This window comes from Simochromis diagramma, unplaced genomic scaffold, assembly GCF_900408965.1.
Source record: "Simochromis diagramma unplaced genomic scaffold, fSimDia1.1 OVJJ01000583.1, whole genome shotgun sequence".
In the NCBI taxonomy this organism is placed as follows: domain Eukaryota; kingdom Metazoa; phylum Chordata; class Actinopteri; order Cichliformes; family Cichlidae; genus Simochromis; species Simochromis diagramma.
Window position 1 is genome coordinate 3315674 of NW_024387285.1, and position 72089 is coordinate 3387762.

Here is a 72089-nt window from a genome sequence, read left to right on the forward strand (position 1 = left end):
TTTACTTTATGTAAACAGGATTAGATCGCGGCCACGCAGGTATGTCTGCTTCATTTATACGAAAGCAACAGCGATATTCCACCACTGTTTCACCATAAATAAATATTATCAATGTAACTAAAGATAATGCAGCACTTGATCCTGTTATTGATGTCACACAGATACATACAGGTCATTTCCTAAAAAAGGGAAATGTACTATTAACATTCTATTACATGTATGTGATTATTACAGATGTAATTCATATTTCAGAGTAGTAATTGCAAATTACTTCGTGTAATCAAGATGGGAGACCACGGCTATAAAAGCGAAGGTGGATTTGGGAAGTCTGTCGCAGTCATATCCTGTCCGTATACGCGAGCAGCCCATTGCGGAAGGTGCAAGATTGATAAGGAGAGTCCTCAGAATCCAGCATATATTGCGGGACAGACAGGATCCTTTAGCTCAGCGCGACAGTGTGCTCATTGAGAGATATCGATATTCCCGTGAGGGTATTATTTACTTAACCAACTTTTTGACGAGGGGGTGCAGGACCACCACCTGTCTTTTTTTGCTCTGCCCTTTTCTTGGTTGCTGTTATGAACAAACAAACAGATTATTTCAGGGTCTCTTTCCAAGAGACGAAAAGCAATATAAGTGATAAATATTACCATTCTGTAGAATATTCTTATATTTCACTTTTACTTGTTCCCATGTTCTAGTGGGTCCTGTTGTGGCTCTAATGTGAAAGGGGATATAATATAACATAATATAATATAATGTAATATAATATTGGATAATATAGTGTAATATAATAAATCTATCCTACCGCCTACTGGTGTTGGCCAGAGGGGCCGATGGCGCGATATGGCAGCCTCACTTCTGTCAGTCTGCCCCAGGGCAGCTGTGGCTACAACCGTAGCTGCCTCCACCAGTGTGTGAAACTGAATAGTGGTATTGTCATGCGCTTTGGGTGCCTTGAAAAGCGCTATATCAATCCACTCCATTATTATTGTTATTATTAAATTACTTACGAGTTTAATTTGTCAGCAACTTTCTGCCAGCCCTCTCTCCTTGCTTTTGCAGCCTTTGCAGTGTTCCCTTGCGTTCTGATTAAACTCTGAAACTCCTGAAATCCCTCACTCAGGAGTTCTTGCTCTGCTGCCGAAAAATACCGAGCGCTCTCCTTCGACATTTTCGCCGACCAATCAGAGGGTTGCCGATCAATGTTTCTACTATCGATGCGTAGCCCCTTTTACGACACCCAGTGATCTCACATTACTTCATCCAGCTGTACTAATCGTCAACAGCAGGTATGTTCGGGGAACCGGAATAGCGAGCTCAGAGTTAGCGCGATGATTTGGTCTTGGATGTGTCATTTGATCTTGGATGTAGTAAGCGACGTACGAAGAACGGGCCCCTGCTTGGTGCTGTTCCCAAACCAGGTGCAGATGTTTCAGGATGCTCTCGATGGTGCAGGAGTAGAACTTCTTAAGCACCTAAGTCTTCTGGGGAAGAAGAGACACTGGCAGGCTTTCTTAACCAGGGTGTTAATGTGACAGGTCCATGATAGGTCCTGAGTGATGTGGAGACCCCTGGTACCGGAAACTGTCCACTCTCTCCACTAGGTGTACAAAGCAGATATGGCTAGTTTAGCAGATGAAAGGAGCACAAGCAGGAGACTTGGCTCTCAAAAATAACAATGTGGAATTGATTAAAAACAAACAAACAAAAAAACATGGATGTCCATTTGTGATCACAACATAGGTTTCATTTAGTTTGGTTTAGTTTTAAATATAGCCAGGGATCGGCTCACCAGGGCCTCCGTTCTTGGCCGCCACCTGACACACATTGCACCCGACCCCTACGGCGCCTCCTGCAGGTGGTGGGCCTATAGGAGGATGGGCCCATGTCCCTTTGTCGGACTGGGCTCCATGGCCACCAGACGCATGCTAACATCAGCTGCTTTCTGGCAGAGAGCACCATGTCCCCCCATGTTTTAAATGCACTTGGCCTGCTGCCTCCCTGCTGCAGGACCGGGGGGGCCTATCTCCCCCCACCACACTCCCTGCCAATGGCTGATACCCTCAACCCTTGGTGCATTGGTGGTTTTCGGTGTCCGGGGCTGGGTGCACGGTGCTCACTCCCGGTGGTTGCTTGGCAGGGCCTGGCGCCCATGGCTCGGTCAGGGCCCTTCCGGAGGGCTATGGCTCCCCACATTTAATTTCAGATAATTATATGGAGAAATCTTTGGAATACAAGCGCGCTAACGCACACAGGTGTGCACAGACACACACCATCTTCCTTGGATGCTGCCTCAAAGCATATCGTGCGTTGTCAATTTTATGTGCTGCTCAGTAACATTCAGTATTTATTATCAACTGTTACTTATGCTTATCTCAGTTGTTGCTGTGGTCTCCCTACTGTGTTGTTCTCTTTTTGCTTGTTTTCTTCTTCTTCTTTTTGTCCAGTAGGTGGTTAGTGGTAGACTCTGGAATAATGAGGGTGGAAACCAAACTGTTGTTAGTGCAGAATAAAAAGTCTATTTGAGGTATGCATGAGTGATGCAGAAATGCATCACTGAGTCAACTGTGTTAACTGCGTAAAGCAAAGCTTCATTTTGGTTTAAAATTAATTTTAAAATTGTAAAAGTAATTAAAAGTTTTACATTTTACTCAGTAATGTGTACTGAGGACCTTCACCTTTTTTAGCTGAATATGGAAACCACTATACCAGGCGTGTCAAACATATGGCTCACCTGTATATTTTATATAACATAAAATAAACTATATACAAAGATGCAGAAACGTGTGCACTGAAAAAAAGACAAGATGTTAGATTTACATAAATTAAGTAGTCGACATTGGTTGCACACAGATGTTCTGCTTTTTGAAGCAACTCAACACAAGTTACACAAACAAAGTGGAATTGCGGTAAATTCATCAAAGACGCTTACATAAATCCAAGAGATGGCCAGTCTCCATTTTTCACTGTACATGTAGCACAGAGCCGTGGCTCAGTGTCTGAGTGTCTGAATGAGTCTCACAGGTCTGAATGTGTGCTTAAAGCTATTTATAATTCCTAACTTGTTTGATCTGCTGCTCACCACAAACAAGCACAAGCATACATTTTGAACATTTTACTGTATATTTATAGGTTTTACAGTTTTTACTACTGATAAAAAGTTCCTTACGGCCACTCATACTCCACAAAGTAATTAAGGAATAAACAATTACAAAACAAAAAACAACAATTTTCACCTTTGAAAAAAATGTAATGAATTCGCTCTTACTTTGGCAGTTTGGCACTTCCTCTACAGCTCTAACTCTCAGTGTGTTTTGATACCAGTTTCCCATCAATAATCTCTATTTTTGGCATTATTCGCTTGCTTATTACAAACCAGTCTACTGTTGTGTACAGTGTTGTTTTTTCTTAGTTTTTGTTCCCAAAAATGTGTCTCTAATAAAACCTCTGTAACTTTGTGAAAATAGGAAAAGTTTTTGTTTTTCACTTTCTGCTATAGAAATTTCTAGAGTTTTCTAGGGGATCCTCAAGGTTATCTTACACACCTTACACAATTAAATAAAGTAAACAAAAAACCCCAACTATAACATTTTTCAAGCTAACAATAGTCTAAAACCAAGTTAGAATAAAGTTGACAGTTAATTATATCAAAAGAAGAGGACAATTATTGATGAAGATTTGCAATTTTGGTATTTAAAAAACCCCATGAATTCATTACAGACTGCAGCAGAGAGTGAACGTATATGGTAACAATATCTGGAGGTCTAACCATATTATAGTACAAGTACAAGTGCTTCCTTCAGCTCACAGAATAATAGTAGTGTAGCCAGCACATTTAGCATGAGAAATAGCTTCTTTCCTATTGTATTGTATATGACTGAGATGCATGTCCTTACGAATAGTAAGTCCAGTTTTTCTGAAGAGACATTCCAGGCGATGGCCAATAGCTTTAAGGTGGCAAAATTCAAATGAATATCAAGGGACAGAATGGGGGAAGGAAAAGTTTGAGTTTTCTGAGGAGCCAAGGTATCTAAGAGTTTGACGAATCCATTGTTATAGTGAGATACCAAGTCATTTGTGGAAGCTGAAGCATCTATGGCCATTAAATTATCAATGCAAGGGGAAAGAACTGATAAATCAATGCCTGTAATGTTTCTAAAATTAAGTGAAGGAAATTTCCGTCCCGGGTTTCCTCCGTGGCGTGAGCGATAAGCAGAGTTTTGTCCTTTCCTTATAAGACTCCTAATTATTCAAAGTAACATTCAGGTATGCCGTTCAGCAGGTTAGTTACAGCGCCGGGAGTAGCTTGGGAGAACAAGGAAACACAGACTGCTTCAGGTTGCTCTTCCAAAATCAACTCAAAGGTTTATTAAGTACACAACAGCTTATATAGAGGAAAAAAAGGTTCGTGTGTCAGCAGGTTCTCAGTTCAAACCGGTACAGACCAAATAAGGAAACGTCTTCCTGCCCTCTGAGCAAAGAAGTATCCTTTGTATAGTTTATCAGTTCAGCTACAATTTATGATCATCCCAGCAAAATACACTCCTAGACATAGAATACAGAGTTCTTTCATTAGTGAATTCTGAAACAAACCACCTGGCCTTTAACAAGCTCTTTTCTAAAGAATAAGGAAGGGAGGATGGGAGTAAGGAAGTGATCTCTGTGGTGTTTTCAACCTTGAGGTACCATCCTGTGATTCTTACACATTAATTCTTGGGTCACAGAGAAAGAGAAAAACAACTAGTAAATGGGCCTTATTGAGTAACAGTTTTCCTGTATAATATCACTATAAAACAATATCCTGTAAATGCTACCATGGTATCAAAATATCACAACATTAAGAAAGCATGTTAGATTACCTTTGTACAGTTGGAAACCAACACCGAATGAAACTAAATTATGATCTGAAAAAGATGGCGCCGGTGAGGTCGGCTGCCGTCACGACTGCTCCGACCACTTTTTCTTTGTCTTTGTTTTTTAAGTTAGTTTTCAGCGTTTCTAAATCGGCAAAATCATCACCATTGGTTACATTAGGTATGACAGTGACACTCTTGTTTCTATTGGTATACAATGTACTCACAATTCGAAGTTTTTAACTCCGGATCCGAGCTGGCCGAGTGAGATCTCGAGGGAGAACAAAGGGAAGCGGAGGCGGCCTAGAGGGAAGCGAGCCGGCGTCAGGAACAGGCTGAGAGCTCGTGCACACCGCACACCTCTGCCTAGCATCCTGCTCGCCAACGTCCAGTCACTGGAGAACAAGCTTGACGACCTCAGGGCCAGGATAAAGTTCCAGAGAGACATTCGGGACTGCAATCTCCTCTGCTTCACCGAGACATGGCTGAACCCAGCGGTGCCGGACCACGCCATCCAGCCGGCCGAGTTCTTCTCGGTTCACCGCATGGACAGGACACGGGACTCGGGGAAGTCAAGGGGAGGCGGCGTGTGTTTAATGGTGAACAACAACTGGTGCAACAGTGCGAACGTTGTTCCTCTCACACGCTCCTGCACACCAAATCTGGAACTACTGTCCATCATGTGTCGTCCTTTTTATCTACCTCGGGAATTTACATCGGTCATTGTAAGTGCCGTTTATATTCCACCACAAGCGGACACGGTCACCGCCTTATGCGAGCTGCATGAGGCACTCACACAGCACCAGACACAACACCGGGACGCTGCGCTTATTGTGACGGGGGACTTTAATAGCGCCAACCTCAAACGCGCAGCGCCGAACTTTTATCAACACATCACCTGCCCCACCAGAGGTGAAAGGACACTGGACCACTGCTACACTACGGTCAAGGACGGCTACAAGGCACAATCCCGCCCCCCGTTTGGCAAATCTGATCACGCCGCCATTTTCCTCATGCCAAAATACAAACAAAGGCTGAAACAGGAAGTTCCGGTTCAGAGGAAGGTCGCGCGCTGGACGGACCAATCGGTGGCCGCGTTACAGGACGCACTCGATGACGCAGACTGGGACATGTTCAGGAACAGCTCCGACGATGACGTCAACTTGTTTACGGAAGCGGTTGTGGGATTCATCGGGAAACTAGCGGATGATACCGTGGAGACAAAGACTATCACAACGTTTCCCAACCAGAAGCCGTGGGTGGATAAAACCATCCGCGACGCTCTGAGATCCCGCACCGCTGCCTACAACACGGGACTCATGACGGGGGACATGGACCCGTACAAAGCCGCGTCATATAACGTGCGGAGGGCGGTGAAAGAGGCGAAGCAGCGCTACGGGAGGAAACTAGAGTCACAACTCCAACAGAGTGACTCTAGGAGCCTGTGGCGGGGACTAAGGACAATAACGGACTATAAAGCACCAACAACCGGTATGACGAACGCGGCCGTGACTCTGGCAGACGAGCTGAACACTTTCTATGCTCGCTTCGAGGCTGCAGCTAAGGTCTCCAACAATGCTAGTGTTGGCGGCGCTAACGGCTACAGACAGGAAGATACTGCCAGCACCGGAAACGTGCTCGTCATCTCCGAGCATGAAGTAAGGAGAGCCTTCAAGAGAGTGAACACCAGGAAAGCAGCAGGACCAGACGGCATCCCAGGTCGTATCCTAAGAGACTGCGCATACCAGCTAGCTCCTGTGTTCACTGAGATATTCAACATCTCTTTATCTCAGTCGGTGATCCCCACATGCTTCAAAGAGTCCATCATTGTTCCTGTCCCGAAGAAACCCCACCCTGCTTCTCTCAATGACTATCGCCCTGTAGCCCTCACCTCAGTAGTGATGAAGTGCTTTGAACGCCTGGTCAGAGACTTCATCATTTCTTCACTACCAGACACACTGGACCCACTACAGTTCGCTTACCGTCCAAATCGTTCCACAGACGATGCCATCTCTCATCTCCTCCACACATCACTCACTCACTTGGACACTAGAAGGGGGAATTATGTTAAAATGCTCTTCATAGACTACAGCTCTGCATTTAACACCATAATTCCCTCCACACTCACCACCAAGCTGGAGCATCTGGGACTCAGCTCATCTATGTGTCAGTGGATCTCCAACTTCCTAACTGGCAGACCACAGGCAGTAAGGATGGGCGGACATGTCTCAGCCTCCACCACTCTCAGCACTGGAGCACCCCAGGGGTGTGTTCTGAGCCCCCTGCTGTACTCTTTGTACACATATGACTGTGTGGCCACTACCAGCTCCACCACCATCATCAAGTTTGCTGACGACACCGTCGTGGTGGGCCTGATCTCTGATAACAACGAGACGGCCTACCTGAAGGAGATTAGGAATCTGGAGAACTGGTGCCAGAGGAACAACCTCCTTCTAAACGTCAGTAAGACAAAGGAGCTGATAGTGGACTTCAGCACTAAGCAGGAGAGGAACTACCAGACCCCCGTCATCAACGAGTGCCCAGTGGAGAGAGTGGACAGCTTCAAATACCTCGGAGTTCACATCACGCAGGACCTGTCATGGTCCTGTCACATCAACACCGTGGTGAAAAAGGCCCGACAGCGTCTCTACCACCTCAGACGCTTGAGAGACTTCCAACTGCCCTCCAAGGTGCTCAGGAACTTTTACTCGTGCACCATAGAGAGCATCCTGGCGGGAAACATCTTAACCTGGTTCGGGAACAGCACCATGCAGGACAGACGAGCTCTACAGAGGGTTGTGCGGTCAGCTGAGCGCACCATCCGTTCCGAGCTCCCTGACCTGCACTCAATCTACAGCAGGCGGTGCTGGACCAAGGCCAGGAAGATCGTGAAGGACCTCAGCCATCCCAACAACAGACTGTTCTCTCTGTTGAGGTCAGGAAAGCGATTCCGCTCCCTGAAGACCAACACAGAGAGACTGAGGAGGAGCTTCTTCCCGCAGGCGATACGGTCTCTCAATCACACCACCACACAGTACTGACCCACACATATGGTTCTTACACACACACTGGACTTTCTGGACTTTGTTTTTGCACAACACTGGTCACTATATTCTTCATTTCCGGTTAATACTTGTACAGCTGCTGTTATTGTGTATATATTTATTTATATTTAGATTTCTTCATACATTCTTATATAGTTCTATATTGTGTATTGTGTATTTTGTTGTACAGTTATTTTATTTTCAACTTTAATTTATATATTTTATCTTATTCTTCCCAGTTAAATTTACCCTTCATTCTAATTTGTGTTGTACAGTTATTTCATTTTTAACCTTAATTTATATTTTATTCCTTCCTAGTTAAATTTACCCTTTTTAATTTTTCTTTTTAATTTTTCATATTTATTTCCTATCTTATTCATAGCCTTTCCTTTTTTGTTTTCTTTGGGTCACGAGCAGTTGTCCAAGCATTTCACTGCATATCGTACTGTGTATGACTGTGTACGTGACAAATAAAATTTGAATTTGAATTTGATATGTCTGATACAGCATAGTTCATCGCTCGGACTCCAGTACAACAGATAAGGTCTAAAGTATGTCCTTTGGAGTGTGTGGGAACATGTATTTATTAGTCTAAGCCAAAATTCTCCAGATAGGAAATATAAATTTTTTTTTAATTAATTTGATGCTCTGTCCATGTGGCTATTAAAATCTCCCAGCAATGTTATATTTGGAAAGTAAAAAGTAAAATTACGACACGAGCTTTTGGTAAGTAGTTGTTGGTTTTGTGAAGCAACCGATGACGGGGTAACTCTCATGACTAACTCAGATTCCCTGTGGTTACGGAGGAAGAAAGGAGCTTTCCAGAATGCATATGATAATTTTTCTCAAGGGATACTAATGTCCTTGCATTATATGCAATGACCTTCTGTTACGACTGTGGCCATAAGAAGTCTGTATGAGCTGCTTTGTTTCTGTGTCTGTGCTGTGCTTAAGACCCTCTGCAGGTCCTTCCCCTAATGAAGAGTAGTGAGCTGCTGATTGGACCGTGGAACAGGTGACTGCGTTCAAAAAGCCGCTCTGACAGCTCCCGGGAGAGAGAGAAACGAGCGAGCAGTTTTAAAATCATGAAATGATAACATAGTATAAAGACAGAATGTAATAACATAATCTAAAGACAAATCATGAACATAAAACAAATCATAAATGTAACTAGTCCTTCGAGTAAGCTTAATATCAAAAATTCTGAGAGCGTATACATGGTATCACACAACAGACAATAATTATCAAAAACATGCGGCAACGGTTACAAAGGCTACAATTAGTTCCTTCCATTTTCCAAACGTGTCCTGTAGCCACTTATCTAGCCACTGACTGTGGCCTGTATTGGCTCTTAGTTCTATCTTCAATGCTTCAAGTCTATTCATAGCTTGTGTGAATGAACCGTTAGGAGCGGTATTATTGGGAATGAAAGTACAGCATACATCAACGTAAACGTTATGTGAGTAAGCGGAGCGTTTTGTACGTCTGCTGGATACAGGCAGATCAGAGGTTTGTTGTATTAGTAGTTCTTGGGCTAAAGTTACTAGACCACAGGTACCGGTCCAATTAACAGGTAGAGCTAATCTAAGAGTATTATTGCACAACCAATAAAATAGAGCATGAGGTATTGTCAGCAAAATATGACCTGCAGAAATGTGAACATGGTTGCAGTTTACAATACAAAATAGCAAAGAAAAATCCTAAAGTTAATGCGATAGATATGATAAATAACCTAAATATATAAGAAAATATATAGGAAAAACAGTTCTTCAGTCGTCTCCTGGCCTGGTCCCAGGTTCGAGAGACATTGAATAAGCGTCGTATGATGACAATGGGCATTTCATTTTCTCCATTATCAGGATGGAATGAGTCTAGCTTTATCAGATTAGACATCATGTGGTACTCTCGGCTTTCTGTTCCTGCTGGATGTTTGAGTACCTTGCTGTGGCTCTTTCAGACGTTGTGTGTTAATCAGTGATTGCGTGTGTGTAGGTGGATTGGATCCGGGCGTTGGCTCGCCGGAGATGTCATCTACCCGTGTGTATTTATTTGTTCTAGTTCCCGGCGCTGGCCCGCCTGAGTCGTCGTCTGCTTGATCCAACGCCTGAGATGGTCTGGTTGGGCTGGTCTTAACCCTGCTGGCATGAATCCACTGAGGTTGTCCGTCTGTGAGGATGCTGGTTCTCGTCACTGCAAGCACAGTCTGGGGGCTGGAACACGCGCGGCCTCCCCGAGTGTCCTTGGTTTTAGCGACTTCACCAACACCGCATCTCCTTGTCTCCACTGATGGAACTGTGGAGGGGAAAGGCTGAGAGAGACAAACTTTCTGATAGTTATTATTCAGTGTTTCTACCAGGTTGTGAACATAGTCGGACAATGCAATATACATCACCTTCTACTAGCGGTGCCCCTCTGGAAGCTGACCATGGTGTTGGAAACGGTCTTATTTCAAATGGAGATAATTTGGTTACTGCAGATGGAGTCATTCTAATCTCACAAAGGACTTGAGGAAGTAATTTGATCCAGGTCATTAAAGTTTTAGCACACTTTTGAATTACTTCTGATGTGAATGAAGGTCCTCTATCACTGTTAATCTGGTGAGGTATTCCAAATCTGGGTATTATTTCATTGCTCAACTTTTGACAGACTACTTCTGCAGTTTCTTTTGAGGTTGGATAAGCTTCTACTCATTTACTAAATTGATCCTGGTAATAGTGGATCAACTTAGTAAGTACTTGATGCTTCCTTGCGCTGGTATGTGTGTAAAATCAATTTGTAATGTATGAAATGGAAAATCTGGTTGTGATAAATGCTGATGTTTCGCTTTTGGTCTCCCTACATTAGTTCGTGCACATGTTAGACAGGTTGCTAATATGCTTTTTACTGCATGCAATGTTTTCTCAATTACAAATCTTGATTTTATTGCCCCTATTACCCCTCTTTGTCCGACATGACTCACACCGTGAAAATGTCGGACAAGGACTGGCATCAGGGAATATGGGAGGGCAATCAAACCCTCAAAATTTTGTATAGGCCATCTCTGTCATCTAAGGTACAGTCATTATTCTCCCAATAGGTGTAATCACATGCAGAGGCTTGCTCTTGTATGAATTTTAAATCAACATTTGTGTCTAAATAGTCTGGGAGTGTAACAAGTGGCAGCTGTAGGGGCACAGATAATACTTCCTGTGGAGGTGGGAGCTGTGATGCAGCTGCAGCCTTGGCTGTCACGTCTGCTAAGGCATTACCTGTTGCTTCGTCTGTGTCAGCTGTACTGTGTCCTTTCGTTTTAACGACTGCAACGGCCGATGGTAGCTGTATAGCCTGAAAAAGTCTTTGAACAAAATCAGAATTTAGCAATCGGTTTTCCATCAGCAGATCCAGATCCTCTTTGTCTCCACAATGTGCCAAAGTCATGTACGACGCCAAACGCATAGCGGCTGTCTGTGTAAATTGTCACACGCTTATCCAAATGGAGCTCACAGGCGCATATTAAAGCCATGAGCTCTGCTTTTTGTGCTGAGTGAAGTGGTAATGAGTGAGCCTCTAGTATTATGTCAGGCAATGTCACCACTGAATAGCCACAAAGAAATGAGTTGTCATTCGGCCTTGAACAGGACCCGTCCACATAAACCGTGGCTGAGTCTGGGATAGGTGTCTGCTCTAAATCTGGACGTGGTGCTGTGGATTCCTGTATACGTGTCATGCAGTCATGAACATCAAGCCCGTCTGAGCCATCCTGTCGGTCAGAAGAACACAGCATATGGATCAATAAATGTGCTGGCGAATTGGGTGTGCTGCTCGCCTTTATAGTGAGATTTGCTGTGGAGGTCAGTGTAGCTTCATAACCTGAGCGACGTTGTGCGGTCATGTGTTGTGTAGTTATGTTTGCTAGAATGGTCGTGACCTGGTGATTGGTGTGTAGAATAGTGTCATGTGAGAGTGTAAGCTTCTCGCAGTCCCTTATCATGATAGAGCAAGCTGCTACTGCCCTCAGGCAGGCCGGCATCCCCTGAACTACTGCTGGCAGCACCTTTGAGTAGAAGGCTACTGGACGGTAGCCACTGCCATGCTCTTGGGCCAGTACACCTGTGCAGGTTGTGCCGTTCTCTGTGACGTACAGATGGAATGGTAAGTGGTAGTCAGGCAGACCCAAACAAGGGGTGGAGGTCAGCGCTCCCTGTAATGCATTGAAAGAGGCAGTCATTTCTGTGGACCACAGTATTCGAGGAGGCTTGTCTTTTTTACAACAGTCACGCAGAATGTGGTCATGAAAAGAACAGTCTGGTATCCACTGTCTGCAATAGTTCACCATGCCCAGGAAGGACAACATTTCCTTCTGTGTAGTGGGCCGAGGGACGGAGGTCACAGCTTTGACCCTGTCTGCAGTCATGGAACGTTTTCCGTGAGACAGTGTGAATCCCAAATATTGAACAGAAGTCTGACAGTACTGCATTTTCTTTGCTGACGCTTTGTGGCCAGTCTGTTGGAGGTGCTGGAGAAGCATGTGTGTAGCAGTTTGACATAGTTCCTCACTCGGAGCACAGAGGAGGAGGTCGTCCACATACTGGATCAGAGTACAGCCCTCAGGAGGAGTAAAGCTGTCCAGGGTAGCACGGATCACCATTGAGAAAGCAGCAGGGCTATCTACCATGCCTTGAGGCAGACGAGTCCAAGTGTACTGCTTATTTCTATGTGTGAATGCAAATAACGGCTGTGTGTCTTCATGCACAGGTACTGAGAAAAAGGCGGAACACAAATCCACCACGGTAAAATGTGTGGCTGTGGATGGAATAGATGTCAATATGCTGGGGACGTCTGGAACCAGAGGTGGCAGAGGCAGAATGACTGCATTAATTTGTCTTAAGTCTTGTGTAAAACGCCATACGCCAGGTTTGTTAGGCTTTGGCACAGGATTGACAGGAGTATTATATGGAGATATTGTGGGCTTTATTACTCCTGTAGTCAATAAATCTCCTATGATGACATCTAGGGCTGAGGCTTTTTCGGCAGAAATGGGATATTGCTTGACATATACTGGCTTGTTGTTTTTTAGCTGTGCGTGATAAGGTGTGCAGTCAATAAATCCTACATCATTCTCACCTTTAGACCATAATGTCATATTCTGGTATTCAGCTGGCAACGTAACTGCAGAAATAGTACAGTGGATAGGGTAGGTTAGATCTATGTGTCGACATGGTGTAGTTATGTCATAACCTATGTCTGAGTTATGTGACAAAACCACTGTTTGACCTTCGCTGGTGTGAGCAGTTATCATGTTGTTGAACAGTGTGAGAGAGACAAAAGTGTGGCTCCCAGATATGGGATTACCTGGCAGTGGTTTTTGAACACGTCTTTGGCACAGTGTGTGACGTGGAATACCAGACAAAAAGGTGTTGAGTTCATTCTCTGCTGAGGCGTCCAGCTGACACAGAGGCTGTTCCTTCTCCATGGTGCATAAGGCAGAGAAAACATAGCTGTTATCAGTATCAGCAAACATTTCACCCTTTGTGTTAAATGAAATACACAAATTCATTTTTGCTCTGGGTGTCTGCGGCTGCTGGAAAACTGAGCTAAATTTGCACCTCTAGCTTGTCTACCTTTCGGGTTAAAATTCTGGTTGTAAGGCTGAACGGCTGAGCATGCAAGACTAGCTTTTCCTGCGGTAGATTTATTTTCTATGCTAGAGCCTGCACTAGTTTTATTTGATGTTAAAGCATCTACACCTGGTTCCGGTCCCTTTTTCCATAGCGGTAACATTCGATGTATCACGTCGCGGCATTCTATCATATATTTTCTACAGGACTGTTTAAGCAGACTACTTTTCTTATCACAAATGATATTCAACATTTCTACTGACCTGTTTTCTGGCGATAATCGTTCGGGATAAGGCTCCGGAAATAAATTAGGATGCATTGAACTTACAGTTCTTAAGTTGTAAACAAAGTCAGTCACATAAGCACTTCCACATGTTCTGGATACGTAATCATGGAAGTCTTCACCGATTCGCGGACGTGGGTTACACGTAACCGGAAGTGGGAGTTGTACTGAGCCGTTATTTGTGATTTTATATATTATTATTTTTTTGGTTTTACAGTTAATTTCGATTTTTTTTTTGGACCTGTCTGAGTTTTTTGAATTATTCTGACCCATGTTCAGTGATTTCCAGAGGGGTTTACACGCTTTGAAGGATTTATGTTAGTATTTTGCTGTGGCACAGCTGAGGTCACTTTAAATTTATTGCTAGCAATTTTTGTTTGGGTGAGCAACTTCTCACTTAACGAGCAACTTCTCGCTTAACGAGCAACTTCTCGCAATACAACAGGCAACTTCCTGTGTCTTTCTGCTTTTAATTTACTTTATTCGGGGACTAAGGAAGTCGTCAGTGTATCTCTCTGGATCACTAAGTGAAACTTCGTCAGCATATCCCGTTTCTTTTATAGGTTGATCACTGAGAGAGGTATAATACGGTCTTATATAAATATAAAAGACGCATATTTACCTTCGTCAGGATCCCACTTCTGACACCAAATTGAAGGAAATTTCCGTCCCGGGTTTCCTCCGTGGCGTGAGCGATAAGCAGAGTTTTGTCCTTTCCTTATAAGACTCCTAATTATTCAAAGTAACACTCAAGTATGCCGTTCAGCGGGTTAGTTACAGCGCCGGGAGTAGCTTGGGAGAACAAGGAAACACAGACTGCTTCAGGTTGCTCTTCCAAAATCAACTCAAAGGTTTATTAAGTACACAACAGCTTATATAGAGGAAAAAAAGGTTCGTGTGTCAGCAGGTTCTCAGTTCAAACCGGTACAGACCAAATAAGGAAACGTCTTCCTGCCTTCTGAGCAAAGAAGTATCCTTTGTGTAGTTTATCAGTTCAGCTACAATTTATGATCATCCCAGCAAAATACACTCCTAGACATAGAATACAGAGTTCTTTCATTAGTGAATTCTGAAACAAACCACCTGGCCTTTAACAAGCTCTTTTCTAAAGAATAAGGAAGGGAGGATGGGAGTAAGGGAGTGATCTCTGTGGTGTTTTCAACCTTGAGGTACCATCCTGTGATTCTTACACATTAATTCTTGGGTCACAGAGAAAGAGAAAAACAACTAGTAAATGGGCCTTATTGAGTAACAGTTTTCCTGTATAATATCACTATAAAACAATATCCTGTAAATGCTACCATGGTATCAAAATATCACAACATTAAGAAAGCATGTTAGATTACCTTTGTACAGTTGGAAACCAACACCGAATGAAACTAAATTATGATCTGAAAAAGATATGTCTGATACAGCATAGTTCATCGCTCGGACTCCAGTACAACAGATAAGGTCTAAAGTATGTCCTTTGGAGTGTGTGGGAACATGTATTTATTAGTCTAAGCCAAAATTCTCCAGATAGGAAATATAAATTTTTTTTTAATTAATTTGATGCTCTGTCCATGTGGCTATTAAAATCTCCCAGCAATGTTATATTTGGAAAGTAAAAAGTAAAATTACGACACGAGCTTTTGGTAAGTAGTTGTTGGTTTTGTGAAGCAACCGATGACGGGGTAACTCTCATGACTAACTCAGATTCCCTGTGGTTACGGAGGAAGAAAGGAGCTTTCCAGAATGCATATGATAATTTTTCTCAAGGGATACTAATGTCCTTGCATTATATGCAATGACCTTCTGTTACGACTGTGGCCATAAGAAGTCTGTATGAGCTGCTTTGTTTCTGTGTCTGTGCTGTGCTTAAGACCCTCTGCAGGTCCTTCCCCTAATGAAGAGTAGTGAGCTGCTGATTGGACCGTGGAACAGGTGTTCAAAAAGCCGCTCTGACAGCTCCCGGGAGAGAGAGAAACGAGCGAGCAGTTTTAAAAGCAGACGCAGACCCGGCCCTGGTTTCCAACTTTTTGCATTTCTTGGTATCTGTGTAAGCGTGCTCTGTGAGAGCCGCCACTGGTGTAAACTCAGTGCTTATGTATGCATAGGCTGAAGTGGAAGGGGTGAGCCGCCTTTTTCTTTCGAACAGTTTTCTCCTGTTTTGTGTGCTAGGAAGTGAGGGATAGTATTGTCATTTGTTTGTTTTGTTTCTATCTTAGGGTTTAGTTAGTTTCCTCTGGTGTGACTTAGGTGGTTTTGTTTATTATTTTGGCCTGGGTTGCTTCCTGACATTAAATAAAATCACCTTTTTTACTCATAACTGGTTTCGAATGTTTGGCTTGGGAACCAGGGCAGGTACTTGCCTCTCTCTCCTCCAACCTTATGTGCGTCTCTATACCCCTAGACTAGGGGCGTAACACCTTCATCTTGGCTGCTTGTTTCTGATAAAACGGCTTCCAGGCACTGCTGTGAGGTGGGGTACAAAGAGCTCTGAAAAATCATGGTAATCTAGAATGGGTGCCTGTGTTAGATAGTTTGTCAACTGGTTTAGGGCATCTTGATGACTCTCAGTCCATCCAAGTTCTTCTTAAGACCAGACCCATTCTGGCTGGTCAAACTAGTGAATGGCAATTTCTGTCCTTCTGTTCTGTCTCCTCAATGTGACAAAAGGTCCGTAAGTCTTTTCTCAGAGTCATTCTGGTGCTTCAAACACTGCAGACTGACTTGCTTCTTTCTCACTTATTCTTTCAAATTCAAATTCAAATTCAAATTTTATTTGTCACGTACACAGTCATACACAGTACGATATGTAGTGAAATGCTTGGACAACTGCTCGTGACCTAAAGAAAACAAAAAGGAAAAGGCTATGAATAAGATAGGAAATAAATATGAAAAATTAAAAAGGGTAAATTTAACTAGGAAGGAATAAAATATAAATTAAGGTTAAAAATGAAATAACTGTACAACACAAATTAGAATGAAGGGTAAATTTAACTGGGAAGAATAAGATAAATATATAAATTAAAGTTGAAAATAAAATAACTGTACAACAAAATACACAATACACAATATAGAACTATATAAGAATGTATGAAGAAATCTAAATATAAATAAATATATACACAATAACAGCAGCTGTACAAGTATTAACCGGAAATGAAGAATATAGTGACCAGTGTTGTGCAAAAACAAAGTCCAGAAAGTCCAGTGTGTGTAAGAACTGTATGTGTGGGTCAGTACTGTGTGGTGGTGTGATTGAGAGACCGTATCGCCTGCGGGAAGAAGCTCCTCCTCAGTCTCTCTGTGTTGGTCTTCAGGGAGCGGAATCGCTTTCCTGACCTCAACAGAGAGAACAGTCTGTTGTTGGGATGGCTGAGGTCCTTCACGATCTTCACGATCTAGCAGCACTTTAAACTGGATGTGTGAATGTGTGATGTGTGCATTCATTAACTATTTTCAACCGTGTTGCTGTATCATCAGCTGTATCATCAAGTCACAGCAAGGTCATGATTTTACAGTGAAGTTCAAAATTATTATTTAATACGCTTCCACCTGCAGAAAATGTTCCACCCTAGGACTGACATATAGTGCTTTTCTACTTTCCCTGAGTAATTCAAAGCACTTTATACAACATGCCTAACTCAGCTATTCACCCCAGTGCTTTTTTTCTATGCTTGAGGGCTTTCTATTTAATATTCCCACACATTCATACTCCAGTAGATGTATCAGGGAGCCACTTGTGGTTAGCATCTTGCCCAAAGATATTTGGCATGCAGACTGAAGCAGCCAGGTATCAAACCACCAACCTTCAGATAAGTACAGTCATGCCAGGTGTCATAGGGCAAATAGTGGGGTAAACCCCAGACAGATCATCAGTCTGTTATAGAGATCCAGACAACCAGACACACTCATACCTTCTGCCAATTCAGAATCACCCATTTACCAAAGCCCATGTATGTTTTTGAACTGTACGGAGAAGCTGGAATACCTGGGGCCCGTTCTTCGTACCTCGCTAAGTAAGTTAGCTGGATTTGATTGTTGACGATTTCGCGTGATCTTGGATCGTTCGTTTCCCCGAAGCTCATCCGGGACTTGCTGCCATAGCAACAGAGCCGTAAGCGTAAACCTGCTCGGGAGCAGGTTTACTTTATGTAAACAGTATTAGATCGCGGCCACGCAGGTATGTCCGCTTCATGTATACGAAAGCAACAGCGATATTCCACCACTGTTTCACCATAAATAAATATTATCAATGTAACTAAAGATAATGCAGCACTTGATCCATTTATTGATTTCACACAGATACATACAGGTCATTTCCTAAAAAAGGGAAATGTACTATTAACATTCTATTACATGTATGTGATTATTACAGATGTAATTCATATTTCAGAGTAGTAATTGCAAATTACTTCGTGTAATCAAGATGGGAGACCACGGCTATAAAAGCGAAGGTGGATTTGGGAAGTCTGTCGCAGCCATGTCCTGTCCGTTTACGCGAGCAGCCCATTGCGGAAGGTGCAAGATTGATAAGGAGAGTTTTCAGAATTCAGCGTATATTGCGGGATAGACAGGATCCTTTAGCTCAGCGCGACAGTGTGCTCATAGAGAGATATCGATATTCCCGTGAGGGTATTATTCACTTAACCAACTTGTTGACGAGGGGGTGCAGGACCACCACCTGTCTTTTTGTGCTCTGCCCTTTTCTTGGTTGCTGTTATAAACAAACAAACAGATTATTTCAGGGTCTCTTTCCAAGAGACGAAAAGCAATATAAGTGATAAATATTACCATTCTGTAGAATATTCTTATATTTCACTTTTACTTGTTCCCATGTTCTAGTGGGTCCTGTTGTGGCTCTAATGTGAAAGAGGATATAATGTAATATAATATAATATGATGTAATATAATATTGGATAATATAGTGTAATATAATACATTTACCCTACCGCCTACTGGTGTTGGCCAGAGGGGCCGATGGCGCGATATGGCAGCCTCACTTCTGTCAGTCTGCCCCAGGGCAGCTGTGGCTACAACCGTAGCTGCCTCCACCAGTGTGTGAATGTGAGAGTGACTGAATAGTGGCATTGTAAAGCGCTTTGGGTGCCTTGACAAGCGCTATATCAATCCACTCCATTATTATTGTTATTATTAAATTACTTACGAGTTTAATTTGTCAGCAACTTTCTGCCAGCCCTCTCTCCTTGCTTTTGCAGCCTTTGCAGTGTTCCCTTGCGTTCTGATTAAACTCTGAAACTCCTGGAATCCCTCACTCAAGAGTTCTTGCTCTGCTGCCGAAAAATACCGAGCGCGCTCCTTCGACATTTTCGCCGACCAATCAGAGGGTTGCCGATCAATGTTTCTACTATCGATGCGTAGCCCCTTTTACGACACCCAGTGATCTCACATTACTTCATCCAGCTGTACTGATCGTCAACAGCAGGTGTGTTCGGGGAACCGGATTAGCAAGCTCACGGTTAGCGCGATGGTTTGGTCTTGGATGTGTCATTTGATCTTGGATGTAGTATGCGACGTACGAAGAACGGGCCCCTGAAGAGAATCAATGCAAACACAACAAGAACATGACAACACCACCAAGATTCAAACCCAGGACCTTCTTTATGTGAGACAGCTATAATGACCATGTGCTATTATTAGTTTAAACAAAAAATGTTCAATCATGTTAGTTATTGTTCTCTGTAATCACAGGTTAACCGTTACCTCACACTGGCAGTCTTTATGCTAACCGTGTACATGGTATCTTATTTTTTCCTTCATCAGAAATTAACTAACAATCGAGAACAGACCTCAGCAGCTGCTCATAAGTGAGCACTCATTACAAATAGAGAACTTGTATTTGAGGGTGGCTGTGGTCCCTAACCTCTGCGAATACCAGAGGTCAACTGTAAGGACATAAATGAGGGTGAAATCATCTTGTCATCTACATTGTTGATACAAGGTGCTAAATATGTGTTTTGATAAGATCAACAAAGATAAAGTTTGTGTGACTGCTTTACATTAAGTAAAAAAAAAAACTTACATGAGTTTGAATATAAAAATATGCATTATCTGTTCATACAAATATACTGTATTTACCTCTCCAGGATCAAATTTGACACCTTGTCACCAGGACTATACTAAATATGTACACGGACACCTGAAGTACATATTCGTGTTACTTGTGCAAATACATGATGTTGGAAATCAAAAAATATAACATAAAATTATAGGATGAGTACAGCAAGCAACAGCTGGATTAAGATATAGAGCTTTTTGGTCTATTATCTTTGTTTGTAAATCAAGGGTTTCTGCAAATTTCAGGCCAATAAGCTTAACTGAGGTTATACAAAGAATAGGGGAAAAAAAAGGCTAAAACAGGTTTTTGATGTTGAGATCTTCACAGTCATGGCTAAAAAGCTAGAACAAGTGAATTTAATATTAAGGGCAGCTAATAAATTCTTACACTACATAGAAAATATTCAAATTGTTGAAATTCTAAAATTTTAACATTAGAAGACAGTTTTAAGGGATCATCTTAGAATGTTTATAAAGTATGCATAAACCCACCCATGGCTGACATCACCTACTGCGAAGCCTCAAGCTGAGCAATTTTGCCATTTTGGTCTGGGTGTTTTAAAACTGGGCATCATGAACACGTTGCAGATCTGACTGAGAAACTGAGCCCAATCAGAAGCAAGCAACTTGTGATTCTCATGATAAAGATTACCCTGCTTTACCCTTCTTTTGACTCTAATGTACATGATGATTTACAAAGTCATGTGTGTTCAGTATTTTAAACTTGAAACTACCAATTGAGGCCATCAACACATCAGAACGGTTTTAAGGTCATGAGCTCATACAGCAAGGAAGCCAGAGACCTCCATACAAGATCGCACCTTTGCAACAAAAGCAGTCTCCTCCTGTTGGCCATTAGAAAAAAAAATTCATGTCTAAGTGGCTTCCACAATGGCATCACCTTTCAGACCCAGAAGGCAAGTCTACCTTTTATATCTATATAAAAGGCATCTATATATTTTTATATTATGTAGTATGTTACAATTACGGGAAACCAAGCTAACTAATTAAACATATTGGCCAAAAGAATTTTTGGTTGCAGTTGTATTTTAGGTCAAGTTATTATCAATGATAATTAACTGCTGATAGTCAGGATACATTCTCATAGTTGTCCTGTTCATCATCACTACTTTCTTCTTCTTCATCATTATGTACACCAAGCGAGGGTGGGGATACATTCTCATAGTTGTCCTCTTCATCACTAGTTTCTTCTTCACCATCATTATCTACACCTGGTGGTGGTGGTGGTGATGCATACAGCGAGGGTGGGGATACATTCTCGTAGTTGTCTTCTTCATCACTAGTTTCTTCTTCTTTTTTATTAACCACACTTTGTAATGGTGGGGATACATTCTCATAGTTGTCTTCTTCATCACTAGTTACATCATCTTCATCTTCTCTGTGATCACTTACACTCACATAGGCTTTCCTGGCCTTCATGCAATTGGGGCCTGCTTTCTTGTAATCATGATCATCATTACACACTGGCTCCTCATAGTCATTGCTTCCCTCTTCATCCACTCCTGCAGCTCCCCCTTTCATTTTTACATTAGTGTCCATTAGATCAACATTCACATAGTCCTGCGCATCGTCTTCATCACCCTCACTGTCTCCCCACTGGTAAGCATTCCCGACTTGGTCAACAACTGAAACACAAGTAAGGGAAAACAATGTCAATATGTAGTCAAACAATCTAATGAATAATTGCCTAAAATTTGTGAGCACACACTTTGACTGTGGATGAAAGCTAGAGGCTCCTTGGCTCGTCGTTGTCTTCTCCTGATGAGAACCACTAACAGCAGCAGCAGGAGCAGCAGCAGGATTCCAACAGCTACCGAGGACAACAGCAGCATCAAAGACACTAGAAGGACAGCATTCGATCAGTTTGATCAAAAACTTCCCTGGTACAATGAATTACGTCTTAGTTAAGTTGCTAATCTAGAGCAGTGTTTCCCAACCACTGTGCCGTGGCACAGAGTTGTGCCGTGAGAGATCATCAGGTGTGCCGTGGGAAATTATTTAATTTCAATTAATTGGTCCAAAAAATACAATTTAATAATTACTGCAAATAATAAAATCATTGTTGGGCATCTGTCCTTTCAACGCAGTGACTGGTAGAGTAATTACTCTTTCATGTCAGTGGGTGGCAGTGAATGAATGAATGAATGAATGAAGCCTTTATTTGTCACTTGCAGTTGCCTGCAGTGAAATTGGAGCCCTTCCGACCATACATACATTACACAAACATTCCAGAGGATGGTATGGTGGAGTCAAAGAGGAGGTACTGCCTCTGGACACAGTGGAGACTGTCAAAAAACAACTACAAGAAGACAGCTTCTTGGAAGACAGAAACAGCTTTACCCCCAACCAGATTTGCACACTGTTAGACCTCTGCCTTACCACCACATATTGTAAATACAACAACGGTTTTTACAGACAAAAACATGGATGTGCCATGGGCTCCCCGGTGTCACCTATTGTAGCCAACCTTTATATGGTGGAAAGAAAGGCTCTTGGCTGTTTTTTTTGTTTTTGTTTTTGTTTGTTTGTTGTTTTTTTTTTGTGTCCCGTTTGGATCTATAGCCATCAGAATTGTTGTCTTAAGGCCAAGAAAGATGCCAAGCGGATTTATTTTACCAAGTGGATCGTCATGGCCTTGCCATATTGGTCCATTTGATTGACCTTTATTATAATTATGAATTTATTTTATTTTCAGTTGCTACAAACGGGACAGACATGACTGGAGGATAGGACAGGGAGAAAGAATGAAAGAAAGAGAGTGAGAGAAAGAAAACCAAATGGGAGAAGAGACGGTGAGAAGGGGGGGAAGAAGAAAGAAAAAAAAAAAAAAAAAAAAAAAAAAAAAAAAAAAAGAACAAAACTCCTGGGTCACCTGTATGGAGAAAAAAAACAGAAGAGAAAGCAAACAACAAAGAGCAACATAATAAATAAAAAAAACGGCATCATCACAATAAACTAGCTAGCAGTAGATATCAGTAGATACTAAATAATAAACGATATTGTGCAGCACGCAAGATAGACAGCGCACAATGTGCTTTGAGGCAGCAGCCAAGAAAGCTGTAGTCCGCGTCTGTGAATACCCGTGTGTACACCTGTGTGCATACCTGTGTGGATCAGCATGCTTGCATTCCAAAGGTTTCTCCATGTAACGATCTGCTAGGGAGTGTGGGGAGCCACAGCCCCGTCCTCCAGGGCATGAAGCAGGTATGGAGGAGATCAAGACTCCAGACATCCAGAGGCCCCCAGAACACAAGAGACCAAGGAAGACCAACAGAGGGGCAGCCGCACCACTGTCCCAGTAAGAGCTGAGGAGAGTCCCAGATGAGGGCTCACTCAGCAGCCGCGGAGCAGAAGCCAGGGGGAGTTGCAGTGACGCGCCCGTGAGCTCCGCCGGCAGCCAGCTGTGCCTGAGTGACCGAGCCCCAGGCCGAGAGGCCGGGGGCACCCCACCTCCGGAGTGGCCCGAGCGAGCCCCAGGCTCCAGGCCCCGATAAGCGGCCGCCAAGGAGTGAGCCGGTGCGTACCCGGACGCCCACCCCCAGACACAAAGAACCACCAACGCACCGACACCTGAGGGAGTCCGCCACTGGCAGGGGAAGTGGTGGTGGGTGGAGATAGGCCTCCAAACCTTGGAGGGCCTGAGATGTCCCCAGAGAGGTGGCGTCTGATACCCAACCTGACATATAGACACAGACATACAGGCACACACAGACACAAACATCCATTCCCACCCTCATGCTCTCATATGCACTTACTCCACACTCAACCAACATGGAGACAGACATAAAGAGACGCTGTACACACGGTCACACTCCCCAAGCGTACTCTACGAACCGGGTCTAGGTACCCTTGCCCCTGGAGGGGGGAACTGCACCCAGACCCAGGTGGTGTTACCCTTTTCCCTGCGGTGGGGGGAGGCAGACCGCCCCGACTCCGCAGCAGCAGGGAGGCCCCACACTCCAGACCGCAGTCGGACGGCCAACTCCTCCTCCTAGCCCCCCCGCTCCAGCAGGCCGCAGAGAACGGGGGTGAGAGAAGACTCCAAACCTCCCTCCACCCGCTCATTGTAGTGTTGATGCATGTGTGTTCTAAGGTGCAATTAAAACCCAGGAGGGCATGGAGCTACCTGCCAGAGAGCAGCAGGTATGCGCATAGTCCCTCCTGCTAGCCCTCAATGTCTACGTGTATTCAAAATTGAGAGGTTGGCAACGACGCCAGGGGTGGGGTGTACACCCTGATGGTAATTCTGACTCCGTGTATCGTGCCCACCCCCAAGATCCTATATGTATGCGTAATGAGAGTGTGAGTAATGTGAATGTCTAAGTTGTGGGATAAAATTGAAGCAGAGGCAGCCAGAAGGGGACAGGGGGGGGTAGCCTCCTCTGCACCCTGGTGACATACCCCTACTCCAAGGCCCTACATGTGTGGGTGGTTGTGGTGGAGCGGGAAGAGGGAGGCAGCTGGAGATGGGGAGGGAAGGAAGGGAGGGGCAGGTGACCCCTCCCTGGGGCCAGCTCCCCCGCTGACCCCAGTAGGCACTCCCATACTCCGCGACCCTATCTATTGGCTCTTGGCTGTTTTAACGGGAGGGTATCTAGCTGCTGGTACAGATATGTGGACGACACCTGGGTCAAAATCGAGACCCAAGAAGTAGAATCCTTCACTGCGCACATCAACGCTGTGGCTAAAAACATAAATTTCACCAGGGAAGACACAAAGGATAACTGTTTGCCATTGCTGGACTGTGCCGTGCACATTAAAGAGAATGGCAACCTCAATGTTGAAGTTTACCAGAAGCCCACACACATGGACCAGTACCTCCTCTTTGACTCCCATCACCCTCTGGAACACAGACTTGAAATAATCAGGACCCTACACCACCGGGCAAAAAATGTTCCCTCTAAGCCTGAAGGACAAAAGAGGGAACACGCACATGTAAAGGAGGCTCTTAAAACATGTGGTTATCCTAACTGGGCTTTCATAAAGTCAGCAACGAGGCACAGAAAAGAAGATCAGACACCAACTCTTGAGGATCAGAAAGACAAATGCAAAAACATTGTCATCCCCTATGTTGCCAGTTTATCAGAAAAACACAGGAGTTTTCTCCAAGCATGACATCCCAGTGTACTTCACACCCAGCCACACGCTCAGACAAAAACTGGTTTATCCCAAAGACAGAACTCCTAAACACAAACTTAGCAACATAGTATATGCTGTAAAGGGTAGTGACGAATGCCCAGACCTCTACATTGGAGAGACCAAATAGCCACTTAATAAACGCATGGCACAACATAGAAGAGCCACCTTGACGGGACAAGACTCAGCAGTCCATCTGCATCTAAAGGACAAAGGTCACTCTTTTAGGACACCAATGTTCACATTTTGGACACAGAAGACAGATAGTATGAAAGAGGAGTGAAAGAAGCCATCTATGTGTATTGTGAATGACCATCTTTGAACACAGGCGGTGGTTTACGACACCAACTTTCTGCCATCTGAGATCCCTTCCAAGACGCCTTAATGCCCACTCACACCCTGGGCCATCTGACCTCAGGAAATCACATGATAGGTTGGGGCCAGGTTTCACAGCAGGTTCATCCAAAACCTTGACTGATTGTGACCTACACCCGTTTTCACACCTTGACTTGTGTGATTAGGTAGAGGATCAACAGGGGGTTCATGACCCCGTTGGGGGACACTCACTGAGGAATTAAATCTGGGAGTCTCCACCATTTGACCTTAGAACTGAAGAAGCTTCTCGAATGAGAGGTGAAACGTCTTCAAGCAACTTAAAGAAGTCCAGATGCTTTTCTTTCCAATCTTAATGAGTCTACGGACCTTAGCTGACATTCCCAACTATTGGCCAATGTGCGTCTTGTGGAAGGAGACTCCATCAGGGAAAACTTTCTATTTTGCAAGGCACTGCCAGAAAAAAAAACGGGACAGGAAATTTTTTGGGTTACATCCGAATAGCTTGAACAAAGAGGGTGGGAAACCTGCACGAGTATCTGCAGTGATGGAGCAGCAGCCATGGTCGGACGCACCAAAGGTTTCGTTAGCAGAGTGAAAGCGATAAACCCAGATGTTATTATTACGCACTGTTTTCTGCACCGCAAGGCGCTCGTTGCCAAGACTTTACCAGCAGACCAAGCTCCTGTATTGGATGATGTCGTGCGCATGGTAACCTTCATCAAGACAAGACCTCTGAAAAGCCACATACTTGCATCTCTGTGCGAGGAAATGGGAGTGGAGCATAAAGCTTTATTGTTCCACACGGAGGTCCGATGGTTGGCACGCAGCAAAGTACTGGCCTGTGTGTTTGAGCTGCAGGAAGAGCTAAACATGTTTTTGAGTGATGAGAGGTACAATGATGCAAAGCTGCTTTCAAGTGATGAGGGGTGTGCAAGGCTGGCTTACATGGCAGATATACTTCAGCATTTTAATAAACTTAACACACAAATACAAAGCCGAGATGAAAACCTGCTCACAAGCACAGATATAATAAATGTATTTTGTTCAAAGGTCCACCTCTGGCAACAACATCTTTAATTAACCGATTCGCACTACAACCTGGTTTGCCTCTTACCTGTAGTTATTTTTATTTAATTTAATAACTGTACAGTACTGTTTATAGTAACCATTGTCCTTAATGTAAATATGTAAAAAAAATTGTGTATGTTTCTGTTCCGTGTCCTGTGTACTGTTTGTTTGTATATGTGTCTTTTTGGCTGCTGTTACAACCAAATTTCCCCTTGTGGGACAATTAAAGGATTATTCTATTCTATTCTATTCTATCTAAAAAATGCCAACCTTGGCATGTTCCCACTCGCTCAGAAATGGCAAGGAGATACTGAAACTGCCACACTGTGTGAAATAGTAGGTAAACATTTGAAAACACTCGAGAAGAAGTTGTTAATTTATTTCCCCTCTGTTTCCACTGAATGCCTTGACTGGGTAAGAGACCCATATAGCTCAGCAGCAGTTTTTGGAAAGGATATGACTTTGCAGGAGCAGGAGGAACTAACTGAATTGACACAAGACTGTGGTGTGAAGCTAAGCTTTGCTGATCTATCTTTGGATAGTTTTTGGTTGACTGCTGCCAAGGAGTTCCTCATTCTGGCAAACAGAGCCATTTTGACATTGCTCCCATTTTCCACAACATATCTATGTGAGCTAAGCTTTTCGCTTAGGAAAAGTGGTTGAGAAGAGCTTTATATATGGGGAAAAATGCTTAGATGGTTTTGTTACAAAACTTGTAAAAAAAAAAAGAAAAAGAAAGCTGAACATACGCAAATCTTTGAAATGTATACGACTTTTGTTGAAAAAAATTGAGGTAATCTACTAATCAGAAGGTTGATGGTTCGATCACTGGCTGCTCCAGTCTGGGTGAGGCAAGTTGTATAAAGGGCTTTGAGTGCTCAGAGCAGAAAAGCAGAAAAGTGGTATATAAGAAACAGTCCATTTATCATTATTATAAACTACCGGTCAAAAGTTTTAGAACACCCAAATGTTTCTAGTTATTTATTGCAATTCATGTCATTCAAGTCCAATGAATAGCTTGAAATGGTACAAAGGTAAATGGTGAACTGATAACTTAGACAAGAAGAGGTCTGACAGACCCAAAGCCACCACTGAATCAGAGAACAAGTTTCTGAGAGTTAACAGCTTGTATGATAGGCAGCTCACAGGACAACAGCTTCAAGCACAGCTTAATAGTGGTATAGAAAGCAAGTCTCAGTTTAAGCGGTAAAGAGAATACTTTAAGCTGAAGGTTTGACAGGACGAGTTGCAGCAAGAAAGCCATTGACGTCAGATTAAGACAAAGAGACTTGCCTGGGCCATAAAACACCGCCATTGGACTACTGAAGACTGGAAGAAGGTATTGTGGACTAATGAATCAAAATTTTAAATCTTCAGTTCATCATGTAGGATCTTTGTTTGCCATCAAGTAGGCGAAAGGATGGTTTCACAGTGTGTGGCATCATCTGTCAAACATGGAGGAGGAAGAGTGATGGTCTGGGGCTGTTTTACTGGATCCAGGGATGGTGCCACAGCATTCTGCAGTGCCATGCAATACTCTCTGGTTTGTGCCTAGTTGGTCAGGGGTTCATCCTACAGCAAGATAATGACCCCAAACACAAGTCCAAACTATGCCAGAACTACCTCAGGAAAAAAAACAAGAGGATGGCTTGTTCAGACACAGACTTATACCCCATCGAGCTGGACAGAAGAGTGAAAGCAAAGCAACCTACAAGTGCAACATTTATGGGACCTTCTGCAACAGATTGGGAAGGACTTTCTGAAGAATATTTGATTTCTATTGTAGAAAAACTGTTATATCTACTTTGATGAGTCAAAACTTTAGAATACATTTTGGTACACTTCAGTTGCTTATGTGCACTATGTTTTCATTTCAGAGTGCAATGAGACATAACTTTTTTTTTTTTTTTTAACCAGAAGTGTATATCTATATATGAACATAACTGCTGTTTGGCAGCAGTTTTTTTTTCTTTTTTTGGCAACATCAAGGTTTAAGTTCCTGTTTCTGTTAAGTTCTATTTTTATTTCAGCCTTTGCCCCTATTTCTACTGCTTCTTCTCTTTCTAGTCTTAATTGCAAACATACAAAGGGAAAATACAGAGACATTAATCCTGAGAAAATTTAGGTGGTTATGATATGGTTTTGTTAATAAAACATAAATTCAACACTGCACTTACATTTAATGATGACACTGATCGGTGCAGTTTCAGCAGATCTGAATGTCCGTGTGGACACTGTGACCTCATACACACAGCTGTAGTTGCCCTGATGTTCATACTCAGCTACAGGGAAACTAAAGGAGGCTGAGTTGTTGACTGCTGGCTCTGTGAGGTTGGAGCCAGAGAAGCTCAGAATAAAATGTCCACTGGAAAATGTGGAGTTAATGGAACAGGTGAGGATGAAGCTGTAACCCCTGGTGATTTGTGCACCCTCAGGACCCCAGACAAGTCCTGCATTAGGAGACGTCAAGGAGATGCTGGGCCTTTGTAGTCTCACTGTGTGAAAGCAAACTAGGATTAAAACATATTATTCTCTCTACCTTTTAATTCTGGACTTGTTTAAACTCTAGAATCAAAAGCAGAAGGAAGGATTTTTGTGGGGCACTTAAGGGAAGCTGAATCAAACTCAACACATTTCATCACAATTTTTCACACATTCAGCAGTTATTGAGCAACATTAGAAGTTTCTTGCTACATGGTAAATGAAAGTCCATGCTTATCTGCCAAGAAAAATGGCAGATTAGCTTGGGTAAAAGACCGAAAGCTGAGGCACACAATGAAGAATGCTGTTGGTAAAGTTTCTGGGCTGCCTTTCCTCATAACAGCCATCCCTTAAGATTTTCTCCATTTAGAGCAATGCATTATCAGGGATTGTAACATCTAGTCTTTTTACTGAATCTTTTAGCCCTCAACGTAGCATTTAGCTCTTTAGCTGCTCAATCCTCCATGGTATGTAATAGTTTGTTTCAAGTAGTGTGTGTTTACTCCTCAGTACTGTTGGCTTTGAGATCATTTTCTCTGGATACTGAAAAATCCACAATGAAAGTGGGATTCTGTTCATAATGCTTTTTTTGCTTTTGTTTGTGCTTTTTTTTGTAAATAGCTATTAAAACAAGTTTAAGCTATGACTGAAACAACTTATTATCTGTATTAAAAATGATAATTTCTCATTTTGTTTGAAAAAATGCTTCTTACATGTATTTGCTTTATTACCTGTCACAGAGAGCCTGCCAGAGTCACTTGGTGGGGAGTTAAATTCAAGACCTGAGCCCATTTTCTGATACTGACACTGGTACGATCCCTCATTATCAAAGTTCACTTTAAGGATATTGAATGTTGCAGAGTTTGTACTAGAAGTTTGGGTCCTGTTGAATGAATCTGATGTTGTCATCAGAATGAACGTTCCACCCAAAACCTGAGTGGAGATTGAACAAGTGATCGCAATGTTCCGACCCCAGGTGACCTCACCAACAGGATTTATGGTGATATGGGGTTTTGGGAAACTCAATGAAAAAACAAACAAAACAAATGAACAAACAAAAAAACAGCATAATACTGATTGATATGTTGCTGGTTTAATGACACTTTTAGCTTTTGATTCTTGGAGCTGTCGAGCTCAGGAAATTGTTTTGTTTTCTTACCATTAACAGAGAGTCTGACAGCATCACTGAGGGGGGATGAAAAGTTTTGCTCTGAAATGGTTTTCTTATACTGACACTGGTACGAGCCGTTATGATCTAAGTCCACTTTGTGGATACTGAAGGTAGCAGATGTGGAACTTGAGGATGCAGTCTGGCTGAAAGTGCCTGAGGTCTTCTTGAGGATGAAAGTTCCACCAGAGAACTCGGATAAGATCGAACAAGTAATGATGACATCTTCACCCCAGGCAACCTTATCTCTATTCAGAGAGATCCTGGGCTTTGGAAGGCTCACTGAAAAACACAGTTTAGCATAATGTTAGTTTAGATAAATATAAGTTTATGCATTTAAATAGCAAATCTTTGTAACTTTTTAATTTTACAACCCACTACCAACTCACTACCACCCCAGCTCTTCCCCATCCCCCCATCCTTCATCTAACTTAATTTCATGTCTGTTAGCAGTAATCGTTCTGTACAGAACATGCCCCACTCTCCCTTCCTTTGTCATTGCTAACTACCTTTTCTAATAAATACCAGGGGTAGCTGTAGCTCAAGAGGCAGAGTAGGCCATCTCCTAACTGGAAGGTTGGTAGTTTGATTCTTGGCTGCTCGAGTCTCCAATCTGCATGCCTAAGTGCATTTTGGCAAGATAGCAAACACCAAGTTCCTCTCTAAACCATTTCTCATTGTATCGGACCGATGCCGATACGTAATATCGGATCAGTCCATCTCTAATTACTACTATAGATTTCTTAGAGATGTTAGTTTGCATGGACTGAAACAGTACTGTAAGAGTAGCAGCAGGATTTCATGGTCACCAGGGAGACCAGCAAAATCAAAGACAGTTTTTTTATTAAGAAAACAAAAGAGATTCCACCCATGTAACTTACCCATAAGGCATTTACGGCATGCCATAAAAAAATATCTTGCTCCCACCCACCCCCTTCATTTCTGCGTGAATGAGCTTGACTGATCATGCTTATCTGTCTGGGTTCCTTTTTTTTTTTGTTTTGTTTTATTTTCTTTTTGTTTTTGTTTTCAGCCTATGAAGTGTTGATCACGGGGATGAGATCATAAATCCTGCGGATATATAAGTCTTACATAATTTAACTTACATTTAGGTAAGTACTGTAGGGTTGGAATGGCTGGTTTGAGTAACATTTGATTTCAGAACCTTGTTAGTTCCTGAATATGTCTGGCATCATGACTTTCTGTGTGTGCAGCCAGGCAACAAGAAACACATGAAAAACATGAAGTGTTTGATTTCACCCAGTGTCAGCTAAACACTGTACAGACTTAAGACACCACAGATTCCTAAGTGTTCAATGCAGGGTGTCAAACTCATTTTACTTCGCGGGACACGTACAGACCACTTTGCTATTAAGTGGGCCGGACCAAACTCTGCTTTCTGTCACTGTGTAAAGAAGTTGCATATCAAACAGTTTTAAAAAGTTGTGACAAAAAAAGAAAATCTGTCAGCATGACTCTTTGAAGAGTCTTTAGAAGAACTTTTCCTATTTTCACAAAGCAAAATCTGTTTACCTGCTCGTTAATCATTTGCTGTTTGCTGGTTGTTGAAATGGTTTTGAAAACTTTTAGCTGAGATTCTGATGTTTCTGTGGATGCTACACGTTTATATATTTGACAGATCTGGCTGTACATCCTGTTAAACCAGATGTTCTCCCTTTCACATTTGATACTGGGGGCATTGGGGTTCAATGATTAACTGTTTATTGCTTAATTACTTTGTGGCCATAAGGAAGATTTTTATCAGTAGGAAAAGTTGTAAAACCTATGAAAATATAGTTAAAAGTCCAAAATTTATGCTTGTTTGTGGTGAGCAGCAGATGAAACAAGTTAAGAACTATAAATGACGTCAAGTTTTCTAGTCTCTTTGCATGTGGCCAAATGGTGTGCTCATTTAATAAAGTTGCTTGCATGAATTCTTAGCAGGGCTGAAGATTCGCCTCCCACGGGCCATTAATACCTGACAAATGAAATTATTGTTTCACTTGTTTGACACCCGAGGTCTAATAACTTAATGGCAAGAAAACGCATTTATCATCATTTTTGTATTAAAAAAGTCTTTGTGCTATAAAAATATCATAATCCAAAACAAATTGAATAACATGATGTTGTCATGCTGACATCAGCACTAATAATCAGTATATATTGCTGATGTCCTTGATTTTATAATAGAAACAGGCTAATGTCATCATATTGTAATACAAACAGGATGTTATTAGCATGTTCTCATAGGAACATCTTAAAACACTAAAACAGGTTTTTGTATAGTTCTTGCCCTTCGGAGGAGTTGTGGTCTCCGCGTGCTCTTGTTTCTCAGTGATTTCTTTCCTTATGGTGCATCTTCTCTTAGGTTTTCCACCTCCAAAAATCACTTTAACCTCTTTGTTCAAGTTAGAGCTGATTCAAGCGAATTAGTTCTGTTGATAAGCACCGCTGTTAATGTGTTTTTTAAATACAAATAACTGAACAGGCATGCGGTCCATAGCAGGAAACCAAGAGGGAAGTTGCTGCATGAAGATTACTGAGAAAAAACAGCACCATACTGCAACTATAAATATCAAGTACTGATAAGATCATGTGGTACCATATTTGGGCATGGATGCTGTAAGTATTTGGGAGTGCTACTAGACTCTAAATTATCCTTTAAAAAACACATTAAAAAGTAGTGAAAACTGTAAATGTTAATATACAGAACTTTAGACATATCCGCACATCATTAACAGACACAGCAGCGATTACATTCCTGCATTCTATGATACTGGCTCATATTGAATATTGTATTACAAGTTGGTCCTATACGAGCTCTGCTGCTATTGGGCCAATTGAAGTATGCTACAAAAGAGCATTGAAAATATTAGATAAGAAACCTTTTTCATATCACCATTGTCAAATTTTAGAAAAATACAAGTTTTTAAATTTTACTAATTTCAAATTATTTAAATCTGCCTGTCTAATATACAAAGTTATACATGGTCTGGCGCCTCCACCAATGAGTGATTTTATTAAACAAAAGTCTAGTGTTGCCGGGTCTCGACTGACTCGAGCCACTGTTAGAGGTGATTGTGAACTGGCACTCAGGCGGACCACCTTTTCACAGAATGCTCTGTCATATCAGGGAGTGAGCTTCTGGAATAGTCTTCCACTGTCAGTGAGGGAAAGTACAAGTCTACCCATCTTTAAGAGTCACTTAAAAGGGCGGCTGAGGGACACACAAACATGTAATTATGTTTAATAATCATGTTTTATATTGGACGGGAAAAAGAGTTAGTGTATTACAAAAAGGGAAACAACTGTTAGTGCAATGGGTGAACGCAATATCACGATGTTCAGGGCATGTACAACACTGGGGTTTGTGCAATATAATTGATGTGTTTCCGTTATTGTTATCTATACTGTCCTCTGTGTCCACTCTCCTTGTCATTGTTTGTTCTAGTATAATGTGATCACTGTTTTTGTCCTTGTCACATGACCTGTAAATAGTGTCTCTGTATGTTTTTACTAACTTGTGTTTAACATCAACCTGCCAGAGGGTCTGCAGATGGAAATTAGCCCAAGGCTGTAATCTGGCATATTTACATTTGTTAAAATGTTCATTAATATGTATTGCCCCTCTTTCTAAAAAATAAATAAATAAAATAAAATAAAATAATATCAAAGAAAGGAAACTGACATTGATAAAGATATCTTCAGCCATTTTGACACAAGCACCGATTTTTTTTTTTACTTGTCTTATCACACACTCATGAAAACACAAATATCTGACACAGAGATCAGAACTTAGAAAGGGGCTGGCATGAAGTTGAAGTTATTGCTGCCAAAAGAGGAACAGCTGGTTATTTTAAACAATGATTGATGATCTACTTTCTTCCACCACTCAGAACGCTTAATGAGTGTGCTTCATAAATAAAGAGTTCAAAATGTATTATTTATTAATTTAGCACATTTTTATCTATGTTTTGATAAGAGTATAACAAACACTTCCCACCTGAACAGACGACACCAGCATCCTCACCATGGATACAGTTGTGTTTCCCAAATCCATTGTGTCTACACTCAGTTAGAGAACTCTCACTTCCTGAACAGGCCACATCATCAAGCCAGATTTGTCCACTTCCTTGACCGAAGTGAGCAGATGAAGTGGCCTCCAATGCTGCCCCACAGCCCAGCTGTCTACAGACCACCTTAGCATCATTCAAATCCCAGTCATCATCACAGACTGTTCCCCAGGAGCCACTGTGATAGATTTCAACTCTTCCAGAGCACCGAGTGGATCCAGACCCAGCTAGTCTGATCTGTCCTATCAGGCACATAATATAAACTATATTTAATACTTTCCTAAATTTGAAAAGAATTAAAAAATTTCACACACAAGAGCAAACTGACCTGCAGCAGATGAAGTGAAGGCCAAGAGGCAAGAAACTTGGAAGGAACAAAATGACATTGGTTATTGTGTAAACTAAGCACATACATCTGTAGTCATTTATCTAAAGTGATCAATATTTGCACTGAAAGGTAAACCTCAAAGACCCAAACTGTCTCTCTACAAAAGCATTACAAAAGTATGTCTTACCGAAGGTCAAAAACTGAAGCACTCTCTGCTGTCTGCACCCCATGACTGAAAAAAAGAGGCTGATCGTGTCATTTATGGGAACCAGAAGACAGTAAAGTCAACAAAAAACTACAGTGTACAAAAAACACGTCACATTTGGTTTATCCTCCCAAAACACTTCCTCTTTCGTTTTGATTTTTTTTTTTAAATTCATCCACGGGGCTTTGACACGAGCAGCTCTAAAGACTGGAGCTCACCACATCATTAAAAAATCTGTTTTTTAAAATAAAAATAAAACTGCTCGAGTAATCTAGTGACTCTCGGATACATATTGATTCATTATAAGCAAATTTGCACCAACCCTACAATCATCCACAGAAACACACACACTGTCTCCATCTGGTGATTAAAAAGTAATATTGACACAGATGATACATTCTTGAGGTTAAGCGCTCATAATTTTAAGCACTCCTACATTAGCCTAAAAAGTATTAGCAAGGACTCACAGTTTAACATTTGGGAAGATGATCTGAATGAGAACCGAAGTCAATCCTTTTATAGTGGCAGTGGAAAGAAATGCAACCAGAGAATTGTCTCTGTTTCGACAGTTTTAAATCTTAACTAATTTCATGAATGTTTCTGAGGACTAAATTGGAAGCCACACTTTAAACTATAAAATCTTTAAAATATGGGCCTAAAATCGATGATCTGAAGCATTAAAGTGTCACAAATATGCACAAAAAAAGCAAAAGAAGAGAAATCATGAAGGAGGAAAATTGCTTTTCGCAGCAGTGTGTGTGATACACCAACAAAAACACAGGGTCACACAGAATAAACTCATCCAAGATTTTTAGGAGATATACCCATGCCATCAATTTGAACAATCTACTGTGCTCGAGGGTGTCATGGTCCTGGGTCGTGCGACCCAGTATTTTGTGTTTAGTCTATTTTGATGTTTATTGATTGTTTCGGTTCATTAAGTTAGTCCAGCCATCTGTATATATCACCCTTGCATTACGTCTCCCTTGCCCTTCGTGTGTTTATGTCTGTGTGTCTTGTACTGTCAAGTTCATGCTGTCAGTATTGTCACCTCCCCCTGTACTACGTCTCCCCGGTTCATGTCTCATGTTTCCTGTTTTACTTTGAAGGCCTGCATTCACTGTCAGTGTATTCAGTTTCACTCCTCCTGTCCTGTCGTTAAGTTCATGTGTGTCAGCTGCGTCCCCATGTGTGGCCACTTCCCCTGATCATCCCTCATGTGTATTTAGTCTCTGTGTTTCTTACAGTCTGTGTCGCGTCGTCTGTGTTCCCACCCTCCGTGTTTCCATGCCCGGTCTGTTGTATTCTACGTCATAGTCTTACCATAGTTTATTCCCAGTTTAGGTTTCTGTTTAGTTATTGCTCTTGTGCTGCCCTTATTATTGTTTGCTTCTTTTGTATTCATCAGCCACAATAAAAGGCTCGCTTTTGTTTAACTCCACTCCTGCATCCTCGCTTGTGTTCGCTCCTGGGTCCACCACACACATTTCCGCACGGTCTGCCTCCGCAGACCGTGACAGAGGTGATGACAATATGTACGCCTGTCTGACATATAATGTTCTACATGGACTTGCCCCCACATCCTTTAAATTAATTTATTAATCACATGATGTTCCTGTTAAATGTATAAAAAGAAGAAAAAAATCCTGTAGTCAAGAAAGGAGTGAAATAATTAATAATGACAATAATGAACCGGTTTGGAAAATGTAAGGAGTAGAAAGTCGAGATCTTTGTGTGAAATTGGAGGAATAAAAAGTAGCAAAGTGTCAGAAAAGTGCTCAAGTAGAGAAAGGAAACTTTTGCTTTTGATAAAGACCACAGTGTGGAGGACGTTCTGCGAACCTTCGTTTCGGGTTATCACCGTCCTCTGTCTTCGGTGGCGGCCCCTCCTTTTCCTCCCACCGTCCTCTGCAGCTGTTCCAGCTGTTGCTGCTCCTGTGAAGTTTCATTGTGTTAACCGGTGTTAAAGGCGTGCAAAGCTCACTATTACTCATTCATACATAAACAACATGCAGTGTAACTGAATCTGTTAAAAGTCCTTTACAGCAGTAGATCACCTAGTTTCTCACCTTGTTTATCTGCGTTTATTTTTTTGCGGTAGAGACTGCCACGTCTGCCTGGGAAAAGCAGCCTGCTAATCGTCACCACTTCAGCTCCTCCCCCGGACCCTGCTGCTGACAGCGCAGTGGGAATCACACTCCTAACTACACATAGAGTGATTGCCATTTTTCCCGAATCACTGTCCATACCACAACCTCTAACTGTAAATAATATCTCACATAATAACCTCTATCAGCAGTCATAATTAAGGAAAATGCTTTAAAAGATCAAATGCAATAAATTTAATTAAATATTGGTTAAAACATCCCTGTTTAGTGAATGTGTACACATGCCCTATCAGTGTAAACATTTCAGGCCTTTAGACAGCTATCAGCTACAGTGTAGCAATATCAAAATCTGAATGAACTTATCTACAGTGCAGAAGAAACTTCAGTGGACATTCTTTATGACATAAGTGTAAAGAAAACCTTTTTTTCTCTAACAAACTTCACTGTTGAGTTCATCAGTCTGTGTTTTAGATCCTCTGTGAGCGACCTGCGTTTGGAGAAACAGTGGCACAAAGATGGTGCTCAGAACAAAAATGACACTTACCCACAGTCACCCTGTGATGAACTCACAAACAAGCTTTGTAAAGTGTGAAAACTGAGAAACAAGTGCTGCAGTTTTTTCATAAAATGCACTGCTAATCTTACTATGTTTGGTGTGGTGATGCCAGGGTCTGTCATGTGCTGTGTGATAGTGATAAACAAAAGGCGAACTTTGTATTTAGGCTGAAAGACAAAATAACAAGGCATAACGTAAAGTACCAAAGGAAAATAAACACATAACTACAGAACACACACACAAACGCAGCATGCCAGGGTGATAAGGGAAGTGCAGACAGGGGAAGCAAAACTAAACATAATGCACACAAGATAATATACTATCAAAATATAAAATGGAAGTAATTAATACAAAAACCAGGATGTCTTAGTCCTGCAAGCTTGACACAGACAAAGTGTAAACAGACATAAAAGACTGACTCAACATGGGAGACACTAAAAGCCAAAATACAGAGATAAGACTGAGAGGACAGGAAGGAAATGTTAACGGGAACTAAAAAACCAAAAGGGAGAACAACACAGAAATTATTTTATTAATCAACACATTACACACATATGATACAGTTCAGTACCCCCCCCTATGGAATCAGAACGATGCCACCTTGAAACGAAACCGAAAAATGGATTGAAACCGAAAAAAAATATTGTAACTGAAATAAATGTACTGAAAAATCTTGTATTGAAACCGAAAAAAAAATTGATAGTGAAAAACAATTAATTGAAACTGTAATTTTTTTGTTTTCGCTTACAATTTTTTTTTTTCGGTTTCAATCCATTTTTTTTTGGTTTCAAACCATTTTTCAGTTTCAAACCATTTTTCAGTTTCAATCTGCTGGCACTGTTTTGGCGTCCGGGGGCGCGCTGGGCGGGGTTTCCGGCCCGCATGTATTTGCATATATTATAGAGGCCACTAGTGCTGACCAAGCTGCCATCTTTCTCTCTTCCTGTCTTTCAATGGCTGCTTCAATTTCAGCTTGAACCTCCAAACCGCAAGTAAGTAATCATTTTTTGTCATCTTTTCTTGCTGTCCCACTGGGCTGGACATTAGTTTAGTTTTTTTAGCTACATCTGGTGAAGTTGTGGTAAAATGCTGGTATTAGCCTATTCGTCGTAGCAAGCTAGCCTGAAGCTAATATTTGCTAAATTTAGGGACACCCGTGTTTGTTCAGGAGTTGGAGGCCGGTGTTTTAGGAGCGGATCTCAGGATCTCAACAGGCAGTGTTGGGCAGTAACATAATACATGCACCGGCGTTACGTATTTAAAATACAAAATATGAGTAAATGTATCCATTACAATTACTGTTCAATAGGTGATATTGAGAATACAGTTAGTTTGTTGAAATAAATGGATTACATGGCGGTATTTACCTGTTTCATATGTTAGGCTATGGTCTCTCTATTTTTTGCTAATTCCACGCCGGTGGAAACCCAAACAAAACACACAATAAGAGCCTCTAAAACTTATTATACAAAAATGATTTAATATGAAGGCAATAGCAGAGTGTTACAGGCATCGCCCTAAACAATGTAGCCTCATGGGCAGTGTAGTCCGTGCTGCAGGGAGAATGGACTGCCATACCCGTTACGTGTCTGTGAGCGAGGAGGGAGAAAAAGGAAAAGTACGAGCTGTCACGGAGCAGAAACGGGAGCTGGAAGCATGTAAATATAATAATAACCACGAAAGCCAAAAAGAGTGCCTGACGAGCCCAGCTGTAAGTAAGCTGTTAAGACTCGACTGTACACTGTGTTCGTGTTTTCCTCCGAAACAATAAGCAGCCTTTCAACGCCTCTCTCTGTCTCTCGCTAGCAAACTTGACCCAGACAACAAAGTAAAGCTAGTTTTCAGCTATGAGCCCGACACGAACCGGACATATTAGCCAGAGGTCCCTTTACTACGGTTCGGAGCCGCTGACCTGTTTTATATACGCGCTGAATAGTTTTCTACACGAGATCGCTGCAGCCTTACCTAATGTCCACCTACTGTTACTCATTTATATTAAGATTTTAACATCTAGTTGGTGTTGGTATGCCGAGTAGCCTTCAGTAATAGTAATAAATCACACAGCAATAGCACATTCATGTAGTTGTAAAGTATTCAGAATACATTACTTCTATAATCTTTGGTGGAATACATTTTAAAATTAACCTTCCCAACACTGTCAACAGGTTAGCACCTCATACCACAGTGCATCAAAGCAGTCTCATGAGCGCTGGGAAGGAGGAGCCCAGAGCCCAAAACAGACAGTGCAGGAGATGACAAGGTTAGTAATTGTATGGTGAAAATTATACTTTGTTATCTTGATTGGCAAAAGAAAAGTAAATACAAAATCTGCTTCTCACATATAGGGCATTTCCAAAACTTCAATTTCTTTCATTACAGCTGTCCTGTGCCAGAAGTTCTGTTGACCCACAGTGAGAGGCATCATTTCAGAAACACCAGGAAGACTGAAACTCATCGCCTGGATCAAGCAGGGCTCGTGATCTTCACCAGCAGCTCCCTCACAAGAAGGATAAACCCAGCATTTCATGAACACTGATGGAGACCTTTGCTTTGTGTAATGTTAGAAGTACTCAAATAATCCTCAGAGGGTCTGGACTTTTACATAATATAATAGAATAGAATTCAACTTTGTTGTCATTGCACAGGTACAGGGCAACGAAATGCAGTTTGCATCCATCCAGAAGTGCTTTAGCCATGATATAGATATATTACAATATATATTAGCAATAGTATAGATATGTAAGTATATTACAGAAATGGGTCTATTATGGTATGTTACAATGTACACGGTATGAAGTATGTTGTGAATATTCTATAAGTATGTACAGGCTGTAGTGAGTACAAACTATGTACAGGCTATGAACAGGATATAAATATGCAAAACTACAGAAATCTGAGATATACAGTTATACAGAAATGTGAACTATGCAAATTATAAACAGTTGTAGGATTAAAAATCATATGTACAGAATGATTATTTACACAAAACTATACAGTAGTGCAGTTAAGTAATAGCTATAAGCTATAGTAATAGCTTTAAGTCCTGTAGAAAGTTAAATATATGTTGTGCTCACTGGTTACTCTGGTATGAATGACTCTGAATTACTTTATGATAAATAACACACTATTGTCAAAAAACAGTGAAAGAATTCCAGATCACAAGTTTTTAGTTCAAATACAAGTAACAACCTTTGACTTTTAATCAGGTTTTATTTAATTGTGTCAGAGAAAACATCGTGTGCTCTTCATGTAGCTGAGTACATTCAGTGTTTAAAACAGAAGTTATGCAGGTCTGAGATCAGCAGTTTTCTGAAACACCAAACTGAGGTACTGTTAATGCTGATGTATAGTGACACAGTTACAGGGGTGATTAATCCTTTTGACTTTTTGTCTTTAAATTTATCAATAAAACAGCTGCAGCTTTCACTGACAGCACATGTGGTACTTTAACCTTTGTACTGTTTTCTTCAGTTAATTTTGGAGTTACTACAAAGATTGAAGATATAGGATGATCTGTCTGCTGTCACTGGGTGGTGCTGAGGTCTGAATCTGAGGACAGCTCCTGTAATCACAAACAGAACAGAATTATCACAAACTGAAATATAAAGTTTATCTCTCAAATCTGAAATACAGCTGATCCTTCTCCGGCCTCACACACTCGGGATCTGAAGTTGTTCAGTCCTACAGTTCTGCCGACAGCTGTTTCTTTTTTATTTGTTTTAAAGGCTTTACTAACACATTTTCTAATATCGTGTTTACCTTTGAGTTGTTGATGCTTTATAAATGGACATCTGCAAAGATGAGATGATGGAGCAGGTTTCAGTCGAGGTTCAGTCTGCTACTGCATCCTGGTCACAACATACAGAGGTGTTATCAGCTCAGTATTGAACAAGAAATATTAACGTTTCAAATTATTTGTCCTAAAGGATGCAAGCTGTACAGAGTACTGAACATGTGACTTTGTGAACATAATTCATTAAAAATAATTTGGACAGTTTTTTAACCTGAATATTTGTAACAAACTCAGTAAAAAAAAAAAAAAGCTAAAAAAAATAATCAGGGGAAAAATGTAACATTTTAAGTTAAGCTGACAAGCGGAAGTAGTTGGTTTCAGTACGTAAGTATCGGGCTTTGCTATTTAATCCGTAGCTATTGACTAATGAGGGGAATTTAAAAGTTGGCTTTAATGTCCTTCCACATGTGGAAAGCGACAGAAAACATGCTGCTGTTTGCACATATTTAATAATCAGCTCTGCACAGGAGCAGAAGCAGAGTCCAGCCCGTTGCTCTTACAGTATAATACTCATAATAAAAGTACAGTAACCGTGGTTAGTCACTGAGCAGCCCGGTGCGTTTCTCTTGATTTCTTTAGTCAGGGTAAATTCATTCACCTGCACGGGGTAGCTAAACGAACTTTACCATACATGTTTCCCCGACAGCCAAGTGCTCATTTTAGCTAGCTAGGTCCTTAGGTAGCTAGGTCCTTAGGTAGCTAGCTAAGGACCTAAATTACGGATTAGCTTACAAACACATTTAACTTACCAAAAATAATGCGGTGGGGCCTCAGGTCCTCCTGTCCGGTAGTCCAATTTACTGAAGAACACCTCAGGCTGTCAAAAAAAATTACAGTTTCAATTAATTGTTTTTCACTATCAATTTTTTTTTTCGGTTTCAATACAAGATTTTTCAGTACATTTATTTCAGTTACAATATTTTTTTTCGGTTTCAATCCATTTTTCGGTTTCGTTTCAAGGTGGCATCGTTCTGATTCCATACCCCCCCCCCCCCCCACACACACACACACAAAACACTGTAGTAGCAATAATATAACTGTGTGTAATATAATATAAACGTATCAATACCTACTCTTTAATACTTCTGCAATTTGTTGTAGTTGTACTCTCTCAGTGTGTGTGTGTGTGTGTGTGTGTGTGTGTGTGTGTGTGTGTGTGTGAATGTGTATATGTGTGTGTGTGTGTGTGTGTGTGTGTGTGTGTGTGTGTGTGAGTGTCTGTGTATGTGTAATGATACAAGGGGTAGAGATATTGAGATGGACTGATAGTAGCCATTACTTGTTACTATTTCCTGAAATATCCTTTATCAGGTCTGGAGAGCTGAATCAAGGCTAGTTTTATGCATGATATGGACACTTTACCACATTGTGGTTAAATAGATTGGTAGTTGTAGATATATTTGGTAAATATGGGGTTCAATATCTTGCTAAAGGAGACTCTGTGGTGCAAACTGGAGGAACCAGGGTTTAAACCACTGAACTTCCAATTAGAAGTCCTGAGTCACAGTCATCATGGTTAAAGCAGGGGAACTTGGTATAGCTAAGGACCAGTGGGAGATGAATTTTTGAATGCCGTTGGTTTTCCTCAATGTCAGCAATATTAAAGTTTTGTGTACTATCTGTGAGTGATATACTACCAGAATGTAACTCCCAGAATGCTTGTTATTTGATATGCATGAAGCTTCAAAAGCATATTAAGGATCTAATCACACCAGCTGATTTTAAGTCTGGCTGAAGTGATGAAATCGTCGGAGGTCTTTCTCTGTTCCCCCAGCCTGTTCCTCCTCATCAGTCGCTCCTTCTGCTCTAAAAACAAGCATCTCTGTGTTCTCCTTTTGCTTTGAATTCTGCCTTGTGGTGACCTGGAGAGACACAAATGCCTGTTTCCCCTGTGCTCCTATTCTTTTCTTCCAGGTAAATATGCATTCATTGACTCTGATGAACAGTACCTTGTTGTAGAAATGAAGGCCAATGTTTGCCAGCACTGAATTTACTGGATCTGTTTGAAGGACATTTATAAAATCAGTAAAACAACAAAAAAGATGTTTAAATAGACTTAGAAGATACATGCTCATTTTGCAAGTCATATATATTAACTTAAACAGAGTTAGAGACAATAGGCTGCCAGCTGGAACACTGATAGGAGGAGGTTAGGCTGTTACCTGGTGTACATAAAAGAACACCAAGTTGTTTCAGTAGTGGTTGACAGCATTCAGACTCCACTCTTAACCACAGAAAAGACTCAGAGTGATTCAAAGGGCGAACTGTAGGATCCCCTCGTCAGACAAAAAAATGAAAACCTAAAAACGCAAATCCGATAAGTACCCCATACCACACATTCATGGTTCAGTGTAGCTAAAACTTACTATCAGGATAGCATCAGTGAAGATTAAAAAAAATTCACAACCTTTAAAACACCATGGATGTGGTATGAATCAAACAGGATTGTGACTGGCCTCACAAATGCACCCTGAGCTTTTCAGTATAGTATGGAAGCAGGCCTCAGAGACAAAATATGCAATCCATACTTAGACGATGTGTTGAGGATATGTTCTCAAGCATCTAAACTAAGACCAGACAAATGGGACCTGTTCAGAAATGAGGTGCTCTATCTCGGAAAGGTGATCCCTGCTGATGGCTACATGATGGATGATATAAATGGATGACCACAAATACTGCTAATGATTTCAGCATCAACATGTGGCAATGTAAATACGGTCTGTAGTGTCCCTCTGGTTCACAGATGAATCGGTTCTGCCTCCAGAGAGGTGAATTTCCTTGACAGCATTGCTGTTTCTTCATACACACAGCTGTAGTTGCCTTGGTGTCCATACTCAGCTGCAGGGAAACTAAAGGAAGGCGAGTTGTTGACAGCTGTTTTGATGTGTGTGATGTTGGAGCCCGAGAAGATGAGAATGAAACTTAATAATTTGTTAATCTCTGTCTTGTGTTGAAAAGAGAAGAACACATCATACCTCAGTACTGCATGGATTTAGGGTTTTTTTTTGCTTTCATTTCTGGTTTTCTGGTGGAAATGAAAGTTTTCTAAAGTCTCAACTCTGAAGACTCAACAATTTTATATATAGCTCCTTTTTTCTGTTGCTAGTAGTTAGAGTAGTATTTTCCCTTCAGTGGAAACATTTTCCTGTAAACATGGGTCTCGGGGACGAGACCTGCCCATTAAAGTCGCTGTGCTCCCTCAGCTGAGCTCTACTGATATACTTCAAGTTACATTAAATCATGTTTGTTAATGAAAAACAAGACCACCCATGTCACCAATAAATTATTAGAGTGCAAGCTCAATTTAATTATTTGGTTAACAGTTCAATTCAATTTTATTTATATAGCGCCAAATCACAACAAAAGTCGCCTCAAGGCGCTTCATGATACAGAGAAAAACCCAACAATCATATGACCCCCTATGAGCAAGCACTTTGGCAACAGTGGGAAGGAAAAACTCCCTTTTAACAGGAAGAAACCTCCGGCAGAACCAGGCTCAGGGAGGGGCAGGGCCATCTGCTGCGACCGGTTGGGGTGAGAGAAGAAAGACAGGATAAAGACATGCTGTGGAAGAGAGACAGATTAATAACAGATATGATTCAATGCAGAGAGGTCTGTTAACACATAGTGAGTGAGAAAGGTGACTGGAAAGGAAAAACTCAATGCATCATGGGAATCCCCGGCAGCCTACGTCTATTGCAGCATAACTAAGGGAGGATTCAGGGTCACCTGGTCCAGCCCTAACTATATGCTTCAGCAAAAAGGAAAGTTTTAAGCCTAATCTTGAAAGTAGAGATAGTGTCTGTCTCCTGAAACCAAACTGGAAGCTGGTTCCACAGAAGAGGGGCCTGAAAACTGAAGGCTCTGCCTCCCATTCTACTTTTAAATACTCTAGGAACAACAAGTAGGCCTGCAGAGCGAGAGTGAAGTGCTCTAATAGGGTGATATGGTACTACAAGGTCATTAAGATAAGATGGGGCCTGATTATTTAAGACCTTGTATGTGAGGAGCAGGATTTTGAATTCAATTCTGGATTTAACAGGAAGCCAATGAAGGGAAGCCAAAACAGGAGAAATATGCTCTATTACAGCATTATCATTATTATTATTCTAATAGCAGCAGTCGTGGTAACCAGCAGGTTAGATTTTAAAGTACCGCTCATGTGTCTTTGAAAGTAATTTATGATGGACTATGTTTATGACTATTGATTATTCTTAAATTTGCTGTGTAGCTAATAAAGGTGGCCCATTGTGTGAGTTTAGTAATAGTAGAGGACAGACTGTTGTAGTACTCTTCAAAATTCAAATGTGTGTTAGTTTAAAGCCTCTGGAAATAACGTGTGTGATGTGTCAGCATGTTTTTTTTTAAAGGAATAACAAAATGATTGAGCCAAATCTGCCCTTGTCAAAGTTGCTTACTCATCCAGTTCAAATGCTCTGGTGCCAACCCTGATATAGTTTGTCCTTATTTTAAGATCTGTTGTACATATCCTTTTAAATTAATAAATAATACCACTGATATCAATTACTTTATACTTCTCTTTAACCTATTAATAAGTCATTCTTAAAAAATGGATCTTCAAATTTTGTTTGGGAAATTATTAATCAGAGTATTTTGAGTGCTTCCTGTTTGGCTGAGTGCTAGAATACTTAGAGTACCTGTTAACATGGACTGTTGTGGATAGGCGTAGCTTTGGGTCACGTGGTGTTGGTAATAGTAATAGTGATTGCTATATCACCTGTTCATGGCCCGAGGGAATTTTTGTGAATGAGTGGGTGATGGGGGAAGTCGACTTTTGCTGACCACTCAAGCTTAGAATGTTTTTGTTCACTGTTTTCTACGGATTTTAAGGATTTGACAACAAATAAAGGAGTTTTAACTTGGAACTTTGACTAACGTTTTAAACAGCGGGCGCGTCAACATTATTCCATTATTCAGCTGCTCGGCGACTCAAAGGCTTGACAGTCGCCAATATTTGTCAGCAAAAAGTGCGACGGCAATGGACCGTCCCGCAATCAGCGCTGAATAAACGCCGACGCGAGCCCACACACCGCCGCCACTACACCCGTAAAAGCGGCTAGACCGACAGATAAGGAGAAGACGACGGTGGTATGTAAACTGTGTTTTTGTGCTGCGTATTGTTTGTTTGAACGCAGTTTGGATTCTGACCATACGAAGATGTTTTTGTGACACGCCCACCGCTACGTTTGCTGTTGGATTTGGTGTGTGTGTGCTGTGGCTCTGCAGGCGTTCAACTGAGTTTGAAGGAATTGCTGTTGCCTTTGTTTTGGATTTTGGCATGCTGCTTATGTTGAATGCTTAAAATGAGTGGATCACAGGCTGCATCTGTTGTTGGAAAAACTGAAAAGGATAAAAGAATAATTTCCCTCACTGAGAAAGCTCTTGCAAACAAAATTGAAACCATCCAATCGGATCGGAAAAGGCATGTAAACAAAATGAAAAGTGTTATTATGTCTCTTAAAGAGCTAATGAAAGATGATAAAAATCATTCACAAGTCAAAAAACAGTTTGATGAGTTAACACACCTGTTTAAGGATGCCAGTGCATTGCATGAATCTTTACTTTCTCTAATCTCATTTGATGAGAAAGATAAACAAAATACATGGTTCTCAAGCATCGCTAAATACAATAAAGGGTTTATGGAGGATGTTAACATATGGCTTTCTGAAACTGATAAACGTTCGGGGAGGCCATCATCTGACAAAGCACAGTCACAGGAAACTTCCCTGGGAGGAGAAGTGGAGGTGCGAGAGCACACTGGAAAAGAACCTCAATCATCTCTTAATCCTCTTAAGCTCTTATGGGGCCTTCTGATGCTTTTGGATCAATTCCACCTTTGCCTAAGCCACAAGCTGCTTTTCCAGTAGCCAATGAAAATCTGTTGTCCATTATGGAAAAACAAAATGAATTAACTTGTATGTTGGTCCATCAGCAAAGTCTTTCTTCACTGCCCAAAAGGGAGATTCAAACCTTTGATGGTGACCCTTTACATTTTCAGGCTTTTATGCGCTCGTTTGAACAGGTCATAGAAGCAAAGACTGGCGATGCTGGCGACTGTCTGCACTATCTTGCACAGTACACCAAGGGGCATCCCAATGAACTTAAAAGTTGTCAACATATGTCTGGAAGTGCTGGATATGTAAAGGCAAAGACTCTGCTGTATGAGCACTTTGGGAATGGACATGTGATTGCATCTGCTTATTTGAACAAAGTTCACTCATGGCCACTGATTAGATCGGAAGATGGAAAAGCTCTTCAGGCATATTGTTTGTTCTTACGTGGATGCTGCAATGCAATGGAAGAGATTGATGATCTCTCTGAATTAAATACACCTGCCAATATGCTTGCTGTGATTAGAAGACTGCCATATAAGTTAAAAGACAAATGGCGAACAGTAGCATGTGACATTCAGGAGAGGCAACATCGCAGAGCCGCATTCATTGACATTGTTTCCTTCCTTGAGCGTCAAGTTAAAATTGCAACAGATCCCATCTTTGGAAATCTATGTGACGTTCCAGCAACACATCTAGCAGCCAAGGGCAGCAATGGAGGGAAACGTTCTCCACATCTAAGAGCTAAAGGAAGTAGCTTCGCCACAACAGTCTCTGATGTCGAGAGACAGAATCAGACAGGGGCTCAAGATCGTCACAGCACTGTGAAGGCTTGTTTTTTCTGCAAAGGCGGACACACACTGGAGTCATGTGCTCTGCTTGATAAGAAACCTCATAATGAGAAGATTTCTTTTCTTAAAAAGAACAGCATTTGTTTTGGCTGTTTGTGTACCGGGCACATAAGCAAAGAATGCAGAAAACGCCTTTCATGTAAAATCTGTGGTCTCCGACATGCAAGTATACTCCATATCCACCACAAAGAGAAGAATGAAGTCAAACCTAATAATGAGACAGATAACACGATCCAGACTAGTGGTCTTACTGGGGCCGGTGAACAGGACTGTAAGCTTGCCATTGTGCCAGTTAAAGTAAAATCAAAGAGAGGTCAAAGAATAGTGGAAACGTATGCCTTTCTGGACCAAGGGAGTTCAGCATCCTTTTGTACAGCGGGTCTTATGGACAAGCTGAATATTGCTGGGAGGAGGACAAAGATTCTCCTGCGCACCATGGGACAGGAGAAAGTGGTGGACAGTTTCATTGTACCTGAAGTTGAAGTTGCTGGATTGGACAGTGACATGTACTGTGATATGCCTAACCTCTTCACTCAGCATAAAATGCCTGTAGATATTGGTAACATCCCAAATCAACAGGACCTGGATGACTGGCCACATTTGAAGCATGTTCATTTGCCAGAAATTAAGGCCAATGTGGAGCTTTTGATTGGCATGAATATGCCCAGAGCTCTAGAACCTTTGGAGGTCATCCGGAGTGTCGGCGATGGTCCTTTTGCCATTAGGACTGTGCTCGGCTGGACTGTGAATGGGCCACTTAATCGAGAATGCTGTGGAAGGCCAGGATGTTTGGCAACAGTTACTGTCAACAGAGTTTCTGCTGTCACACTGGACAAGCTATGGAAACAGCAGTTCAAGATGGACTTTCTCTTAAACTCTGTCTTTTGGACGGACGGCACCGCAGTGTTGAAATATATAAACAATGAGACTTCCAGGTTCCGTGTTTTTGTGGCGAACAGAGTGTCAGAAATCCTCGAGGCTTCTAGTGCCTCCCAATGGAGGTATGTGACCACCACACATAACCCTGCGGACCTTGCCTCCAGAGGTATGAAGGCAGAGACCTTTTTACGTGACACTGAATGGATATCTGGTCCTGCATTTCTTACACAGCCAGAGAACAATTGGCCTGTGAACCCAGAAAACTTGCAAGAACTTCCACATGAAGATCCTGAAGCTAAGGTGGCTGCTGCCATTGAGGTCTTACAAGCATACGATGATGATCATCCTCTGACCCTTTTAATTCATCGTGCCTCATCCTGGACTCGTCTCATCAGGGTGATGGGTTGGATTTTGAGGTTCAAGACATTGCTTTTGCATCGCAAGAAACATTTCCAGTCTGCATCTGATGCAATTCAGTCTGAAGATGCCCAACATAAGGTTGATTTCTGGCATGGCTTTCTTTCATTGGGAGAGATTGAGGATGCTGAGATGCAAATAATTAAGTTCTGTCAGAGGAAAAGATATGCCGAAGAAATTTCTCGTCTCCAAAGTGGAGAGTCTGTGAAATGAAGCAGCCACATATATAAGTTGAATCCTGTTTTGGAGGATGATGTGCTGCGGGTTGGCGGACGTCTCAGTAGGGCTGTCATGTCAGAAGATTCCAAGCGTCCTGTCATAATCGCTAAAGGGCTTCACATTTCTAATCTCATTCTACAGCATATTCATAAAGAGGTGGGTCATGGTGGAAGGAACCACATACTCTCAAAGTTGCATCAAAAATACTGGATTCCTGGTGCTGGTACTTTGATTCGAAGCATCATGTCGAGGTATGTGACCTGCAGAAGGTTTCATAGAGCTGCAGGCCAGCAGCAGATGGCTGAGTTGCCTGAAAGTAGAGTGACCCCTGAGAAACCCCCATTTAGCTTTGTTAGAGTGGACTATTTTGGTCCATTTGGAGTGAAGCGTGGGAGAAGTCTTGTGAAGCGGTATGGTGTTATTTTTACTTGTTTGGCAATTAGAGCAGTACATATTGAGGTTGCCTCATCCCTTGACACTGACTCTTTCATTAACGCCTTACGACGTTTCATCGCAAGACGAGGTCAGGTACAAGAACTGCGCTCAGACAATGGGACTAACTTTGTGGGCGCAGAGCGCGAGCTGAGACGAGCTATGGAACAGTGGAATCTGGAAAAGATCTCTGATGCTGTGTCTTTGAAGGGAGTGAAATGGATCTTTAATCCTCCAACTGGATTGCATCATGGCGGAGCATGGGAGCGGTTGATTTGTTCTGTCAGAAAGGTCCTTAATTCCACTCTCCAAACACAGCATTTGGACGAGGAAGGGCTCCAAACTGCTCTTTGTGAAGTGGAGTCAATCCTCAACAGTAGACCCATTACGCTGGAATCCACCGATCCAAATGATTTGGAAGCCTTAACACCAAACCATCTCCTTCTTCTCAAGTCCAACCCGTCTTTACCACCTGGCCTGTTCCGGAGGGACGATCTCTACGCACGTAAACGATGGAGGCAAGTTCAATTTATATCTGATCTGTTTTGGAAAAGATGGACTAAAGAGTACTTGCCACAACTTCGTCAGCGCCAGAAATGGGGAAGGATTAAACGCAACATTGTTCCTGGAGATGTGGTCCTTATAGTGGATGATTCTGCACCTCATGGTTCCTGGATCATTGGGAGAGTCACCGGAGCTGCACCAGATGAAAAGGGGCTTGTGCGTCAGGTCTGGATTAAGACCCCAACCAGCCATGTGTGCAGACCCGTCACAAAGATATGCCTTCTTCAGGAGGCCTCTGACCCATGACTATGACATTTTTGACACAGTGTGACATAACTAACTTTGAGTTCACTTTAATGTTATGAGATGTACATCACAGACTGACTATATTTAGGCTAAGTGCTGGTAACCTCTGGCCTATGACTGACTGACCATGTGCAGACAGAAGAGAAGACATGAGAAAATAACTTTGGTGGACTTTTGAGTATGTTATGTTGTCTCACTGGGTGTCTGTGATATGATGAAGTGTGTGTTGTGAGTTATGGTGTTGGATGTGTAATTATTACTGTAAAAATGTAATAATTAGGGGCCAGAATGTTGTGGATAGGCGTAGCTTTGGGTCACGTGGTGTTGGTAATAGTAATAGTGATTGCTATATCACCTGTTCATGGCCCGAGGGAATTTTTGTGAATGAGTGGGTGATGGGGGAAGTCGACTTTTGCTGACCGCTCAAGCTTAGAATGTTTTTGTTCACTGTTTTCTACGGATTTTAAGGATTTGACAAAAAATAAAGGAGTTTTAACTTGGAACTTTGACTAACGTTTTAAACAGCGGGCGCGTCAACATTATTCCATTATTCAGCTGCTCGGCGACTCAAAGGCTTGACAGTCGCCAATATGGACATTTATCATTTTACAACAGCTGGAATGCTAAATTTAAAAACTTACAAATAAGCACAGAGTCGACCCAGCTCCAGCCAATCTGATGGGGACACCTGAAAATATGTTTTGGATAGAACATACATTATTTAAAGTGCATTTGACCATGGCGAGGTTTGTTCTGAGTGAAATTTGTCCTGTTAAACTGCTGTATGCTCTTGACCACCATTGCTGCAGCTCAGTTTCAGGGTGCTGGCAATCTTCTTATAGCCTAGGCCAGCTTTATGTAGAGCAAAAAAAATTTTCAGATCCTCAGAGAATACTTTCCTATGATGTGCCATGTTAGACTTCCAGTGAACAATATCAGAGAGCGTGAGAGCAATAACACCAAATTCAACACATCTGTTCACCATTTGTACTTGAGACCTTGTAAAAGTAATGAGTCACATGACACCAAGACACATGACGCCAGTTGGGCACAGTTTGGACATTTTCACTTAGGGATGTACTCACTTTTGTTACCAGCGGTTTAGGCATTTATGTCTATATGTTGAGTTATTTAGAGGGGACAGCAAAAGTCTTTTAATTATAATAAAGTTTCTGTATGACACTAGAGAAGACTGACCTAAAATATTTTCCATAGTTTTATTACCTTACACTTCATCAAGCCAGATTTCGCCAGTTCCTTCACCAAAGTAAGCTGAGTGAGAAGCACTCAGTGCTGTCCCACAGTTAAACTCTCTGCAAACCACCTTAGCATCATTTAAATCCCAGTCAAAATCACAGACTGCACCCCATCTGTTATGATAAATTTCAATTCTTCCAGAGCACGGAGTCAACTTGTGCCCAATTAATCTGATGGATACCCCTGAAAATAAAACAAACAAAAACACAAGAAAAGAACAGTATTTTGTATAGAATTGTTCATCAGTATTTGATGACAGCAACTATTTCTACATCTTTGTTTTGCACATTTGAATTTCAGTAATTTCGTACATGCATGCATATCATGAAGCAAATGGTCTCACATTAGTTCTTTTAAAAAGCTGTTGGTAGCTTTAAAGTATGACGAACCAAAATACTGTACAGTATAGTTACTGCACCAGCACTGAACCAGTTTGACTGCTCAAACTCAATTTTAGTACAAAAGACACACAGACTACACATAATAGATGAATGCAATGCCTGGGTAAAGAAAAACCTTTGACAGTATTTGACATTAATGGTATAGTATTTGACAGTAACTGACATTAATGATCGAAAAAGCATCTCACCTGAACAAACGACACCAGCGTCCTCCCCATGTCCGCAGTTGTGTATCCCAAAACCTCTGTGCTGACACTCAGTGAGAGAACTTTCACTTCCTGAACAGGCCACATCATCAAGCCAGATTTGTCCTGTACCTTCACCAAAGTGAGCTGATTTAGGGGCTTTCAGCGCCATTCCACAGCCTAAATGTCTGCATACCACATTAGCATCATTTAGGTCCCAGCCATCATCACAGACTGTTCCCCAGCTGTTGTTGTGGAACATTTCAACTCGTCCAGCACATGGAGTTGTCCCACGCCCAGCTAATCTGATCTGAATGTCTAACACAAGGCAGAATACACAGCATATTTATAGCACATAACACATTTTTGTTAAACTTTTGATATAAAACTGCATTACGTGCAAATAATTTTGCAAAAACACAACTGACCTATTGCAGCGGAAGATGAGATCATGAGGTAAGAGACTGCAGACAAGAAATAAGGTTCATTATCTTGTTGAAGTGCAACCAGAAAAATCTCAGAGCAATAAGTTGTCCTTGTTTTAAAATGAACTGAACTATGATTTTAAATGGTATTAAATGTAATTTTGCATCTTCAATGTCATTTTTGTTGAAGAATGCTTCATTTAAATTTCACTAGTTTCATGTCAACACTTAAATTTCATATAAATGAAGGATTACATTCTAGACATCTGTTTTTTTACTACAATACATTTCAATGACAAAACCTGTGAAAACACCTGCAGCTACAAACTGCAGGAAAGTGTTTTACGTTTCTTCTGGTTCTACACTTTTCATTACACTTTTTAAAGCCTTTCAGCTGCAGTTAATTGATAGATTACAATTATAAAATCCATCTTGCAAAGCTGCCTTCTTTATCTTTTAGTGGTATCATCTGTACAAAAATAAAATTGATGTGAAGAAGTTAACCAGGTTGTTACAGGCAGCTTAAACACAACACACTATCCAAAAAAAAAGCACACTGTAGAAGCACAGAGGCTGGTAAACTCTTCTTGTTTATATTTAAATTTTTTTTTTACAGTGTTCATATGTTTCATGTAGTGGCCACATAGTGCCTGTTAATACAAACTACTTGTCAGGGGTGTGCAGCGGTGTGGCGGGGCTTGAGCACCTGCCCCTTTCCTGATGGGTGCCCCAAGTGCCCTTTTCTTGAAGCAATTTTTTATTATTTTTTATGTGTGTGTGTGCACGTGGAGTCCTGCCTGTGCCCCTCAACGATAACATTTAACTATTAATCACAGTTTGGCTAAATAAAAGGATCTGGCTTGCATCAGTCACATGGTGACCATTAACCAATGCTCACTCTTGACAGCAGAGTGCTCTGGTTAAGAGCCGGGAACAAGCTCTCAAAGAGCAAGTGCATTTTTTTGCTGCCTTACCGATGCGGAGCTGTAGGGAAAACAGATTAATTGGGAGACACAGACTGATGCAAAGGAAAACAATAAGAATGGTGTACAGCGTACACTGTAGTCTATAGCACACAGTATTAGCTTATTATGTACACGTTGGTAAGTTGTCTGACAAATTAAAACAAATCAGCATGCTGTGTGTGCAACAGTGCGACAAACACTACCTGTCCTTTTATTAACTGCAAAAGTAGTGCTGGTCAATAGCTGTTTGCTAACTGGGTGTCAGGGATTTGTAGCTCTGTCCACCATTTCTTTTTAGAGTAAGCTGCAGGGCTTTCCCCTGCCTTTCTGGAAGGCTTCTATTTCACTAAAAACTATCTGATATGCATATCCACATAATTATGGATTATTATAATTATGCTATTAAAAACACACTGTGTTTTAAAGATAATACATTAAGAAACTGATTATGTTAGATTAATAATAAATAATAAGAGAAGCATTCTGGATCAGCACCATGATGCAAACTTGTAGCCATAGTATATACAGTACCCTGGAGAAGGTAAAAATGTCACACACGTGTGTGTGTGTGTGTGTGTGTATAGATATTTTAAAACGATTAGTCATCATATAACATTGTCCAGACATATCCGGTAAGGGAGGAGGAGGAAACAGTGATTCTAGAATAAAATCAATAATGAACACAACTGCCATGTTTTGGTTCTATAACATTTTCTGTCATTACTTTATTATGGATTGGGTGCAAGAGTTGTTAAGTGTGGATAATGAAATGATAGATTAATGCAACAGCAAACTGTGCCTTTTTCTTAGTTGAACAGCAAGTAGAGTGATAGACAGGACACAAAGCCTAGTTTATTTCCCACAGTATTTTTAATTCCTTCCCTTAATATTAATTGCATTTTATTATTATCTCATAACACTTGTCTAATCAGCTACCATCTCTCCTATGGACTTTTTAATGCCTACAATCTCAGATCAACACAGCGCTGCCCTCCAGCAGCAGAAACAGCAGCTATCCTGCAATAGCAAAATTTACCCCATCAGGTAAAACATAGGCTACCGGAGCTGATCCGGTTTCTTCTGTCATTCATTATCTGTCCTGTTTTGGAGAAGATTCTCTCTGAGGGGACTGATGTTGCTACAATGCAAAGTCTCCATGTCATCACCTGGGTAAGACGTGGATAAGTATAAGCCTTTGTCTCCCACCAGCTCAGTGGATCTGCACTTCTCTGGCAAAGGGGTTCATCATGTAGGATCTCATTTCCAGTACTGCATCTGCTGAGGGATTCCTTCTGGTAGTGTCTCTACTTGCTCGTTCTTCAAAGAACCTCCAAACAGCAGATGCTTGTTGCTCCTTTTGTTCATCCTCTTCTGCCTCTTCTCCCTCTTGGTCCCCTGGCAGTGGAGTTGGTTGGCTGGATCTTGCTGCTGCAGTTATTCTCTGAAGAGCTTCATCCACCGCTCTGTTGTCATTAAAGACCAGCTTCTTGAATCTTGGATCAAGAATGGTGGTTTCAGAGAGAATCACATTATATTCCATTCTGTGGAATTTTCTGTCCATGGATGCACAGAGAGCATCCACCAACTCTTTCACTTTTCCTGTAGTTACTCTAGTTTGGTGTTCAGCTGTCACTCTCTGCAGACCCTTGCACAGGACTAACATTTTGGAGGCTGTGACATGGCTGAAAAAGAGTACATAACAAGTTTCAAAATTATGCTTTTTTTAAAATTTAGCAGTATATTATTATTTATGATCATGTCTACTACTCTACGTTTCATACCAGCAATGCAACCAACTACTACTACTACTACTACTAATACTAATAATAATAATAATAATAATAATACAATAACATTTGCACACTCACCTGTCTGCACTGATCTCCACGCATAGCTGTGTTTGCTCCCCTCCCCCCTCTGCTAAGCGCAAACACGAGGCTCACGTGTGGCGTGAAGCGAAAAAGGTTAGCGAGAGGGCAAGAGAAAGAAAACAAACCCCCACGGCTACCAATAAGGAGCCAGCTCCCGTCATTCACTTCAAAGAGCCGGCTCTAAGAGCCATTTCGTTTGCGAACGACCCATCACTAATTGAAACAGCTGAAGAGTAGCCTGAAAGTCCAGGGGCTAGCGCCAGTCCAGCTCCCAGCCTCAACAGTGTAAAAGGTAGGCTTGTTGTAGTCATGTGTGGAGAATAAAACTGAGTATAAGTAACATTACATTAAACGTACCGTATAACACATGTCTAAACACATAACAGAACTGAATAAATTACTGAGCAAAAATTGAAAACATTCTATATGACAGCAATAGCGGAATTCTAAATGAAGGCTGAACTACATCAGCTGTAACAATGTACATAACTTTTTAATAGGTTGTGTGATTGTATTTTCAAAAGGCGCCTGTACACTGACTGTACACACAGACAAGATTACAAGCGCCTTGAAGAATAATGAGTCGGAGCTTCTGTTGAAGATGCAAGCAGCTCAGCATGAGAACGATCTTAAAGTGCTCTCCATGTTGACCCAGCTCATCACACGCCAACAACCACCTTTCTACCAGCAGGCAGTACAGGCTCCGCATCTTTACTGCCCAACACAGTCTTCACTCATCCATTCCCCTCCATACCCCATGGCTTCATCTCAGTCTCCACCATTTGAGATGTCCAATCAGTCTCTGTCTTTCCAACAAGATTTAGCTCAACCTCTTCCTTTTGGTAATGCCCTTCCACCATCTCACAATCCAGGTCAGCCCTTTAGACCAGAACGACCAAACCCTCGAGACCAGGCTCAGCATGCATCCTTTAACCAGGCCTTTATGTCATCCTACCCTCCTCCAGATGAACAGGATTAAACTACTTTAAGGCATTAGTTTAAATGTTATGAAAAGCAAGTTTTGCACATGGTTCACTTAATGTATTTTAAATGGATACTCCAAAAATATTTCAGTTAATGTTATGTTAATATTGTTTTGGAGGGGCTTTACTTTCAATGCAAAATGTTGGTTATTTATCGTTGCATCCAAAAATGCTTTATATTTGTTGTTAGAGATTTTCAGTACTGCTGAAGGACAGTGGGTCTTTCAGATTTAATTTGTGCTTTTCATATGCAAACTTATGTTTTGAGACAAACAACATTGCAATTTCAGTACACAGAGGAAGAAGTGTACATGTTACACGTCAAAATAAATATTTTCCATGGAAAAAAAAAAAAAAAAAAAACTTTGAATGCTTTACTTTATATTTTGTGAATGCATCACTTAAACATCAAGCTCAAATTTATTGACAATGAGATGAAACCATGGCTTTTGTGCCTTAACATTGACTATCAAAAAATTGGGTCAGCACCTCTCTGATTTTTATTGGCTGAACATCTGGTAAGATGCCTCCTTCAGTACCTCTAGAATCACGTAGATCAGCTTTATCAGTTTCATTGTAGGCTTCACCATGTTTTTCACACATATTGTGGAGTGTGCAGCATGCAGCTATTATTGTGGGAACAGTGTGGATGTCCACATCAAGACGTTTCCCAAGGCACCTCCACCGACCCTTAAGTCGGCCAAATGCACACTCCACTGTCATCCTGGCTCTGCTGTGTCTCTGGTTGAAGTATTGTTGTTCTTCAGTTAGGGTTCCTGTATCTGCATATCCCTTCAGCAGCCAGCTTCACAGGGGATATGCAGGGTCACCGAGCAGCATGACTGGAACTTCAACACCCATGATTTCTTCTGTAACCTAAGATTATGTGAATACAAGGTGACATACATCAACAAGGAAGAATGGTAAAACATTTTTAATTACAATTCACTGTGTTCAAAGATACTGACTGGTGGAAATAGCTCCCCTCTCTCTGCCATTGTGTATATCTCAGAATTCTTGAGATCCCTGGCATCGTGAATGCTTCCTGGCCATCCAGTGTAGATGTCAGTGAAACTGTTGGGAAGACAACGTTTGAGAAACGTGAACATTTTTTTTCTGCTGTAAATCTGCAGATTCTGACAGAAATCTGCAAGTATCCTTTGAAGCACTGCTCTTCTCTAAAACAGCAATAAGGATAATTATCAGGACATATGTAAACAGCAAAATAAATTCATAACTTAAAGGCAAAATTGCGAAACGTAAAGTCCAAAACAAGTCTTTATATTACGGGCCATCAGTCAAACAGTACTTTTTGGTCTGGGTATGGGTGCCAGAAAATGCAATATATTTTAATAAAATATATGAAATCTGTGAGGTGGGTAGTATAAGTTTTAACTTTTAAGAGTAGTTTTACTTGTAAAAGTAACAGTTCGCTACTACATTGAGCAACAGTTGATTACTTATGACAATTTATAAAGGATCACTCATTTATGTAATAGTAATCATTTAAAAATATGTTACATAAAAAAAACAATACAAGTAAAGTGAGTTTAAATACATAGGGATACCGATTACTGGAAGCAGGAAAGATGTGGGTAATTAGGAGAAAACAGGGAGACTGAAGGAAAACAACACAAAATGTTCATCACACTTATGATCAAACAGTTACTTGCATAATTCTTTAGGCGACTACTTTTTGTCCAGCTCTGTATATACGTTTGAGCCATTCAAATGCATGTTTTTTTTTTCCCTTTCAATTTTTCATAATTAACAGATCATAGTATGCTTACCAGAATTGATGGTCGACGACGCCCTGAAGGATGACAGAGTGCCAGCCTTTGCGGTTAAAATAATTACAGTGATTGTCCTCAGGAGCAGTGATGGGAATGTGACTCTCATCTATTGCTCCGGCACACCCATCGCTGTCTGAAGCCTTCAATAACTTGTATCGGGTCATCTCCTTGAGGCCATTTAATGTACTCAGGCATGAGGACATAGCGGACTGCAAAGCAGAATTCATGGACGGTGGAACAAACTGTGGATTTGGCAACTCCGAACAGGTTTGACATGGTCTAATAACATGCGTCTGTTGCCAGCCAATACAGCCCGACTCCAACGCGCTTGCTCACAGGTATGGATTGGCGGAGATGAGTATCCTGTCTAAGCATTCTAGCTGAAAGGCGCTGACAGAGATATTCAAGTGTTTGTCTTGACATCCTGAAATTGTGGATGAACTCCGTGTCAGTGAAGCCTCTCACATCCCAATCCCACCACTACTGGTTCCGACTCCGTGTCCATATATACCTCTGCACGGAGGTAGCAGCCACTGCTCCAAACAAGGCCATTGTTAAAGCACTGACTCTCTTTGTCCTCCTTTCTCTGATTAATTTGTCAACATTCTGTCGGTTATGACTGTGCATAAATTGACAAACTGCTGCAACAACACCTACTCTCTCTGTAGCCGCCATTTTTACTTCCGTAAACAGAGCGTGTTGTGCGTGATGTCTTCTTTTGCGCATGCGGGTCGCTTTGAGGGCCGTGAACCGTTCACACTACAGCACGTTTGCTGTCGCATTTTATTTGTAGTGTGAACAAGCAGACAAAAAAAAAAAATCGGATTTGATCAAAAAGAATCAGAATTGAGCATTAAGACCTGCAGTGTGAACGTAGCCATAGAGACAAAATACCGTTTCTGTTAATCTGACTATCTTCAGGTTTTACAGCTTACATATATACACGCAGTGTCCCTCCATTTAGAAAGGCAGAGGCGTAACGGTGTGATTATTTTACGTGTAGTTGCTTTTTTCCCCCCTGTGTATCAATATTCAACATTGCAATCAAATCAAAAAAATGCCTCTGTGCAAAATGGATTTAAAAACATAAACAACTGTAGGACACTGTTTGTCCGTGATTTAGACAGGGGGAACAAATCGTGGCAGGATCAGCCTGATATTATTTGTATCCCACTGTAGCTTTACTGTATAAAGAGCTAACATCTCCAAAATGTCAGGAGTAGTTAGTCATTACAACAAGTGTTGTAAATCAAGAATGTGGGATACTGTTTGTGAAAATAAAATAAACAATAAATGCAAAGGTGAATCAAATAGACCAATAAGGCAAGGCCAGGATGGTCCATTTGGTAAAGTAAATCCGTTGGGCATCTTTCTTTGCCTTTAGACAATAATTCTGATGGCAAACGGGACAGGCGGGGGGAAATGGTTACGCAAAGTGGAGCGTGCCTGCTCCGACCAGCAATTATAGGTTTAATTTGGAATTCAAAAATGGGTTTGGAAATGGGGCTTTTGAAAATCAGTCTTTGAAATTGAAATTTGAAAACGTTTTTGAAATGAGGTTTTTAAAAAGCATTTTCAAAAATAGTTTTTTTTAAATTGGAATTAAAAAATGGTTTTTGTAATGAGATATTTAGAAAAACATTTTGAAAATCAGTTTTTTAAATTTGAAAATGGTTTCTGAAATGAGGTTTTTAAAAAGCAGTTTTTTAAAATCACTTTTTTAATGTGGAATTCAAAAATGAATTTACAAATGGAGTATTTATTCTACAATTCATTATTTAATCAAAATTGTTTTATCTCGATGCGCGTGGCTCTCAACTGATGTCGATGGAAATGTAAAGTTTCTCTGGGCAGCTGCAAATAGCTGCTAATAAACAAAAAACATCAGAAAGCAAAGAGGTAGAACCCACACTTTCTGATGTACTAATTACATTTACTAAGTCAGAGCCTATGTCAGATGCCTATCTACTTTTGCTGCCCCTTGTGTCTTTAGGTTTGATTAGTCCCAGCTGTGTTTCCACCTGTTCCCAATCCTTCCGTTAATCCTGCCTGTTTATTTTAGGCTACGTCCACACGTACACGGGTATTTTTGAAAACTGAGATTTTCTGGGGGTTTTTTTTTTTTTTTTTTTAAATCCTGTCCACGCATGCAGTTTTGAAAAAAAAAAATATCTCCACATGTAAACACTAAAAACAAAATGTTGCCCAATCACAAGTCTTAAAGCCTAGGAGGGAAAGACTAAACGTGTTTGTGCCCTCACAAAACCTTAAGTTTCTGGAAAGGCAGCTAATTTTGTGTTACTTTTTAAGTGCCTTCATCATTTCGAATGTTAATAACTAAAGAAAGTATTTTAGTTTGTGTAGACTCACAACTTAGGAATGAACCAAATACATACAGCACTCATAATTTTATTTTTTTAAATAATTTATAAAAACCGACTGGATTTGGGTTATGAGAGCATCTGTGTAGAACAGCGGTCCCCAACCCCCGGGTCTCTGACCGGTACCGGGCCACGAGAGTAGAGGCTCAGGTGTGAAATGTATGGTTTTTATTGGTTTTTCAGCGTTATTTTGTTATTGTTTTTATCGTTAACTCTGTTTTCCTGGGTCTTTTCACGTGTGTTATGAATAAATCTTATTTTTTTCGGTACCGGTACTACTTTTATTTTGTTGTATTTATCCGCAACACCTTAAAGGCCGGTCCGTGAAAATACTGTCGGGCATAAACCGGTCCATGGCGCAAAAAAGGTTGGGGACCGCTGGTGTAGAATGTAGAAGCCACGTCCGAAGTTTTAAGATTACTTTTCCGTGTTCCGAGTCCTGCATTTGGGTTCTTCCTTCTGTCTGCCACAGCACACACCTTGACAATTTCAGTCCTTCATTAACAAAAATGATTTTTTGAATTTTCATTTTTTTACTGTTTCATTCTTATGTTGCAGAAAACACAATCTAGTTGCACCTGAATACAATTAGCAGGTCATTAGCAACACTCTTGACTGCATGCTGAGGTGGCAATTCAGCCATTTAATTTATGTTACAGCAGCTCATGAGTAAACATGGTGCAATAAAAGTACCTTTTTTTTTTTTTTTCTTTTTTAAACACTTACATTTACTTAAATTTACTTGAGCAGGGGTAGGATTAGGGGTTGCCACTTCATATTTACAATTTGGTGGTGCAACGATTGCAGGTATAATTAATTGGTTTGCTTACTGCAATGTGTAGGACCTTCTGTGACAAATTACTGGTTTGTATTTATGGGAGATAGTGTTACAGCCCTCGCAGGGCCCTCTCCTGAAATTGCCCCCGTGTAGGTGTGTCCTGCCATCTCTCCTGCCTTAGGTGCCACCTTGTTTTATACAGCTGACTCCCATCAGCAATTAAGAGTACTTAAGGCCAGAGAAAGGCGAGCTCTCGTGCTAGAGAGGCTTGACCTGTGTGTGTGATGGTTGAGTGCGCCTGCTCTGTGGAGAGGAGTCTGTTTAGGGTTCCCCCCCCCTTTCCTTCCCCTTCCTTCTTTAAAAGGTGATAGTGGCTTGTCAGTCTGTTTTTGCTTATTTTAGGAAACTCTAATTTAACCATTTTGCTTCCCTGTCTCCTCTTCCATCCTGGATACCTTTCTGTTGTTTTCCCTCATCCCCTGGACCTCTTTAGGGGAATGCAAGTCAGGTCAAAGCTTTCTGGACAGAAAACATAATTCAATTATATCCAAAGCATAATTATTGCATTTGTTTTTAAATATTTTCACATTACAGATAACATTCAGTAGGAATTTTTCTACTTCTACACATCACTGAATGCATGTTTTCCATGCATAATTTTGATAGACTTGCCTCTTTAATAATACAAAACATTAACCTTTTGATCTTGATTTCTATTTCTGATATTCTTGTTTTGCAAACATCTTTCATCTTATCCTGCCACAAAAACATAACCCTCACCCACCCACAAATGTTTCATGTTGACCAGATGGGCAACTGTTGCCCTGGTTCCCCATCCAAGTAGTCCTTGTGTAACATTTGTCTAGCTCAGGGGTCAGCAACCTTTAAGACCCAAAGAGCCATTTGTACCCGGTTTGCACGGAAAAGAAAACACTGGGAGCCGCAAATACTTTTTGACATCTAAAATGAAGATAACACTGCACACTGTTTGTTTTTACCTTTATGCTTTGTATAAAAAAAACTATATAGTGTGTTGCTCATGAAAGCCATGAAAGGCTACAAAGTAAATTAAATTTTATTTATCTAATGAACACATTTTGAACGCTTTAAAAAATTATAACAAAAATTAAAAACATCCAGTTGAAGGTCTCTTTTAAATTAATTGAAAAGCTGAACTTAAATTATCCATGTAGCAAACAAAAACTGATCCTTATATCGCCTTTGGGCTTTCAGAGCGTGTAGAGCCTTGACCTGAATTTTAAAAATAATTGGAAAAAAGCACTATGCTCCTAAAAAAATGAATAATATTCGCAAAATATCTGCATAAATATTTATTTTACCTGGTTAATGTGTATGGCGGGGCGTGGCCTGCAGTGCTGCTGCAGGAGAGGTGGTCGCACCTGAGCGTCATCCGCAATCACGCCTCGCCGCCTTAAAGTCTGCTCTCTGCTGTTGTGTTATGTGTCAGGCTGTGTGCTGGAAAGCTAAAGCCAGCTGCATGTGTGAAAAGTGGTCAATAAAGAGAAGCTGAAAAGGATGTTCATGCAAACATCATTGGGTCTGCCGTGGTTTGCAATGGGACTCCTGCTCCTAAACCTCTGCGCACAGCGTCGACAGACAGGGGCTGTACGATGTCACTTTCGTCTTTACGTAGGACTGTAAGCTGTCGTCTGTGAGGTGTGAGCGGTTTTTGTTTTGACAATCCACAAATTAGGCATGGTAGGCCGCTCTCGTCAGAAGTAAATGCAAATAAATCTACCCAGGCATCATTAAATCTTCTTCAGATATTTTTCTTTTTTTACATTTCTCCATACTGAAAGTCTCGATAAATGCACATCGTTTCGGCAGATATACCGGCTTCTGCGAGTGTGACTGAAAAATAATTTAAAAATCATTTTATTATTTTGAGCGATGAAAAATAATAAAATCTTTTTTTTTTTTTTTTTCAATTTCAAGATCATGATAATCTTCTCATTTAGAACTAAAAGTTAAAAAAGAAATAGCACAAATAAAATACACTTCAGCTAAATACTTTTACAATTTTCCCAAACCACGGAGCCGCAGTATAAACACTACAGAGCCGCATGCAGGTTGCCGACCCCTGGTATAGCTACACAGCCTGCATCTAACGGTTCTTTAAAGACTGTTTGTATTAACCATGCTTTTCAGTTTCATTTCATAAACACAACACTGTATGCATTTCCAACTCTTTATTACAATTCTTTTCATATAAATACGTCACATTTGAAAACTCTTTAAACTGCTGTTCAACCCCCCCCCTCCCATTTCTAATCTATATTTCCTTTTTTATTATTTTTTTTTTTAAACATTCTCAACACACAAACCAAAAATACTTCCATACTCCCACTGACTTTTTTTTTTTTTTTTTTTGTGTGTAATAATAGGAACTCGTTTCCTTCCTCACTGCCGAACACTGAGGGGGGGAGTAGAAGGAAAAACATGTAGCAGCCAGAACGTAACAGGGGAACAAAACAGTCAGGTCAAACCTTTCTTTGGACACAATTTAGCATCTGTTTGAAAACAAATGATTGATTTTACTTGTAAATACATAAAAACACTAATGGCTTCTAAAACCTAAAGCAATATCAATTCTGATGGCTGCACAAATACTAACCTCCCGTTCTATTGTTATAAGCCCCACATTTGTTGAGCTCCTCTTAAGGTTAGTCACAGGAGCCAGGGGATGTAAAAGATCCTCAGCTTTTACAAGAACGTCTTCTTCTGCAAAAAGACGGGCAGGTGCCTTTAAAAACTGGGTCCGTGCAGTGATGTCTATGTCTTTAAGGGGAGCTTTATCTCTTAGTTCATGCCCCTTAATTATATAGGAGACCCCCACTTTGGAGAAACTTATCAGACATGTTATTTTTACTACCATCTCCCCATCGGTGATGGCTGCCACTTTACTACACTTTGTAATAAGTGGTTTAACCACTTCCTCTTTCGGGTCCCAGGTGAACACCTTGACCTGGTCGCACATTTTCAAAGTATTTCTCTGAAAATATAAACTCTCACAGAGTAGGACCCAAATGCAGGACTCTCTGGTATGAATCCTTGAATCCTGTGCATGCTCCAGGTGAGAGTGTGTGTGTGTGTGTGTGTGTGTGTGTGTGTGTGTCCGTGCAGTGTCTTCTCCCAGTGATAGTGATCTGTTTCCGCTCCCTTTGTTACCAAATACTGTGTTGCTTGCTTTGTCCCCTCATGTCAATGATCCTGCTGGAAACCACAGAAACAGCCATTAGAAACTTTTCACCAGTGGCAAACAAACACTTTCAAACATCTAAGCTCACGGACTACACTGGCAGATTCTCACGATCCAGCATTGACGGAAGCTCAGCCACTCTAAGTAGCTCCACAGGTGCAGCAGGTCCCGGAATCCACAGAAACCAGGACACCAACACGCACAGACGCATTATCATGATATATCAGTATGAATGACAAACATGTGACAAATGGGTACATGCTTTTCCGAAGGTCCTAGAGGCATGGGAATCACAAAGTGTGACCTATGCGTCCAGTAACACGCCCATGTGTTGAGATTTTGGCTAGGGCTCTTGCTTGTTTAAACTAAAAACAGACCCAGGAAAGGACTGAGCAACTTACGACTAACGCAATAGACTTGAAGACAAATTTAAAATTAAATGAAAGTAAAGTTAATTTTAACTGATACAGCATTCCACCTGAACCTGCATTTTATAGTTCTATCTATTCATTTTTCTTTTTAATGCTATGATCCTGTTGTTGTTGAGGTAGTACTTTACGGCAACCCAGTCTCTGCCTTTCAGAGCTGCCGGCTCTGCTTGGAGGCAGGAGTCACATACCTTTTTTACCTGGTACTTTGCAGCTTGTTATGAAATGAAACGTGTGCCGCTCAACAGCCTTCACTTCATCATTTGTCCACTTGCTTCTCACCTTCCCAGCTGTCATAAATGGAAACAAAAAACATCTCAATGCGAAAGCAAGAAAGACAATATTCTAGTGAATACGGAATGTTCTTATGAATACATGACGACTGAACATGAAGTCCATGTTCCTGACTTCTAACTTCTCCTGCTGTTGTCAAAAAAGCTCTCAACACTGATATAAAGCAATCCATTTCCCAAGAAATCCAATCATATAAACCAATCAGCGTGAGGTTAGGTGACAAATAGGACAAAAATATCAAATTTAGTCAGAATAAAGATCAATTTGATGCTTTAAGGGAAAGTTTGGACTAACAAATGGTATAGCCAATTTCTTTCTGCTAAGATATTCACAAACAAGTAATGTTGACATTGAGAAACCTTCACTCAAACTGATTGTTTTAATACAATCACAGGGCATTTCATTTATGCACTAGGCCCAACTGACACACATACTTGAAAAATAATGTGTAACCTGTTGGAAGAATGAAGTGTCTGTCACTCACTACTTGGTCTGTAGGTTGAGACAGGATCTCAACACTTGGTGTCTGCAACAAAAGACAACAATATGTCAGAAACATTTAAATCCCAAAAAAAACACATCTTGTGTTAAAATGTGTCCTCCATAAACATGCCAGTCCACTATTCACATGCTAATCCTTCTTTGTAATCAATGTAAGATGACATTCTGTGTTCTAACAATTATTTATTCATCTTTATTTTTCTGCTGTAGTGTAGTTTATTAAGCTACTAATTGAAAAAAAATTATATTACGTAGTTTGAAAGTACCTGATTCGCTTTAGATTCAGCCCTTGGTCCTGTCACGTTTCTAGTGACATTACAGAGTACCTAATATTGTTATCATAATATACAGGTAATAATGCATAATTACCGGAATCTTTTGGTTGCATGGTCAGACTCTTCCTGCTCCAGAGAATTTCTTTAAGGATCGACCAAATACAGACAGCTGTCATCTGCATTTATGTACTGTGATGGATATCTCATTTTAAAAAGTACATAAATTATTAAGACTGTTATTTGAAGAAAATAAAAGTCACAGAAATGTTGCCTGTACTTACCAGTTACAAGTGAACATGGCTTTGTAGTTATCAAACCTGTGACATCTTGGAAATTAATAGCCAGTTTGCAGAATCTCTCACTCACTCACTCACTCACTCACTCACTCACTCAAAATATTATAGCAACACACTTTCACTGACCTAAGGAGCATATTACATTTTTGGAATATGCAGAAAAACAATTTCAGCTGTGATAAGACAAAGCTTGAATTAAATATCCAATCACTCTACAGGACCCCCCCCCCCCCCCTTTAATGTATACCTGTGTTAGATATGGCTGATAACGGTACATTTAAATCTGAGACAGCTTTCAAAAACTCTGACCAACCGATGGGTCTCAAACCCTCAGAAGGTGTGTGTGTGTGGTTGTGACGGCTTTAATTAGATCATAAATGTGTGAACCAGGGATGGTGTGTTTATCAACAACAATTTTGCCTTTGTCATTGTAAGAGATCAAGTCTGGCGAACGGCTCACCGCTGACAGAATAAGTTCTGCATTCCTCCTACTCCTTTTAGGTATGTGTGTTAAAACATTCTCCGCAACAAGATCCCTCACCCCCGCATCACCATGAACAGGCAATGTATCCGCCAACTGGGGTTGCACATCCCTGTTAAATTGTTCAGGTAGTGATAAAGAGTTTCTGTCTGATTTCTCAGACTTTATATCTAATTTAGTTCTGAGCTCAGATAAAATAATTATTGTGGGTGATTTTAACATCCATGTAGATGCTAAAAATGACAGCCTCAACATGGCATTTAATCTGTTACTAGACTCAATTGGCTTCTCTCAAACTGTAAAAGAACCCACCCACCACTTTAATCACACTCTAGATCTTGTTTTAACATATGGCATAGAAACTGAACATTTAACAGTGTTTCCTGAAAACCCTCTCCTGTCTGATCATTTCCTGATAACATTTACAATAATTGATTACACAGCGGTGAAGAGTAGACTTTATCAAAGTAGATGTCTTTCTGAAAGTGCTGTAACTAAGTTTAAGAATATAATCCACCCACTGTTATCATCTTCAATGCCCTGTACCAACACAGAGCAGAGCAGCTATCTGAACGCTACCCCAACAGAGGTCGATTATCTTGTCAATAATTTCACCTCCTCACTACGTACGACTCTGGATACTGTAGCTCCTGTGAAAACTAAGGCCTCAAATCAGAAGTACCTGACTCCGTGGTATAATTCTCAAACACGTACCCTAAAGCAGATGACTTGTAATCTGGAGAGGAAATGGCGTGTCACAAATCTAGAGGATCATCATTTAGCCTGGAGAAATAGTTTGCTGCTTTATAAGAAAGCCCTCCGCAAAGCCAGAACATCCTACTATTCGTCACTGATTGAAGTAAATAAGAACAACCCCAGGTTTCTCTTCAGCACTGTAGCCAGGCTGACAAAAAGTCAGAGCTCTTTTGAGCCAACCATCCCTTTAACGTTAACTAGTAATGACTTCATGAACTTCTTCACAAATAAAATTTTTATCATTAGAGAAAAAATTACCAGTAATCATCCCACAGATGTAATATTATCTACAGCTACTCTTAGTACCATTGATGTTAAGTTGGACTCTTTTTCTCCAATTGATCTTTCTGAGTTAACTTCAATAATTACTTCCTCCAAACCATCAACGTGTCTTTTAGACCCCATTCCTACAAAACTGCTCAAAGAAGTCCTGCCATTAATTAATTCTTCAATCTTAAATATGATCAACCTATCTCTAATGATCGGTTATGTACCACAGGCCTTCAAGCTGGCTGTAGTTAAACCTTTACTCAAAAAGCCATCTCTAGACCCAGCAGTCTTAGCTAATTATAGGCCAATCTCCAACCTTCCTTTCATATCAAAAATCCTCGAAAGAGTAGTTGTCAAACAGCTAACAGATCATCTGCAGAGGAATGGTTTATTTGAAGAGTTTCAGAGCTCAGCACAGCACAGAAACAGCTTTAGTGAAGGTTACAAATGATCTTCTTATGGCCTCTGACAGTGGACTCGTCTCTGTGCTTGTCCTGCTAGACCTTAGTGCAGCGTTCGATACTGTCGACCATAATATCCTATTAGAGCGATTAGAACATGCTGTAGGTATTACAGGTACTGCACTGCAGTGGTTTGTATCATATCTATCTAATAGACTCCAGTTTGTGCATGTAAATGGAGAGTCCTCTTCACACACTGAGGTTAATTATGGAGTTCCACAGGGTTCAGTGCTAGGACCAATTCTGTTTACATTATACATGCTTCCCTTAGGCAGTATCATTAGAAGACATAGCATACATTTTCACTGCTATGCAGATGACACCCCGGTCTATCTGTCCATGAAGCCAGATGACACACACCAATTAGTTAAACTGCAGGAATGTCTTAAAGACATAAAGACCTGGATGGCCGCTAACTTTCTGCTTCTTAATTCAGATAAAACTGAGGTTATTGTACTCGGCCCTGAAAATCTTAGAAATATGGTATCTAACCAGATTCTTACTCTGGATGGCATTACCTTGGCCTCCAGTAACGCGGTGAGGAACCTTGGAGTCATTTTTGACCAGGACATGTCCTTCAACGCACATATTAAACAAATATGTAAGACTGCTTTCTTCCATTTGCGCAACATCTCTAAAATTAGAAATATCCTGTCTCAGAGTGACGCTGAAAAACTAGTTCATGCATTTATTACTTCCAGGCTGGACTACTGTAATTCATTATTATCAGGATGTCCAAAGAACTCGCTGAAAAGCCTTCAACTAATCCAAAATGCTGCAGCAAGAGTCCTGACAGGGACTAGAAAGAGAGAGCATATTTCTCCTGTTTTGGCTTCCCTTCATTGGCTTCCTGTTAAATCCAGAATTGAATTCAAAATCCTGCTCCTCACATACAAGGTCTTAAATAATCAGGCCCCATCTTATCTTAATGACCTTGTAGTACCATATCACCCTATTAGAGCGCTTCGCTCTCGCTCTGCAGGCCTACTTGTTGTTCCTAGAGTATTTAAAAGTAGAATGGGAGGGAGAGCCTTCAGTTTTCAGGCCCCTCTTCTGTGGAACCAGCTTCCAGTTTGGATTCGGGAGACAGACACTATCTCTACTTTTAAGATTAGGCTTAAAACTTTCCTTTTTGCTAAAGCATATAGTTAGGGCTGGACCAGGTGACCCTGAATCCTCCCTTAGTTATGCTGCAATAGACGTAGGCTGCCGGGGATTCCCATGATGCATTGAGTTTTTCCTTTCCAGTCACCTTTCTCACTCACTATGTGTTAACAGACCTCTCTGCATTGAATCATATCTGTTATTAACCTCTGTCTCTCTTCCACAGCATGTCTTTATCCTGTCTTCCTTCTCTCACCCCAACCGGTTGCAGCAGATGGCCGCCCCTCCCTGAGCCTGGTTCTGCCGGAGGTTTCTTCCTGTTAAAAGGGAGTTTTTCCTTCCCACTGTCACCAAAGTGCTTGCTCATAGGGGGTCATATGATTGTTGGGTTTTTCTCTGTATCTATGAAGCGCCTTGAGGCGACTTTTGTTGTGATTTGGCGCTATATAAATAAAATTGAATTGAATTAAAGACAATACATTCTTTTCACAAACACCTTGTCTCACAAGCGTGAGGTATCTTTGGAGAATATCGCCGTATTTTTTTTTTTTTTTAGCCTTCTCATACACATCTGTCAGAATCTTGTAACACTTGAAGCATCTTTGTCCAACTCGTTCTGAGCCTGTTGTCTGATGCTGCCTGTGTGCTGCAGCTGCTGCTGCTGTTTTATTAAGTCCAACTGGTGTTGGGGTACCAAAAACATCTTTTGCACATGTTCCATTTTCACCTGTTTGCTATCAGACTGCTTATGAAAGGGATTGCAGCCCCTAATAACGGCAGTAAAAACCCTCCAGATTGGTTGATTGTCTTTCTCTTTTTCAAAGTTTTGATCTTTTTGTCAGCAATCAGTCTGATTATTGTAAAGCTGATCACTTTGGAACCTTGCATTATCAAGTTTGGTTTTAATCCTCGCCTAACTAACCCGCGAAGGATAATGTACGCATCGAAACCCTTTGCATTATGAGCGATAAAGATTGAAGACGGGGCGTCTAAAATGAGCAAGAAAGTTTTCAACGCAATGCTTGCCCTGAGAGCTCCAAGATTTACCATCTGATGTTTTTGTACACACCAGAAAAGGGCTGTGCTCACCGTGTTCGTTAACAAACGTTTCAAAATCATAAAAAATCAACTTGTTATTATGTTTTGTTTCGCGTTGTAAACCTGCATATAGCACTGATGTGTTTGATGATCACTAGAGATTTCCTGACGACAGATTGGGCATTTTCTCTTTTGGCATTTGTGAGGTTTTTCACGTGCTGCTAAACAATATAGCCTCGAGCACTTGATACATTTCTTATAGAGATCGCAGTTGCTGGCGGACCTTTGACGCCTCTCAACGAGTTTTTTATGGCTCTCAAAACAATAAGGAGATCTACATGTGCGATTACAATCGGTACATACAATAGGCGAGAGGAAATGATCGTTGCAGTCAGGCTGCATACAGACTGAGCAGAGCAGAAATGGGATAACACATGGTTAAAGCCTATGTAACAATGAGTACACAAATACGCTGCGCCCAAAAAGCCTTTTAGATTTTTGATAGCGTAGTAATGATTGTCAAATAAAAATAAACACAGCGCTTTTGCGCTATTCACTGTACTAGTCTGAAATTTACAAAGGGTGCGATCATGCTCGTTACAGTAAAATACTGTAATTTTACATCCTAGTAACCTTTCAAATGTAATTATTTGATTAAACCCAACAGGCATTTGATCATTTAGACCAGCTTTTTGTTGAATTTCTCTAGCACAGTTTGTGCTTGATAGTCATTAAAATCGGGTTGCAGAAGGTGAGCAAGACTTGTAGCAAAACATAACTTATTCGCGGGGTTATGGACCACGTATAAAAAACGTATTTTCTTTTTCACAATTTCGCTGTCGAGTATGTGTTTAAGCAATCTTTTCCCACTGCCATTTGGGGGTCTAACAATCTGAGCTACAACCTCCAGCGAACCATCACACATTACTGACCAGTTTGACTGTACCGCTCTCAAGAATAAATTTTCAAATTCAGATAAATCATGATTATCACGTAAAATCACTGAAACATTATTTTGTAACTGCTGGCCTATTAATTCTAACTGGATATGATCACCTGGACGTGCGTGAGAGAAAAGCCTGTTTGATATTTCACGTGCACTCGACATTACGCCTTGATAATAATGCGCATAGTTGGGTATATCGTTTGGAGGAGGAAAATTCAAAATTTCTCTAATTTCAACGTTATTAAATTTATTTCTAACGACTATAGAGGGTTGTGCTGAATTACTGGCGCAACTCTGGTCTGGATTACCCCCTTGTTGAAAGGAGGGATCATGGTTTACTGGGTTAAGTGGGTCGTTCGCAGAGACAATGTCTGCGGGAGAGCTGAGTGATTGATGATGATTAG

At 41.0% G+C, this 72089-nt stretch overlaps 1 protein-coding gene and 2 long non-coding RNA genes across 6 annotated transcripts; all 3 read right to left on the reverse strand.

Moving 5' to 3' along the window:
• Positions 1 to 9097: 9097 nt before the first annotated feature.
• On the reverse strand, positions 9098 to 16512 carry LOC120716092. The gene is made up of 2 exons (XR_005691803.1): positions 13761 to 16512; positions 9098 to 10208 (listed from the first exon to the last, which is right to left on the reverse strand). It is a non-coding gene; the product is annotated as an uncharacterized LOC120716092 (long non-coding RNA).
• A 2851-nt stretch (positions 16513 to 19363) lies between these two features.
• Positions 19364 to 36737, reverse strand: LOC120716086. Of its 3 annotated transcripts, XM_040003434.1 has the most exons (9): positions 36502 to 36737; positions 34642 to 34686; positions 34455 to 34490; positions 34057 to 34368; positions 30045 to 30335; positions 29617 to 29910; positions 28582 to 28899; positions 21573 to 21704; positions 19364 to 21489 (listed from the first exon to the last, which is right to left on the reverse strand). In XM_040003434.1, the coding sequence occupies exons 2-9, from the start codon at positions 34682 to 34684 to the stop codon at positions 20933 to 20935; spliced, it is 1983 nt and encodes a 660-aa protein (XP_039859368.1). In that variant the 5' UTR covers positions 34685 to 34686; positions 36502 to 36737; the 3' UTR covers positions 19364 to 20932. The 3 variants fall into 3 exon arrangements, with proteins under 3 accessions (XP_039859368.1, XP_039859369.1, XP_039859370.1); XM_040003435.1 differs by lacking the exons at positions 29617 to 29910; positions 36502 to 36737 and having other exon boundaries at positions 34642 to 35136; XM_040003436.1 differs by lacking the exons at positions 28582 to 28899; positions 29617 to 29910; positions 36502 to 36737 and having other exon boundaries at positions 34642 to 35136.
• A 4052-nt stretch (positions 36738 to 40789) lies between these two features.
• LOC120716088 lies at positions 40790 to 41941 on the reverse strand. Of its 2 annotated transcripts, XR_005691800.1 has the most exons (3): positions 41866 to 41941; positions 41083 to 41171; positions 40790 to 40885 (listed from the first exon to the last, which is right to left on the reverse strand). It is a non-coding gene; the product is annotated as an uncharacterized LOC120716088 (long non-coding RNA). The 2 variants fall into 2 exon arrangements; XR_005691799.1 differs by lacking the exon at positions 41866 to 41941 and having other exon boundaries at positions 41083 to 41453.
• Positions 41942 to 72089: the final 30148 nt, after the last annotated feature.

Coding starts and splice junctions, on each gene's coding strand:
- LOC120716086 (XM_040003434.1), bottom strand. CDS start 34,684: ATGGGGTGCAGACAGCAGAGAGTGCTTCAGTTTTTGACCTTCG. Junction 30,336..34,056: donor TGCTGGTGTCGTCTGTTCAG/GTGGGAAGTGTT, acceptor TGTGTTTTTCAG/TGAGCCTTCCAAAGCCCAGG. Junction 21,705..28,581: donor GATCAGTGTCATCATTAAAT/GTAAGTGCAGTG, acceptor CTGTCCTTCTAG/TGTCTTTGATGCTGCTGTTG.